Here is a 66,043-nt window from a genome sequence, read left to right on the forward strand (position 1 = left end):
CATGATAACCCTTTCATTCCCAGAATCATCCTCGTCAACTTCCTCTGAACCCTCATCATCGTCAGCACATTCTTCCTGAAACGAGGAGCCCAAAACTGCTCACAATACTGCGAGAGGTCTCACCAGTGTCTTATAAAGCCTCAATATCACATCCCTACTCTTACATTCTATTCCTCTTGAAATGAACGCCAGCATTGCATTTTCCTCCTTCACCACTGACTCAATCTGCAAGTTTATCTTCACGCTATCCTGCACAAGGACTCCCAGGTCCCTTTGTATCTGGGTATTTTCAATTTTCTTCCCATTTAGAAAATATTCTACCTATTTATTTTTTCTACCCAAGTGCATGACCGTACACTGTCTGACATCGCATTTCAGTTGCCACTTCTCTGTCCATTTTCCTAATCTGTCTAACTCATTGACTGTTCACCAAGTCGTTTACAAGCAAATTCAATTTCAGTTTAAAAATCTATTAGTACAACATGGCCGGTACTCCACCTTGACTGTTCGAGGATTTCTGACCTCTTTCTTGTCTCATCCCATGACTTCTAAAACCCACCAGTCCCAGACAACCCCATTTTGCAGCAAGATTATGCAAACCAAACAAGTTACATCTTGGATTAGTGCAATGAACTAAAGTAAATGCATGTCTGTTTTTTAGTCTGTTCTCCGAGCAAATCAATATGGAGCACGCCAGAAATGTTCAAGGAGGTTCAATAGAGGTAACATTTAATGCTGAATATCATGACCATATTGAAGTCATATGAAGTTCAAAAGTATTTTTTTGAGCAGTTTGCACTGACTTGCAATACTGTTGACTATAATTCTGATAACATTTGATGCTGAATATCATGACTTTTAACCTTTAAGGTCATATGAAGTTTAAAAAGACATTGAACTTGCACCAAGGACACCTCAATTAGTTCCAGTGTTGCACATCAATGTACATTCAGAATAAAACCAAGTGGCCAAACCCAGTTCAATATGGGCCCAATACAGCAAAGCAACATTGGCAGAAGCTCTTCACAAGCCTGTAGAATTAGACAAAGGAGAAAGCGAGAGACAGCAGAGGAACACCAGTCTCGTCCCTCAATGTTGATGCTTCCAGACAGGCAAGGAGCAGGCAGCAGGAACGATACACCCATCTCATTGTTCAGGCCTCCAGACAGGCAAGGAGCAGGCAGCAGGAAGCAGAACAGTAACACCACTGTTTTATTTGCTGGGAAACGTTGGGTATCCTACTAGTTATGGAATAAATCCACAGCTACTACATATTCCATGTGTGATTTAAAGGCACCATTTAAAGCATTAAAAACAAGCTTTTTTCTCCCCAGAAATTAAATTATTTTTTGCAAATTAAAGCAAGTAAATACTACTTGTCTGCAATTTTTTCTTGCAACTCAGGTGCAATTCTAATAAGTTTATCTATAAAAGAGTTTATCTATAAAAGAGAAATCAAGAGATAAATATAAGAAATAGGAGCAGGAGTCGGCAATCCAGCCCATCGACCCTGCTCTGCCATTTAATGAGATCATGGCTGATCTGATGATTGGCTCATCTCCCCCTACCTGCCTTTTCCCCGTATCCCTTAATTCCCCTACTATATAAAAATCTATCCTACCTTGTCTTAAATATACTTACTGAGATCACCTCCACTGCTTCAATGGTCAGTGATTCTATAGATTCACCACCCTCTGGAAAAAGTAGTTCCTCCTCAGCTCTGTCCTAAACCTACTACCCTGAATCTTGAGGCTTTATTCCCTGGTTCTAGTTTCCCCCACCAATGAGAACAACTTGACTATCTCCATGTTATCTATGCCTTTCATATGTTTGTATAAGATCCCTCTCATTCTTTGAAGTTCCAATGAATACAGTCCCAGACAACTCAATCTCTCTCTCAAGGGCTAACCCCTCATCCCTGGAATCAATCTGGTGATCTCCCCTGGTCCTCCTCCAAAGCCTGTACATCCTTCCTCAAGTAAGGAGAGCAGAACTGCATGCAGTACTCCAGATGCACCCTCACCAGGACCTTGAACAGTGGCAGCATAACCTCCTTGCTCCTAAATTCCATCCCTCTAGCAATGAAGGCCAACATTCCATTTGCCTTCGTGATAGCCTGCTGCACCTGCAAACCAACCTTTTGTGATTCATGCATAAGTGTTCCCAAGTCCTCTGAAAAGCAGTGTGCTGCAATCACTTGTCATTGAAATAATAATTTGATTTTTCAGTTTTCTTTCCAAAGAAGATAGCCTCACATTTACCAGCATTGTACTCTGCAAGCAGTTAATTGCTGTTGTACATTTTAGAACAGCAAAGTTGAAGCTACACCCCTTCTGACACTCTTTTCTCCAGCTTGCAAAAGGAAATTCCCAAAGAAAGATTACTGACAAGTTGCATCAAAGCCTGGCTGGCACACTTGAATGCCCAGGAATGCAGAAGGTTGCAGAAAGCGGCAGATTCCGCCAAATCCAACATGGACACTGACCTTCCAACCATTGTAGACATTGATGCGAGATGCTGTCTCAAGATGGCACCCAGCATCATAAAACAAACCCCTCTGCCTGACTACCTTCTCAGTGCGACCTTCAGGCAGAAATCTCCTGAAATCTGGCAGCTTTAAGCTCAAAGATGATTGCTCTCCAGGCCCCCATATTACTTTCACTGTAACATGATGGCTAGACCACCAAAGATTTCTCTACTCTACTCACTCAGCCTATTTCATTTGTATTATGACCTACTGTGTATCATTATTCTTTTTTTTCCCTCTTCCTTTATGTTGTTTATTTCTCTCTTTATACAAATGGTTGTGTTTTTAGGCCTCTAGTAAGCTGCAGCAAGTAAGACCTTCATTACATCTGCACATTGTACTCACGTAAATGGCAATAAACTCCATTCAATCACTCTTAATTACATTTCAAAAAAGATCAATTTCCGCTCATATTTCAAAGTTCAAATATCAAACTCCAAACTTCAGATTTATTGTCAGAGTACATACATGGCAACCCTGCGATTCTTTTTCCTGCGGACCAGGCAGAATTTCTACATATCGGTAGCGCAAAAAACTGTACTCAAAATACATATATAAGAAAATAATGTAAACAAAGAAAGAAGCTCAGACAAATTGTTTGTGCAAATATTTAAAAAAAAGCATTCAGTAATAAATAATGAGTAATAAATGAGTTCCTGATTGAGTTTGTCATTGAGGAGTCGATTAGTGGAGGGATAGCAGCTGTTCCTGAACCTGGTGGTGTGAGCTTTGTGGCACCTAGACCTCTTTTCTGATGGCAGCAGTGAGAACAGAGCATCCTGGGTAATGTGGATGCTTAATGATGGCTACTGCCCTCTGACGGCCGTGTTCCGGGTACATTTTCTCGATTGTGGGGAGAGTTTTAATTGTGTTTTACTGGACTGTGTCCACTATATTTTGCAGGGCTTGAAACTCAGAGGCATTGATGCCCCCAATGCTGAGTGACTAAGAATGAACTTGAATCCTCCCAGACTGTATTATTTATCTAACAATGTGGTAAACCACTCTTATGCCATGGTTGGCTGCTGCCGGCTGGACACACCGATCCTACCCATAGCCCCTTGCATGTTCCCCCTTTCACCTTGCTTCAATCAGACAATAAAGTTGATGGTTGTTTCAGTCTTTAGTCAATAAAAGCCTGATAGTTTTACAACTTCAGCCTTTTGTGATTATTGATCAAACCATATTATTTATTTCTTTGTGTGTGTGTGTGTGTGTGTGTGTGTGTGTGTGTGTGTACGTACTGTGCAGTTGTATCGTTTGCATGTGCATTATGTTCACAGAGTTTTGTACTGAGGATGAGAGAATACTGTTTCATCAGGTTGTACTTGTACAAACTGATGGTAAACGAACTTGATATGCATGTGCAATGAGTGGAAATGTGAATTTATCTCTCTAGCTAGGAGGGTGGGGGGAATGGGGTGAAAGGCAAAGTTCCAGGGACTGAGCATTATAGGATGATCCTTGATCTTCCTTTCTTTTTCTTTTCCAAATAGGCCCCAGAGCAATAATGACTGCGTTAGACTCTGAATGGCGCATGAAAGACTTACACTGTAAATGAGCACGTGACCATAATATCAAATCTGTATTTAAACCTGCCTCAGTAAGCAGAAGCACAGTGCAAACTTTCTGCAGGGGGGCCTTGTTGTGAGTGAGGAAACAGGTTTGGTAAGTCTCAAAGGTAAGGGCTCTGGACACACAGTTTTGATAGAGAAGGATTTTATTTACAGAAGGCAAGTGTGGGAAATGGTAACAGATGCTGCGTGCTTGCGCGCACACACAGAGTTTACGGCATCTGTGGGAAAGTAATAGCAGACATTAATAACAAACCTGGGGAAAATAACATGGGAACAAAACATACACACACAAAATGATCAAGGAAAAATCACTACAATACCCCATCACTCGGTGCTACAAGGGACACTCATTAAACAGTCCCAATCCTTTTAACTGTGCGCATCTTACCAACAGTTTCTCCAGCACCCTTCCTTATTTCTAGGCCTGGAGTGAAGCAGGGTGGTCCCAAGCTGGCAAAAAGATAGAACAAAGAACACATGGCACCTTTATATTGCTGGAGGGTCCAGCTGAGGGGTTAGCAGGGTGATGGCTCAGTGCCAGGAGGGTTAATCCAATAACAGCACCCAATAGCCCAAGGCCAAGTACAGGCAGGCTGGAGAGTCCAGGTAATTTACATGGGGCAATGGCAAGGTGTTCACTATGGGTGGGGCAGAACCAAACCTTGATTGGTAGCTGCTGTGTCCTCTGACTAGGTAGGGAGCAATGCTGTCACAACCCTTCCCAATACAGGCCTTCAATGGTCTGTCTCCCTAGACACCAATGATTCTGGGGCAACGAGAACCACATCCATACAAAGAAATAACTGGCTTTCCTTTTCGAGGAGATGCTCACAGAAAGGCATAATTGGCATGATTTAGCGTAGCTCATAGAGCAACAGGGTTAACATAGTGGTTAGTGTAACACTGTTACAGCACCAGTGACCTGTGTTCAAATCCGGTGTTGTCTGAAAGGAGTTTGTGCGTTCTCCCTGTGTCTGCATGGGTCTCCTCCGGGTTCTCTGGTTTCATCCTACCCTTTTAAACGTGTACTGGGTGAATTTGGGCGGCATGGGCTCATGCGCCTGCATGCTGTAAGTCTAAATTTAATTAAATTAGAAATTGCTTCCAGAGATGCCTTGCCAGTCCCTTCATACACCAAGCCACACACGTTTTTCTTTTGCTTTGGGATAGACTGATCTGCAAACTGAAACCTTGAGAGCATGCCCCCAAGCATTGTTTCTGTCCAGGTTAGTATTCATTGGTGCACACCAAGAAGCCCAGGGTCCATTCCTTCATTTGTGCCCAGCTGAGAGGGCAGATAAGGCTTTGCTTGAAAGAGGTCACTGCACAGTTAAAGGATCAGTGAATTATGTGTTTGTTGCGTCTTAATTGCTGGAACAACAGGGATGCCTTACATGGGCAATAACAGCCATTCTCAACAGGGGCACAATGCCCCACAACACCACCACCCCCCTCCCGCCCTACTCTGAAGAGGTCACAGCACATTTAAGTAAGAGCCTTGTTTTCTTTTCCACTCACATAACATAAACATTTTTTCATGTTAAGCGAAGGGAGGAAAGTTTAGGGGGGACACCAGGGGTAAGGTTTTTTTTATATACAGAGTTGTGGGTGTCTGGAATATCTTGGTGATAGCTGAAACATTCAGGGCATTTAAGAGGCTCTTAGACAGGTGCAGGAATGGAAGAAAAATTGAGGGTTATGGGGTAGGAAGGGTTTAGAATATTTTTTGGTAGCAATTTATAGGTTGGCAGAACATTGAGGGCCAAAGGGCCTGTACCGTGCTGTAATGTTCCATGTTCTATGTAGTAGATTGGAGGGAAGTACAGAGAAAACAACTGAGTGACTGCTTCACAGGGAAGGGGAGCACATAAACTTTGAGCAGAGTCCTAACGGGATCATAGCCATAAAAAGGACAAGAATGGCTGGGCTATAGCATCAGTAGGAAATGTGTATAGGGATATCAATTGAAAGCTGAGATCAGGAGTACCAATCATCGAAAGGAGAAGATGTAGCAAATTCATGGGGTTTAAGGAGGAATGTGTGAAATATAAAAGATGAAAGTATTGCTGCAGGTCTCAGTTGAAGAGTTTGAAGTTGTGCAGAGAAGCAAGAAGCCAACAGAAATGGGCATTAACAAGTTTTCAACATAGCAAGGAGAGTGTAGAGGGCACAAGGAAAGAACCCGGCACAGTTGGCGTAGGGTGCATAGCACAACGCCATTACAGTGCCAGCAATTGAGACTGGGGTTCAAATCCAGTGCTGTCTGTAAGGAGTTTGTACGTTCTCCCTACCTCTGTGTGGGCTTTCCTCGGGGGCTTTGGTTTCCTCCCACCGCTTGAAACGTACCGGGGGTGTAGATTAATGGGATGTAAATTTGGCAGCGTGGACTCAAGGTCCGAAATGGCCTTTTACCGTGCCGTATGTATGTCTAAACCCATTTCTGTTGGTTGCGGGATCTAGGATCAGGGATTGTAGCATCTTGTAACAGTCTTCACTTTGAAAGAATGTAAGTAAAAACACAAAGTTGAGGAAAGTCAGCAGGTCAAACAGTGTGCTTTATATAGCAAGGATCAAGATACATATGAGCAAAATGTAGACAGGTGCCCCAACATTTTCAGGCACCTCCTCATTCCTTGATGAGGGGCTCAAGCCCAAAACGTTCATGGTGCATCTTTGCCCTTGTTATTTCAAGTATACTAAGTTTCCGCAGCATTGTGTTTTCACTTCAATCATGGTGTCTGCAGACTTTCGTGTTTTATTCTTACAATGGAGGTGTTGGGGAAGGCAGACGCCAGCAAAATTTTATAAGACAAAATGTTCCTGAACATGTCTGCCATGGCAATGGCTATTCGGATCCTTGAGAAAATAGATTTCAATTTAAAATGAGAAAGTAAACACCATAATCAAAATCTTGGCACACGGAGTGTTTCTTTCGAACTCCTTTGTTTGGGTGGTATCTGTAGAAATTACTGGAATTTTTTTTTGTTTGCGGGGCTACAGTAAAAGATGGGCCAAACTGTACCAGCTCTCTTGCTCACACTGAAATATCAAGTGACGCAGTACTGCTGACTGGATCACACATAGAATGGAATAAATGCAGCTGTTCATCACTGCACGCCACAGCTACTCATCTGGAATAAATTTCTGGAATTTGCATCTCAAAATAGAGGCACCAGGAAAAGACTCCCTTAACCATTTAGAACCCAAGCCACCTTCCACCCTCTTGCTCGAAAGACCAAATCACCACGGATGCATACAATGCACAGAACCAACCCTCATCACAAACTGTACGTGCCGTTTTCTCAGTCATGTGGCTCCAGGGAGGGTTAACTTCACTTTAGTGCTATGTACAGCCCATGCAAGCCCTTCCCAACAATTTTAAATCATCCTGCTTTATCCCCAAGTCATCAGCAGATCCTCAAGATTCCAACCGAAAGACACAAACACTGCCAATGGTCCGCCTACAAGCTTTGCGGTTTCTGAATGATGTAATGTGGCTGAATGAGAAATGTAAACATTGACCGCTATCACCTTTATGGATTTATTTACAAGGAAAGGGCTGTGTGCGCCCAATGATCTGTGGATTTGTTCAATCAGTTGAACCACACAGCCAGCAAGGGTTAGTACTTACATAGAAATGACATGATTAGTCAGGGATTAATGAAGGTGGGATGTGAGTGGGAAAAAATGGTTGAGAACCACTGCTCGAGACTCAATTGTTACTGAAATATTTTGCTTGAGAAAAATTGTCATTGGCCCATTTCCTTTGGAGTTCTGAAACCGTGCACATAACGAGTCCATGAGGTACAGTTAAAACAGTGGTTTTCAAACCTTTTTCTTTCCACCCACATCCCACCTTAAGCAATCCCTTACTAATCACAGAGTACCTATGGCATAGGGATTATTTAAGGTGGAATGCAAGTTCGGGGAGCAGTTTGAAAACCACTGATCTAGAGGGAGATGATGAGAATTTGCAGAAAAAAAGTGGATGGGTGAAAACGTTTGCTCAAGGTCTCACATGGAATCAGAGAGAAATGAGTTGAAGGGTCTGCTTCCACGCTACACTTAATGATTAAAATGTTGGAAACACCCACTTCATCTCTGGAAATGAAAACAGAGTGTTTCACAGATGGTGGTGCAGTTAGAAACAAGGGCCTCCACATGACCCTACCTCCAATGTTATTGAAAGTGATCTGCTCCCTAGAGATTAGTTGCTGGGTAATCTCTTCTGGTTGCCACAAGATTAATCAGGTTTTTGGTACAACTTTTCCCACATTTTTTTTCTGCAGCTTCAAGGTGAGAAACGAAGGAATTCATGCTGATTTCAACATTTCTCCACAGCCATATAATCCATCTGCAGAATTCTGACAGGCATAGTTGAAAGATTGGAGAGGGAATGTCCTTGGCAGGGGTGTAGACTCTTGAGTCGTTGATGAGTTGAGCAAAGGAGAATTTCTTCCTGAGAGCACAACCTTAAAGCAAAATGGTTGCATGCCTGAATCATTGAAAACTTCCCGATGAAAGGCTGATTGTGTGATCAAGGAATTCCACACTGTGCATACAATCTGCAGGAAACTCACAAGGTATCAATTCTCATGTTAACTATTTGAAAGACTGAAAGCGGCTATGAGCCAACGAACATCACAGGTGTGCTGATGGCAAAAAGAATCTCTCAATACTGTGATGCACACCCAATAAAGCACAAAAGGTGCTTTCACTGAGGGAGATGAAAGTGTGAATGCAGAGCAAGGAGTGAAAGCTAGAATAGGTTGTAGCTGGGGAGTCCAGCAAAGTTACAAATGCTTCAATAATTTCCTGGCGAATAGTTTTGTGAAGAAAGCGCATCAGTGCTTCTACTTCCTCAGGAGTTAGCAAAAGTTTGGTATATCATAAAGCTTGGCAAACTTCTACAGATGTGTAATGCTGACCAGTGCATCGCGGCCTGGTACGGAGACACCAGTACGTCTGAGTGGAAAAGCCCTGCAAAAGGTAGTGCACGCAGCCTAGTACATTACAGGCAAACCCCCCCACTATCGAAAAGATGTATGTGGAATGCTGTTGTTGGAGAGCAGCAGCAATCATCAATCACCAAGGACATGCTGTGTTCTCACTACTGCCATCAGGAAAGAGGTATAGGAGCCACAAGACTCGCACCACCAGGTTCAGGAACTGCTGCTCCCCCTCCACCATCAGACTCAACAACAAACTCAATCAGAGACTTATTTAAGAACTCATACTTTGCACATTATTTATTATTGATTATTTATTTTCTGTATTACAGTTTCTTTGCATTTTTCTTTGCTTACATTTCATTCTTTTGTTGAGTACAGTTTTTTTTGCACTACCCGACAAGTTGAAATTCTGCCTGGCCCGCAGGGAAAAAAGAGAATCTCAGGGTTGTACGTGATGTCACATATGTACTCTGACAATAAACCTGAACTTTGAACTTTGGTGCCTTTATTTTTAGAAGCAATTTTGAAATATGGATGCAGTTAAAGCAAAAATGTTTGGCTTCAGAATCAATTTCACATATGTACTCAATTGTGTTGGGCATGCAAAGAACATGAAAAGACCAGCCTCACTCTCTTTAGACCTCAGGACACAGGAGCAGAATTAGGCCACTCGGCCCATTGAGTCTGCCCCACTATTTCATCACGGCTGCTTCTCTAACCTTTTCTCCTGCCTTCTCCTTGTAACCCTCGATTTCCTTCCTAATCTTTATCTCTGCTTTAAATATACCAAAGTACTTGGCCTCCACAGCTGTCCATGGCAACAAATTCACCAGCCATTTCATTGTAGTGCCTCCACATTAGTTGGATGGTGGTGTGATCGAGATCATGTGGTTGCAGTAGTAGTAACCAGGAGCATAGCCAGGTTCTAAAGTTAGGGGGAGTGAGCACATAAAAAAGGTGCCAAGATGCATACCAGATGGTGAGTCAATGGTTGAATGGTGGTCCACACTGACCCGGTGAGGGGTGGGGGGGAGGAGGTGGCAGCAGCGGCGGACCAGGGAGAGGGGTGGTGTTGGCTTCAGACCGGGGTGAGGGGTGGTTGGAGCAGCGTTGGATGGGGGGAGGTGGAGTTGGAATGGGGGAAAGGCACCACTTGGTCGCTCCCCTTGCGCCCCCTCCAGCTGCAAGTCCATCATTGTCCAATGTCAATTCAGTACATCTACTGCCATCACTAATAGCATAGGATACAGGCTGTCCAATGCTAAACAAAGAACAATGCGGACCCATGTGTTAAACCTGACCACTCCAATGTTGTTTAATAATGCAATCGGGACCTAGCAATGTCTACATGGGATTTTGTGAAGAAGGAAACTCTGCAACCTTCAATTAAAATAAACCCAGTTAAACATACCTCACCATCTGCTCATTTTAATAGGCAATATTCAAACAGAAATGTCAATCTATTCCTTTCCTTTTTGTGTGAAGCTGAATTTTTTTTATCTCAAATTTCCCCCCCAAAAATATTACTTTCCAATGGTTCTTCCAAAGTTCAAATTTATTGTCAGATCCTTTTTCACGAGGACCGTAAAATCTCTACTTATTTGTAGTGCAAACTGTCCATAAGGAAAAAGATACATATACAAAAGAGAACTGTGAACAAACTGACTGTGCAAAGCAGAAAAAAATTCAGTAATAGATAATGTGCAAAGTACAAGTCCTTAAATGAGTCTAGGGGTGTTTTTAAGGAGGGTCTCCACTTCAAGGCTGATCCATCAGTGGAGAAAAACCTGCACTTACCTTTTTATAGAGCAGCCCTAAAAGACTGCTCCAGCATCACTTTTATGCAGAGCGGCGCCTCTGTGAGTCCTCTGGAGCCGATGTAGGAGAGGTGACTGTTGCTGTGGTACCGCCCGTCACCATGACGGCATAAATACATGGCGAGCAATGGCCGTCTTCATTACCCATAATCCCCAATGCAACTGTGTGGGGGATTGTGAGTAATGAAGATGGCCATTCTTCTGCCTGGCCTTCCAACTTGGCATTGGAAGCGGAGACGTAGCTGTTTCAATCCCATGCAACATCCAGGTAAATTCTATGGGACTCTTTCACCATGCCCCCTCCTGAAATATTAACCATTTATGTACATAACAGAAAGTAAACATTGTGTGTTTCTTCAGTGCCCACCTCACTGACAAAAGGCAAAGGAGGAAAAACCCAACACCCAACCCCAACCAACCAATTTTCCCCTGCAACCGCTGCAATCGTGTCTGCCTGTCCCGCATCGGACTTGTCAGCCACAAACGAGCCTGCAGCTGACGTGGACTTTTTACCCCCTCCATAAATCTTCGTCCGCGAAGCCAAGCCAAAGAAGAAAGAAGAAGGCACCAAACTTGACTTGACTAGGTCCTGTGTCGCAGGCTGTCGACGTCATCACAAATGTCATCAGCCATGTACTGCTTGCAGCGGCAGTACATCTATGAAGCATTCTGCTCCATCGGTGGGACTACCCCCTGGAAAGATCAGTGTCGGCGTCTTGGAGCCGCTCACTGAGCATTTATGAAGATAGGGCCAATCGCATTGTTTTACTCTGTAAACAGGCCCTCTGATTGAGTTGTTTAGGAATCCGATGGTCGAGGGGTAGCAACTTTGTGGTACATATCTTGTGGCATCTATACCTCTTACCCGATGGCAGCATTGAGAACAGCGCATGTCATGGGTGGTGTGGATCCTTGATCTCTGACAGCAGTGCTCCATGTATATTTTATCGATGGTGGGGAGAGATTGGCCAGTGATGTGCTGGGCTGAGTACATTTGCAGGGCTTGTCGCTCAGAGGTATTGATGCCCCACATACCAGGCACTGATGCAGCTAATCAGCACACACCGGTAGAAATTTGCCAAGGTTTCTGATGTTGTGCTGAATCTCCGCAAACTCTAGAGGCAACAGACGCGCTGACGAGCTTTCTTCACGATGATATTAGTGTGGTCGGTCCAGGAAAGATCCTCTGAGCTAATGACTCCTAGGAATTTAAATTTGGTCACCCTCTCCACCTCTGATTCCCCCAATGACCACAGGATCGTCCACCTCTGGTTTTTCCTTCCTGAAGTCAACAATCAGCGCTTTGGTTTTGGTGACATTGAGTGTGAGGTTGTTGTTGGTGCATCATTCAGCCAAGTTTTCAATCTCCCTCCTGTATGCCGACTCATTACCCCTTTTTATACAGCCCACTACCGTGGTATCGTCAGCAATTTCATAGAAGGTGTTATTGTCGTACTGAGCCATGGACTCATAAGTTTTAAAGTGCGTAGAGCAAGGAGTTAGTAAGCAGCCCTGTGGAGCTCTGTTGAAGATGAAGATTATGGAGGAGATGTTCTTGCTAATCCATACTGCTTTAAGTCTAGAGGTTAGGAAATCAAGGATCCAATTACACAGTGGGGTATTGAGGCCCAGATCTTGGAGTTTGCTAATCAGTTTTGAGGGGTTGATGGTGTTAAATGCAGAACTGTAATCAATAAAGAGCAACCTGGTGTACTGTATGTGTCTCTGCTGTTCAGGTATCTCAGGGCTTTGTGTGGAGCCAGCGAGATGGAATCTGCTGTAGACCTATTGTTGTGGAGGAATAATTGGAATGGATTCACTTGCTCTCAGCACTTAACCAATCCTGTTTCTTGTGGCGTTATTTTAAATCGCCAAATTTCTTCTCTACCATCTTACTGTTCTCTAGTGAATTGAAGCAGATTGAGGTGATATTTTACAGACATGTCTAGAAATTCTATTTTATTGTGGCACTGTTATGCATTTCCAAATATGTCACAATTTATTTTAAGATATGGACATCCCAGGTGAGGATAGAATTCAGTAACCATTCATGAACAGTCCAACAGTCTAATAATTACAAATTTGTTTACATCAAACTGAATTACTCATGTGAGGTGTCTGAGACACTGTGAGTGTAGTGAAAACTCAGGAATGTGCTAAGATTTGTAATGCATTTATTGGATCAATAGTCCAGACCCCTGGGTTGTTGATGCAGTAAAATAGCCATGATGGCTTGGTTGATGTTATAAGCAAACAAAGGTAAGAAACTCTGCTCTTAACAAGGGCTGTCAGTTTTTGTTTTGACGTTTGCTGTCCTGAAATTCCCAACTCTTGCAGGGTCACAGAAATGCAGACGATTTGCTGCCGTTGTTCCATTACCCAACTGGTCTCTCTCTACAACACTGCCCTGTATCTTACTCACACCAAGTACAGGACATCGACTGGGCTGCTCAATCACCACATTTCTGTCGCCCCCTGGTCCAGTCCCTCCCTACTTACTTCAAGGGCACTTCACATGCCCTCCATCACTTCAATAACTTCCAGTTCCCTGAACTCGATCACCCCATCTGTACCATGGATATCCAGTCCCTATACACCTCCATTCTCCATACTGAAGGCCTCAAATCCTTCAATAGAACCAATCAGTCCCCCTCCACCACCACCCTCCTCCATCTGGCAGAACTTGCCCTCAATCATTTCCCCTTTGACTCTTCACACTTTCTCCAGGTTAAAGGGGTAGACATGGGTCCCCATATGGGCCCCAGCTATGCTTTCCTTTTTCTTGGCTAGGTGGAGCAATCCATGCTGCAAGTCTAGACAGGCAAGGCCCCTCAACTCTTCCTCCACTACATCAATGACTACTTTGGATGCTGCCTCATGTACCCATGATGAGCTTGTGGACTTCATCCACTTTGCTGCCAACTTCCACCCCGACCTCAAATTCACTTGGTTTATTTCTAGCAACACTCTCTCTTTCCTCGATCTCTCTGTCTCTATCTCAGGAGACAAACTCTTGACAGACAATGTCTACACCCACAACTCCACAGCTACCTCGACTACACCTCTTCCCATCCTGTCCCCTGTAAGGATTCCATTCCATTCTCTCAATTCCTCTGACTCCATTGAATCTGTACCCACGATGAGGACTTCAATGCCAGATCATCAGTGATGTCCGCATTCAAGCAACGTGGCTTTCCCTCTACCACCATCAACTTAGCACTCACCCGCATAATCCTCCTTTAATCTGCCCTGGCCTCCTCCACCCCATACATACCAAGGACAGGATTCCTCTTGTCCTCACCTACCACCCCACCAGCCTCCACATCCAACAAATCCTCCTTCGCCATTTCTGCCACCTACTATATGAACCCATCACTAGACACATATTCCCCTCTCCTCTTCCACAGGGACCACCCCCTCTGTGACTCCCTTGTTCAGTCCTCTCTCCCCACCAATCATCCCCTTGGGACCCACCCCAGTGACCACAGGAGATGCTCCACTTGTGCCCACATCATTTCCATATCACCATTCAGGGCCCCAAATATTCATTCCAAGTGAACAAACATTTCACCTGTGAATCTGCAGGGGTCATCTACTGCATCCAGTGCCCCCATTGTGGTCTCCTCTACATTGGAGAAACTGGACACAGACTGGGAGATCACTTTGTTGAGTACCTTGGCTCTGTCTGCCACAATAGTGTGGATCTCCCAGTGGCCACCCATATCAATTTCCCATCCCATTCCCTTGTTGACATGTCTGTCCATGGTCTCAAGCATTGCCAGTCTGAGACCACCCACAAATTGGAGGCACAACCCCTCACCTTCCAAACGGGAACCCTCCAACTGGATGGCATTGATATCGACTCCTCTGACTTTTGTTAAGCCCCTCCCCCACTTCACTTCTTTCCCCAGCACTGTCTCTCTCCCTTTTCCCTGTCTCCACTTACTCATACGTGATAAACTCTGACCTCACCCCTTAACAGACCACCTTTTATAGGTCTGGATTCCCTCCCACCCAGCCGCCGCTGTCTGAATTCAGAGACTTTCTGAGATTTCCTGCTTCTGGCTCATTCTGCTCATTCTTTGAAGAAGGGCTCAGGTCCAAAATGTTGGCAATATATCTTTGCTTTTTATGGATGCTGAAAAGACCGGCTGAGATCCCCTGGCATTTCAGTGTGTTTTTACTACATTTTTGCTGCATGTGACAACAAATTGGAACTTGAAACTCTGACACTATCCCTGCACCATGGCCAAGACTATTCCACCATAAAAGGACACCAAAGCTGAAGCCAATTCCATCGCAGCCCAACATCCCCAGACAGATCATCCAGTGCAACATCTGTCTCCGACAATCAGAAGGAGTAAGCATGATACTATTTCTCTTTCACCCAATGAAATAACAGAGTTCACCAGCCAATAAGATAAATGACCAGAGAGAGAGGATGGAATCAGCATGGCACACGATATTGTGCCATATTTCCAAATAAATGTCTTTGTGCTTGAATTCCTTAATGGGGGTGGCTTCGTTTTATTTTGGTAGCCTCTCACAGCCATGTGGGCCTTTGGATATTCACAATCCACAAGCTCAAACATCCCATGTATCCCAAACTCTAATTGTTCTATGAGAAACCTTCAGTCGACTTACCCTTAAACATGTAAATTCTTAAATTTCTCCACCTTTCGACATTTCTCAAGAACCTAAATTTACTTTTTATCTGCGCACCTTTGGGCCCCTACCTTAATATCTGTGCATCAGTGTTAAATTTCATTTAAAGAACCTAAAAATCGACAACTAATTTAAAGCCGGCATATAAATATACTAATTGCAGACTTAAGGAAGGGAAAGCCAGAGGTGTATGATCCAGTGATCACTGGGGGAACCGGGAGGTGGAGATGGTGAGCAAATTTAAGTTCTTGGGAGGCACTATCTCAGAGGATCTTTCCTGGAGCCAACACACCAATGGCATTGTGAAGACAGCATGTCAGCGCCTCTACTTTCTCAGGGGTTTGCGGAGGTTTGATATGACATCGGAAACCCTGGCATATTTCTACAGATGTGTGGTGGAAAGTGTGCTGACCGACTGCATCATGGTCTGGTATAGGGACACCAATGCCCCTGAGCATAAAGCTCTGCAAAAGGTAGTGGACACAGACAGCCCAGGACATCACAGGCAAAACCCTCCCCACTATCGAGAACATCTACAGGGGACGCTGCCATCAGAGAGCAGCAGCAATCATCAAGGATCCTCACCACCCTGTTCTCGCTGCTGCCAGCAGGAAAGAGGTGTAGGTGCCACAAGACTCGCACCCACCAGGTTCAGGAACAGCTGCTCCTCCTCCACCATCAAACTCCTCAACAACAAACTCAATCAGGGACTCATTTAAGGACTCTTACTTTTGCACTTCATTGATTGTTTCCCCCTTTCTGTATTGTACAGTCAAGTGTTCACATTTCTTTATTTGTTTACATATGCAAATTGAGTAGTTTTTTTGCACTTCCAATAAATGGTAATTTTACCTGGAAAAAGGAATCACAGGGTTGTATGTGATGTCAGGTATGTACTCTGACAATAAATCTGAAATCTGAGATGCCAGTTGAGGTTGTGTTTCCTGATTAAATAACATGGGAGATAAACAAAGGTGATTAAACAAAAGGTTAAAAATCTATTTATGATTAGTTGTTGCCAGGTAAATATTCCAGCCACTGCCTTGTGTACAAACTGCTCAGATTTTATAAGCATCTTGCAGTCATGGTCTTTCATGGAAGCCTGGCAGTTTCAGTATTCAGTATTCAAGCATACCAAAACACCATGGTCAGCATTGTGTCTCCACCAAAAAGAAATCAGAATCGGGTTTGCTGTCATGTTTCATGTAGCATAAAATCCATTGTTTTGGTACAGAACTAGGCGCAAAATTACTATAAATTACAGTTTCGTAAATTCAAGGTTCATAAATAATTAGTGAAAAAAAGAGAAAAATTGAGGTGGTTCATTGTCCATTCAGAAATCTGAAGGCAGAGGGGAGGAAGCTGTTTTTGTACTATTGAGTGAAACACAAAAGTCTGCAGGCACTGTGATTATACAAAAAACACAACGAAATGCTGGAGGGACTCAGACAGTCTTTTCAACGCCCATCAAAAATAGAGATATATTGCCGACATTTGAGCCCAGCCAGCATTGTCTGAACTCTGAGATTTCCTGCTTCTGGCTCATTCCATTTATCCCTCGAAGAAGGGCTCAGGCCCGAAACATCGGTCATATACCTTTGCTTTTTATGGACGTTGAACAGACCAGCTGAGTTCCTCCAGCATTTCGGTGTGTTTTTGTACTGTTGAATGTGCACCTTCAAGTTCCTGACCTGGACAGGAAGGCGCCCCGATTGTGTACACCGCGCCCTGCCCCCTACCCTGAGATTTTCAAAGGTGAAAACTGAAGTGCATTCTGCCCTGAGGGTCATGAAGAATCCTGGCAGCCTCACAGTTTATAGAAGTGCACATCCAAAGAGCTGGGAAAGTGTTGGCGTAGTAACTATTTTTTTAAAACCAAACTGTTCACACAGTAGATAAACAAGAGTTAGTTTATTTGAAGGATGACACTTTGTAATGGACACAAGATAAGAGGTTGAAACTCGGCAGCTGGGAAGTGCAAACAAGTTCAATGGTCTGACTGAAACCACTTCTCACAGCTCCACAATAATGTCACCAGCTCAAGTTAAAGTAAACTATGAAACGTTGCACAGTGTTCAATTGACTCTTTGGCCTTGTTTCTCTGCATCCAACACTGTAATATCCTCTCGCTCTATTAACTTCCGAAAATTGTCTTCTCTTCCCATTCCAACTACTTGAGTGGGACCTCTTTTTTAAAACTTTTTTTTAACCCAATCCCTTGTGCTTTGCTTCGCTGAGATGCTCCAGGCCAATTTCTTTGATCACTTGCAGAAGTGTTCCTCTCGAGTTTACAGATTAGAAAAGGAATATGTAAAGGGAACAAAGTTCTTACAAGGATGATACAAGAAATGTCTTGAGAAAAATATAGCCAATTAAATACTTTTAAAAAACTTGGTAAAATTAGAGCTGGGAGATCCGAACGAACTCCTGGGCTCGGAAGCACAAGATGTGTAAGATCTTGTGATCATTGAGAGATCAGAGGACAAGTGGGTGAGCAAATTTAAATTCCTAGGAGTCAATATCTTGGAAGACTTATCCTGGACCTATCATTCTAATGCCGTCATGAAGAAAGCACATCAACACCTCTACTTCCTTCAGAGTTTGCAGAGGTTTGGTATGACATTAAAATCCTTGGCAAGTTTCCACAGATGTGCAGTGAAAGGTGCACTGACCTGCTGGATCATGTTCTAGTATGGGGATAAAAGTGGGTCCATGAAATATAAAACACTGCCAATACCAAAGAACTGAAATAAAATACTCAGCAGGTTGGGTGGTAGAAGTGGAAATAGTTAAACACAGTCAAGGTTACAGGCTGAAAAATTTCAACAGAATTTGCCTATTCACACACAAAGTGAACAAGTTGGTTAGCTAAGGTTATTGCTCCCGAGGGCTACAACAAAAAGGCCTGGTCTGAAACAACCCTCAGCTTACCTGGTGCTCCCTTGAAACAATCCAACTGGCAAAAATACTAAGGAAAAAATGAAAATAATATTGAAATGGAAATTATAAATGATACATTTGCTCTATGACTCACTGGTTCATTCTTCCATCCCTCATTACATTTCCTCCTTTGTGCCATTAAGGGTTCATACATCCCTTTCAGGAGAAACCCAGTTTGTGTGCTGCACTCCACACCCTCAATGTGGTTCCTGCAGTGGGTGGAACTGCTATGCAGAGCACGTGTGTTTGGACTACAAAGGTAACTCTATGCTTCAGCTCCCTCTCCCTCTAATTCTCCATCCCATTCCCACTCTGACCTTTGGCTTTTTGCAAGCTTCCATCAAAACCCAACACAAGTTCAAAGGCCTTAGAAATTTACAGGCCTCAGGACTCGGCCTTCAATTCAACAATTAATCATTAACAAGCTTTCCCAGTCTGTGTGAGAACTAGGCAGTGCTGATAAAGCACAACGCTGAAGAAACTCAGCAGGTCAAACTGCATATTTTATGTAACAAAGATAAAGATACATAACTGTTGTTTCATGCTTGAACCTTCATCAAGATACAAGCTATCAAGTTATGTGGTATTTTCGTCATACTTTAATGAAGGGTTCAAGCCCAAAGCATTGGTTATGTATCTTTATCTTTGCTATATAAAGTACACTGACCTGCTGAATTTCTCGAGCATTGTGTTTTAATTCAATTCCGTTGCCGGCAAACTTTCATGTTTTACTCTAGGCCGTTCTGATAAAAGGTCTTCTCCATTCCCACAGATGTTGACTGGCCTGCAGAGTATTTCCACTTTCTTTCTTTCACTTCAACTGCAGTGTTATGCATTGCAGAAATCCATAATTGTTTGTCTTTCTACTCATTTATTGTCTTCTACTTACACCTCCTACAGACAGATCAGCTGTGATTAATATACCTGCACCATTTCTCGCGACCAACAACAGTTTGTGCCATTAGGTCTCTACACATTAACTAGTTTCCTTTTCATTCTCTGATTCTTCCTACTTGGAAGATGACCGATTTCTACAGTTTCCCAGTTCTTGGATGCTACCTGACCTGTTGAGTATTACCCACAATTTTGATTTACACAAGATGGGTCCAACAACATTGCTCCAAAATTCAATTCCAGCAAACTATCCATGCTCCAGTGTGTCATGCCAATGAGGTGTGTGTTCCAGTGCATCATTCCAATGTAAGGAATTACGTTATTCCATCAGAAGATGCCCCAATATTCCAATGTGACATATTGTACTCCAATGCATTATTTTGATGCAAAATGTTGCAATGCTGCAAGTTATTCCAATAGGAGGCAACCTAAAACATTATTCCAACACAAGATTCTGTATTCCAGTAAGGTATTTTAATCGTATGCATGATTCCAAAAGATGGTGTTATAAGGCATTGCACCAAAAGAAGGGCATTGTATTCCATTGCAGTATTCCATAGCTAGGTGTTATATTCCAGTATGTTAATCCAGTAGGAGCTGTACCAGTTATTTCCACAGAAAAGCGCATCGTCATATACACTATTCCAATACTCGACTATACTCCAATGCTGCTCTTTAATTTGCGGTCTTTTATTCCAGATGTAATTTTGATGCTTGGTGTAAGGTTCCAGTATGATATTTCAATACAAAATGCTGTCTTCCAGCTCATTATCCCAGATGCCTTATTTCCATGCATCTCCAATCTAAAATATGATATTCTGTTTCAGAACCCCAAAACTCAGCATGCTGCAGCACGCTATTCCAACATGTGATGTGTGACATTAATCCAATGCTTTGCTCTGTTCTTTCAACCATTGTAACATCCTCCAGCATATAAATCCAATTTGAGATGCTGTGTGATAGTGCATTGCCCCATTGATCCAACATGTTCTTTCAACACCGGTCAGGTTTCATGTATTTCCAAGAAGGGATGTTCCAGAAAATTTCTCCAACACAAGCTTTTTGTACTCCAGAGTTTCAGTCAAAGATGGGCATTATTGTCTCGGAGGCAGGCATCTAGTTTTTAGTGCGGATGTCGCAAGGTAGCAATCTGCATCAACAAGCATTCAAGGGCATACAACTAAATGGGATGTGCAAAATAATACCCAGATATAGAGTTTTCTTGATATGTTATTCAGCATTTACTTGGTATATTGTATAACTAGCTCTGGGTAATGTACCACAGTTGAATCATCCTCAGCCATTCTGTCGTACGTTTGTGAATGGAGACACAGGAGACATCAGATGTTGGAATCTGCAACACAATCAGAATTAAAATCAGAATTTATAGTCATGAGCATGTCATGGAATTCATTGCTTTGCGGCAGCGTCACTGTGCAAACATTCATATTATAACCGCCTTACAACAATAAATCAAAATAGAGAACTGACTGCTGGAGGAACTCAGCGGCCAGGTAAAAAGCTTGAGTAATTCTGACCCAAAGTGTTGACTACTTTCCTCTGTGCATGATACCTTACTTACTAAACCCAGCAGTCTGGGTTTTTTTTTTGTGTACATGTTAAGGAATACTCAGTTTGGGATATTTTGCTAAGTATCACAGCACTGGCACTGGCCAAGAAGGGAATGAAAGGATTTTCCTCATAACACCATCCAAAAATATTGATGAAGAATAGGATGCCAGGCGTGTGTAAAAGAAGAATAAATTGCAAAGAATTTGATTTTATAAAATCACATGCTAGAGCAGAAGCACATTAGATGCGTGAGCACAAGATCTAAATGTTTTTTAATTTCATTTTTAACTTCAGATATCCAGCATGGTAACAAGCTTTTCTGGCCCACAAGGCCATGCTGCACAAATTCCCCACAGAACCTACAACCCCTGAATGGTTTTGAAGGCTGGGAGGAAACCGGAGCACCCGGAGGAAACTCACGCAGACACGGGAAGAACATGGAAACTCCTTGCACTGATTAATGAATCCACTTGCACTGTAATGGTGTTGCACTAACTGCTCCACTGACCATGCCACCTTTTCCTGTAATACACAGGTAGCATTTCCTGTTATAAAAGCTGCAGTCATCTAAAAATTATGCCAATGGCATCAACCATTGTGTGATAGTGCATTGCCCCATTGATCCAACATGTTCTTTCAACACCGGTCAGGTTTCATGTATTTCCAAGAAGGGATGTTCCAGAAAATTTCTCCATCACAAGCTTTTTGTACTCCCTTCAGGGAGGGGAAAAAAAATCTCCGTTTAATTTTCCTTCAAGCTTTCAGGGAGGGGAAAAAAAAATCTCCGTTTAATTTTCCTTCAAGCTTTCCCTTAAAAGAAAATTGTTCCATTACATTCTAAATTGGACTCTTGTGGTATTGGATATGCACTGGTAGTGAGGATCAAGTCTAACAATGCTGTATTCGAATATCTCCCAGTGAAGCAATTAACATTTCTAGTTTACAAACTGTCAACAGGTTCAATAACATTGAGGAAATATAAGAAAATGTGTTGTTGCCAGTGTTCTGCAAATCTTGTGATCATTGAACAGAGTATAAATTTCTATGGATTTATTTTTTTCTTTGCATCCAAGCTTAGACTACGATCGAGAAGAATGTTTGCAACAATTCAATTCTCACGTTATAATTTGCCTGATATTTTACACCAACTTTGTTTTCATTTAGAATATTTCATTTTATGGCTTAAACTTTTCCACAGCAGGTCCAGCTTTAATTCAATGAGTATTCATTAATTCAGCAAGTCAACTTGTGTTCCAATGGCTAGATTTTGAGAAATTCAGTCTGTGCCTATTGATTATGGAGGAATTTTCTTGGTGCCTGTGCTTTTTAAAATCGAAAGTTTCCATTGAATTGTAATATGTTGGCTGCTTTACTTAACTCCCTGTGCCAATACCGTTGAAAGGTCATCGATCCAATGAACAGTTTCAGACTCCGCAAATGCTGCTTCACCTGCTGGATGCTTCCAGCATCTCCTGCTTTACTTCTGAGTTCCAATACCCACAGTTTTTGGCTTACTGGATCAATTATCTTTTGTTTAATTCATAAACATAGATGACCTGCAACATTCATATGCCTCAGTATCTGGCAGGCTGAACAATGACCTCCATCTCCTTTTCCAAATTCTCCTTCTCAGCAGAAAATCAAAGTTATTAGATTAGCATAATCTGGTCTAAATACAGTCATTCACTTTTTCTACTATTACACACTTACATTGACAATTTTTCAAATATATTTCAAGTTACTATTATTGTTGATTCTAAAATATAAATTATGACATAAGAATGCAGATGTGTTTTAAGAGAGAATATGTTATTATTGTCGTATTTCTTTTAATGCAAATTTAATAAATGACTTCATCACAATGGAAGATCCAATCCATCACTGTAAATCGAGTATCAGAACAATGCACCAATCAGGGTACACTGCTTGAATCTCCCACTGGAAATACTTAGCTGGGTCAGGAAGCTTCTATGCAGAGAGAAGCCAAGTTAAATTTAAATTTAAATGTACGGCACAGTAACAGGCTATTTCGGCCCATGAGCCCGTGGCGCTCAATCACACCCAATTACAAGATTTTGAAAGATGGGAGGAAACCCTCAGAGAAAACCCACGCAGACACAGGGAGAAGGTACACATTCCATGCAGATAGTATGGGATTCGAACCCAAGTCCTGATTGCTGGCTCTGTAACGGCATTGCGCTAACCACTACACCAGCCGGGCTGCCCTTTAAGTCACTGGATAAATCAAGTTAAAACTTCCAGAATTTCTCATCATTGACTTATCTATCATCTAAATTGTGCAAGTTCCTGACTGATTAAAATATGTTTAAAATAACTTTGCAGCATTTTGTTAATCTGCTGCAGTTTTCGTCTTGGACAGCACATTAATTTCAGAGAGCTGCCACTTTACTGCTCAAAATCTTATTTGATGAAAAGAGAGGGGGTTTCACACAGGTATGCAGATATTTACATTTGTTGGAAAGCACAAAAGTCTGCAGAGGTAGTAATTGAAGTAAAGACACAATGCTGGAGAAACTCTTTGGCCTGCTGAATTTCTCCAGCATTGTGTTTTTACTATAGTAAAACCCTTGGATTCTGTGACATATAGAAATTGGTAGATGGCAGCTAAGTGAATTTTCCGGCTGCTTGAGATTGTGTGCTGTGTGAATTGGCGAACTAGTGGCGAAGCGCGCCGATTTTAAACTTCCATATTTTTTACCTATTTATTTTCCTCTATTTTGTTTTGCTGGTTGCTTGAGGCTGCCAGTTGCTTGCATTCCGGATAATGGGAATTTTACTGGATTTATATTCACTACCCAACAGAAAGACATTTCCTCAAAGTGAAGGACAAAACTACAAATATGGCCCAAAACCTCGCAACATTCATTTTTCTTTGCAATTACTGAGGCAGTAGGAGCTCATCTACACACATCCCACTTCCAGCCCATCCCCAACTACTCACTTTGCTTTGCACAGCATGCACGTTAAAACACCTCCGAAATTTTAAATTTCAAAACTACGCGAAGATTCCAGGGCACAAGATCCAAATTAACTCTGAAATGAAATGGGAATGAGTAACTCACTCCTGATTCTGTCTGCACTTACACTTGAAATGCTGCCTTGAGTTCAAGCCAAAAGGATTCTGTAAGGAAGCAGCATCCATAACTCCCAATTGGAAAAAGAGTGCTGACCGGGTCAAAAAAATGAAAACTTATCATGGCTGTTTAGCGGGCCGAGAGGGCGCACAGCGCAGTATCATGAACCATCGCTGGACCGCTATGCACTCACCTGGTTAATGGGCCGCATCCACGTGGTACTGCATGCTGAGTAACGTCACGCTGGATTATATGACTCCTTCAAGAGGGCGCGGGGCCCCCACTGTGTTTAATTTAAACCCGCCAGCCCTGTGGATTGGTGGCAAACACATAATGATGTCACCACCCCATCCCGTGCAGCCTGGGACGGGAGGGATATAAAAGAAGCATGGCAAACTCAAGTAAACTGTCTTTGGCTGAGTAACCTTGTGTATGTGTGTTGATTTTGTAGCTTTACCGGAGTAGTCGCTGCAAACTCTTGCATTTTGGGTGAATGTAAAAATTGTAGTGTGGTTTAAAGTAGCTCCTCTATACCAGGATTAGCAGTCATTATAAATTAAAAGTGATGCTTGGGTAATAACAGCATCTTATCCCTTTCACAATGCATTACGTTTGAGTAACACACCAAAAATGTGGCAGGCTTTAAGATATTTACAGACAAAATAACTCTGAAGCTTAGCTGAAATGTTACACTAAAGAGTGGCAGGCATAAAACTGCATGATTACATCATAATTTAAACTGCACTAAACATGTTTCTTTGGCTTGGCTTCGCGGACGAAGATTTATGGAGGGGGTAAAAGTCCACGTCAGCTGCAGGCTCGTTTGTGGCTGACAAGTCCGATGCGGGACAGGCAGACACGGTTGCAGCGGCTGCAGGGGAAAATTGGTTGGTTGGGGTTGGGTGTTGGGTTTTTCCTCCTTTGCCTTTTGTCAGTGAGGTGGGCTCTGCGGTCTTCTTCAAAGGTGGTTGCTGCCCGCTGAACTGTGAGGCGCCAAGATGCACGGTTTGAGGCGAGATCAGCCCACTGGCGGGGGTCAATGTGGCAGGCACCAAGAGATTTCTTTAGGCAGTCCTTGTACCTTTTCTTTGGTGCACCTCTGTCACGGTGGCCAGTGGAGAGCTCGCCATATAACACGATCTTGGGAAGGCGATCGTTGGAGCATTCCACACGCAATAAATAATGAGTACTTTTCATGACAGAATTTCTCAAAGCTATTTTTTTTTCTTTTTCAGTGTTTTTTTTTAATCATTTCATCCAAGATACTCCACATTTTAATCAAACAGATTATATTCTATTTATGATCTTTTATTATTTTACTATATAAATAAAAGGAAAATCTGAACCAACTACCAAAAAAGAGGTTTGGCCAAAAAAAGGGCAAAATTCTCATCAGGGCGATAAATTACCTCATTAGTCAACAGTGCATGACAAATCAAAGATTATGAAAGTAATTCAAAAAGGGTTTGAAAATTTACACTCAAATTTGAAATTGAGCATCTAATCTTCTCCAAGTTTAAACATGGCGTGATGTCACTAACCATTGAGTGTGATTAGATGTGGGTAACGTCCCTTGATCTGAGCAACACCGCTTGCTGAAACTGCTTAGCATAAGATGCAACTTTTCTATATTCAATTTCTGTTTATACCCATGCAGAATAGTACAGCATCTGCATGCAGGAAAGCAAAGATCTTTTGCATTGAACACATACATTAACACACATTTTAACCACGCGTTTACTCATTAACACCATTGTTAACCTTGCCACTGAAACACTGCAAAATACCAGAAATATTCTCATGGAGTCTAAAGATTCCACTCTGTTTCTGAATTCGAGAAAAGCACTGCCGTTTTGGCTGAATCTCTTTGTTTGCTGTCAACTCAAACCATGATCCAAAATAGTAATCAAATTGCCTTCCGCTTCATTTTTGTTAAATTTTAAGTTTTTAGATTTTAGATATACAGGCCCTTTCAGCCCACGAGCCCGTGTCAGCCAATTATACCCTATTGACCCCGGTATGTTTTTGAATGGTGGGAGGAAACCAGAGCCCCCGGGGAAAACCTACACAGACAGAGGGAGAACGTGCAAGATCCTTACAGTTTGGTCCCGATCGTTGGCACTGTAACAGTGTTGCATTAACCACTACACCAATGGTGCTGCCCTGTGGAAAGGTGGCCAAAGTGCTTGAGGAAGTTTATTTCTGCATGTCTACAATAACATCAACTTCCTTTAATATGGGAAAATGTACAAAAGCATTATCAAACAACAAATAAGGAATTATTAAGGCCAACAACAAAAAATACTTGGTCGAAGATGAAGGTTTTGGTGTGTCATGTGGAAAGAGAGGAGAGAGGCTCATTTGTTAGGATCACTAGATGACAACTAACCTGGTGGAGATGGGATGTGATCTGAAGTATTGGGAGCAGTTTTGGGCTCCTCATTTTAGAATGGATGTGCTGATGTTGGAGCGAGTTCAGAGGTGGTTTACAAGGATGATCCCAGGAATTAAGGATTACCAAAGGGCTAAGGGTTAAAGGCATCATGGTTGGCGTGGCATTTTCCAACACTGTTACAGCACCAGCGATCGGGACCAGGGTTCGAGTCCCACGCCTTCTGTAAAGAATTTGTATCTTCTCCCCATGTCTGCATGGGTTTTCGCTGTGGGCTCCATTTTCCTCCCACTGTTCAAGACGTACCGGTGGTATAGGCCAATCGGGTGTAAATAGGCAACATGGACTTGTGGACTGAAAGGCCTGCTACCATGCTGTATGTATGTTTCGATTAAATTAAAATATGAGGAGCATTAGAAAGTTCTTGGCCCATACTCATTGGAATTTAGGAGAATGAAGGGGAATCTCACTGAAACATTTCAAATATTGAAAGGCATGGACAGAGCAGCTGTAGAAAAGTTGTTTCCCATGGTGGGAGAATATAGGGTAAGGGGGAACAACTTCAGGATTGAAGGTCACCCACTTAGAACAGAGATGCGGATGAATTTCTTCAGCCACAGGGTGATAAATCTGTGGGGTTTGTTAGCACAGGCAATTGTAGAGGACAAGTCATTGGGTGTATTTAAGGCAGAAATTGACAGGTTCTTGATTGACCAGGGCATCAAAGGTTATGGGGAGAAGGCCAGACAGTGGGGCTGAGCGAGTAAATGGATCAGCTCATGATTAAATGCCAGGACAGACTTGATGGGCTGAATAGCCTACTTCTGCTCTTATGTCTTACGAACTTGTAGGTAACTGGAACGAGTGAAATTCAAAATGCCAGCAGCTTCGGTCACTGTATAGGCAGTGGAACAGGCAGGTGATCCATGAATCCAAATCCAAAGATAGCAAGGTCAAGATGAGAACGGGTTAGAATCAGGCAGGGGAAAGGCAGAACAAATGATGGCTCACCTGTGCTGTTTAAATCTCTTCGTTGGGTCGAATATGATACCAATGTTGGATTCTGGTTCAATTTCAGACAGTTATTAAGTCAAGTCAAATTTATTGTCATTTAATTGCACAAGCATATCCCAACAAAACAACGATCTTCAGTCCTCGGTGCAAAATATGCAGAACCACAAATAGACCCTAGAGTGTGTGCTCGTAAACTGATGGCATTCTGGCTTGAGAAAGGATATCGATATTGGAGATCTCATCTCGCCAGGTGATCTTCATCAGAGAATGTAGGTAATGCTGCCCCAGTTTGTCAAGATGACGTAAGTTACTCTGATATGGGCTCACATCCATTTAGCAAGGCTGATACGACAAGGGCCCTGTACGCCTTGCACTTGGAGGCCAACCCTGATGTTCTGTGACCAAACCCGATTTTTTAGCTGACCAAAGCCAAAGCAGACCTTTCTGGTTCTTGACTCAATCTCTATGTCTAGAGAAGCTGAGGATGTTATTATGCTGCCCAGGTGGGAAAACTTGTTAGCAGCATCGAGACGAGTGTCATCAATGAGGACAGTTGGTTCTTCGTAGCTTGAGCTAGGAGCCGGCTGGTACAAAACTTCCATCTTTTTCAGGCTGATTTTGGGATATTCCTCTTAGAAACACTGGCAAAAAGACTGGTGATCTCCTATAAGTCTTTGAGAGAGAGGGTAATCAGTGCAAAGTCATCAACAAACTGTAGCTCATGTGCCTCAATGTCCTTAACTTTTGTTTTTGCTATCATTCTTACAAGCTTGAAGAGCCAGCCATCAGCCCTCATTTGTAGGAAGACCCCTAACTTCAGGTCCAATGAGGCATCCTGAAGAACAGTAGTGAAGAATTGTCCAAACAGAGTAGGAGCCAAAACACAATCCTATTTTACACTGTTGCTAATGGGAAATGGTTCTGACAACTCACCACACATATTGATGCAGCCTTCCATACCTTCGTGGAACTGATGAAATGATGCTGGCGGCAACCAAATTTTTTTGGTTAAATCAACAAATGTGTCCTAGAGATTTCTCTGCTGCTCAACATATTTCTCCTGGAGCTGCTTCAGTGAGAAGATCATATCCACTGTTCAAAAACCACACTGGCTTTCTGGAAGGATGTTGTCATTGATGTTGAACACCAAACATCGAAGGATGATCTTCGCGAAGCATTTTCCAACAACTGTCAGAAGAGAGATGCCACGATAATTGTTGCAATCTCTCTTATCTCTCTTATTCTTGTAGATGGTCATGACTGATACATCTTTTAAGTCTTGTGGTAGTTCTGCAGTTCCCCACAACTTTGTGAACAGCTAACGCAGGCACGATGTCAGTGTATTACCACCATACTAGTAGATCTTGGCTGCAATACCATAAGGCCCTGGTGCTTGGTTGGGTTTTAGTGAGGCTTTGATGACCTCATGAAGAGTAGGGGGAGCATCTAGCTCGAACAATATGGGTCAAGGGTGAACTCTACCCTATGCTTCATCAGTGATGGTTGCTGGACTATTCAACAGCTCATAGAAGTTTTCTGCCATCTTTTCATGTGCTCTGACTTCTCAGTGAAGATGGATGTACTGACCTTGCACAGGAGTTGTGAAGTACCTTCCTTTGATGGACCATACACAACTTTGATTGCTTCATAGAAACTTCTTGAATCATTACAGTCAGCGAAGACTTGTAACCCCTCATCTTTCATAGCTCTAAGCTGACTCTGAAAAGTTGATTTTGCACTCAAAAAGGCACAGTTTTTTTGGAATTTAAATTTGGTGTGTAACTGCTTTGGCTCTTAGAAGGTTTTGCACAGACGAACGTTCGCCATTAGCTTTAGCTTTACCTGGTGCCCCTTACATGCCGAGAAAGAGAAGCAAAAGGGAGTCTCCCCAGAGACACTGAGTGTCCATGGATATTTGCCTGCAGCTCTCCTGCAGCCCCATGTGACTCCAGTTCACTTCAAACTGGAGCCCAGATCCAAATCTCCTTCAGCACCCAGGGCCCTTCGGGAGCCCTGTTTTCCCTCAGCGCCCTCTCAAATCTCAGTTCTGATACTTGGTTCTCATGAGCGAGTCTCCAGCAGTCCGCAGCATAGTGTGAGTACTGTAACCTCAAGTAGCCAGCAGCCCGCAACATGCGTGTTTTCCTTGCCTGCATGTCACCTGTGTGCTCTTCAGCAGTGCAGCTGTTCGCTGGTCCACCGCTGTTGCCATCGTTCTGAGTTGTCTCCTTTGCTTTTGCTTCCCCTTCTTGAGGGGATGGTGGGGGAAATGTTGGTGGCAGAGGTATTCGCCTTGTCGCTGGTGTCCTGCACTGGTCCACTCCTCCCCTAAAGTCTGCAACCCCTTGAGGCCACTTCCGAACAGGTGCCGCCATCTTGGGCACAGACTCTGCCGTTGCAGGATTTTAAATAAAAACACCATCATCAAATTGTGGACAATCTTAAAAAAGAAAGGTATTCTGCAAAGTCAAGCTTTGTCTCACCAGGTCATTTTCTCTCTTCATGCCATTAACCGTAGAAGCAGACTAATCTCCATGAAACCAAGTAAATGTCAAAACAACCTTTTGTGATATCATTCTGCATTGATTCGGCAAATTAACCCGCGCTAATCTTTTACAACCAATGGAGGATGACATATTTTATAAACTTCATCACAACATAGGCAGCACTTGCATTGACTGATCTGCGAAGTTCCTTGTGTTTTGAGCAATGGTGATAGCTTCAACACATGCTTCGAGTTCAACTGAGTTAACTGGCCGAAGCAAATAAGCAGCGTCAATGAGCCAAATTCAAAGGCCTGCCATGTGTTGACCTAATGAAAAGGCAATGGCTTTGAAATTAATACTGCACACACATTTTCAAATGCATCAGACCTAAAAACCTGGCAAACTAAATCAGTTTGGATAACTGTTTAATACAGTGGTTTCAAACTTTTTCTTTCCACTCACCTACCACCTTAAGTAATCCCTATGCCATAGGTGCTCTGTGATTAGCAAGGGGTGGCTTAAGGTTGAGAATCACTGCTCTAGACCCCATTGTTACTGAAATATTTTGCTTGAGAAAAGTTGTCATTGGCCCATTTCCTTTGGAGTTCTGAAACCATGCACATAACGAGTCAATGAGGGACGATGAAAACAGAGGTTTTCAAACCTTTTCTTTCCACCCACATCCCACCTTAAGCCATCTCTTACTAATCACAGAGCACCAATGGCATAGGGATTACTTAAGGTGGTAGGTGAGTGGAAAGAAAAAGTTTGAAAGCCACTGGTTAAATATCTGATGAAGAAAACTGAGGTCCTCCATCAGCCAGCTCCCCACCATGACTACCAGCCCCCCCACATCTCCATCGGGCACACAAAACTCAAAACGGTCAACCAGTTTACCTATCTCGGCTGCACCATTTCATCAGATGCAAGGATCGACAATGAGATAGACAACAGACTCGCCAAGGCAAATAGCGCCTTTGGAAGACTACACAAAAGAGTCTGGAAAAACAACCAACTGAAAAACCTCACAAAGATAAGCGTATACAGAGCCGTTGTCATACCCACACTCCTGTTCGGCTCCGAATCATGGGTCCTCTACCGGCACCACCTACGGCTCCTAGAACGCTTCCACCAGCGTTGTCTCCGCTCCATCCTCAACATCCATTGGAGCGCTCACACCCCTAACGTCGAGGTACTCGAGATGGCAGAGGTCGACAGCATCGAGTCCACGCTGCTGAAGATCCAGCTGCGCTGGATGGGTCACGTCTCCAGAATGGAGGACCATCGCCTTCCCAAGATCGTATTATATGGCGAGCTCTCCACTGGCCACCGTGACAGAGGTGCACCAAAGAAAAGGTACAAGGACTGCCTAAAGAAATCTCTTGGTGCCTGCCACATTGACCACCGCCAGTGGGCTGATAACGCCTCAAACCGTGCATCTTGGCGCCTCACAGTTTGGCGGGCAGCAGCCTCCTTTGAAGAAGACCGCAGAGCCCACCTCACTGACAAAAGGCAAAGGAGGAAAAACCCAACACCCAACCCCAACCAACCAATTTTCCCTTGCAACCGCTGCAATCGTGTCTGCCTGTCCCGCATCGGACTGGTCAGCCACAAACGAGCCTGCAGCTGACGTGGACTTTTTTACCCCCTCCATAAATCTTCGTCCGCGAAGCCAAGCCAAAGAAAAGAAGAAGAAATATCTGATGACTACCAGTTCAATTTTCATTCAAACGATCCGACACAATTTACCCAAGCCACTGTTAACCTATATTTGATTCTGATTCATTCTACTCAGCCCTTTTAACTGCTGTATTTGGAAATAATATCCCTATGGGTGTTATGTATCATGACACAGAAATGCTGGAGGGACTCAGCAGATCACGCAGTATCCATTGGAAGATATATAATTAACATTTCGGGCCAATCACAGCATCTGCACATGTTCGCTCCTTTATGTATCATTTAAATAGTCACATTTCTTAATGATAGAATAAGTCATCGTTCAATTGCTGCCTCATCTTTGCCTGCAATCTTAGAGAATTTAATGTGGAGTTTCTTTCAGCAAATATCCAAACATTGAATCATTTTTAACACTTTACAAAATATTTCACGAAAGAAAAAAAGTTGGCACCAGATAATTGCACTGAGATTTTTCAGCTGTTGTGAAGCAGGGAACACTCCACATATGATATTTGGGCTGGGGGTAAATTGAGTTCAAGACTCTTGTGGTCATGAGAGAAACACTGGCCAGGGTTCAAGTTCTGATGACTGTCTGGAAATCCCTGTGGTATGTGTGTGCATGCTCGTGGATGTGAAGCTGAGGAAGAGTTCAGGCATCGACTCTTCCGTGAAATAGGCTCTTAAATCATCAACACATAATTAAACACTAATTAAGCAAAGTACCAGGACAATAAAACATTACAGCACAGAAACAGGCCACCTCGGCCCCTCTCGTCTGTGCCAAACCATTTTTTTTCCTAGTCCCACTGACCTGCACTCTGCCCATAGCCCTCCATACCTCTCCCATCCATGTACCTGTCCAAATTCTTCTTAAATATTAAAATTGAGCCTGCATTCACCATTTCAGCTGGAAGCTCATTCCACACTCCCCATTCATTTCTGAGGAATGGAGTATTCTCACATCAAACCCCACAAACTGACTGAAATCATCCTATGTGATGGACACCAAGATATCAACAGAATTGCAACGTATCATAAAGGCCGCTAATGTGTTATCTTCAATGTTACATCAACAAACATTCCAGTGGTCCCATCTCATTTAGCTTCTTACCTCCCAGGGAGAAAAGCTCCAATCTATCCACCCTCTCCCCATATAATTCAACACCCTTCAGGACCCTACCATTCACTGTGCAAGCCTCACCCTGGTTTAACCACTGGACCACCATACCACCCATATTAACAACAGCAATCATACTGTCCAGATTAAAAATCTCAAACCAAACCATTCTGCCTTTCTCAAATAAAAAATATGGCAAAACAGATCAGTTATGGGAAAATATAATTTTTAAAAAACATGCTGGGAAATACCGTACACATTAGGTGTGTCAATGAGTTCTGAAAAAGGTTATGTGGCCATAGAGTGAATGGTTGAGAGAGAGTGAGACAGAGAAACAGATTGAGAAAGAGAGAGAGAAAGAGAGCCAGAGAGAGAGAGAGAGAGAGAGAGAGAGAGAAAGAGAGAGAGAAAGAGAGAGAGAGAGAGAGAGAGAGAAAGAGAGAGAGAGAGAGAGAGAGAGAGAGAGAACATCACAAAAAGGATGTGCAAGCTGTAAAATACAGGGCAGGTGGAAATGCAATCAAGTCAACGTTTCAGGTTGGAAACACTTGGACAGACTGAAAATTAAAGAAAGAAGATGTCAGGTGGAGGAAGGGAGAATGTCTCTGATAGAGTAAAACTAGGGTAACCACGGGCAGAAGCTGTGAACTAGGTTATCTCATGGCAGCAATTAGAGTGGAATACGCAAAACAATGTGGGAGTTACAAAACGCAGAGCAGGAGGACAAGACTAGTAGATCCCAGATAAAGAAGAAGAAACAAACCAAGGAAAAATTACAGATACAGGCAGAGAAATCAAGCTCCCAGAAATTGCACATTTCCATTGGTCCAGAAAGCTGCAACATGTCCTGATGAATTCTATAACTTCAGGGAACTGTTCTCAGCCCGTATCAGTCATCTGTCTTTCATTTGAGCTCAGCTTGGTTTTATTTCCTTTTTATTTCGTGAGGAGCAGAGAATAGTGACAAACAACCGTGCTTCAGTTCATCGATCATTTAAAGAAATTTATTCAGCAGGCTTGATTGACAATAGAATAAAATAATTGTGTCTGGGAATAACACTCACACAACTTACTTCTTTCTAGTCTTTCTATGGATAATTATGACTTTTGTTAATTAGGAATATGACACACATTTTAGTTCAATAGAATTGAAGCTTATCAGGAGGGATGTGCAGTTGGGGCTGATGTGCTATCTGCCATAGATCATCAACGGCCATTCAAATTTGAAGGCAGCATCCTTGCAGTTCATTCTGGAAGCAATGAATAATCGCAGAAATTTACAACTGATACACCATAAGAAAAATAAGTTCCTCTGTGTGAGATCTTGATTGAAGGACCATGACTACAGAAATCTCACATTACGCTGGAGTTACAATTTCTTCTTGCTGCAAGTTTCAGTATCAAAAACTGTTTTTATCCTATTAGATGCAAACTGTCTCAGGACCACCTAAAGATCTGTCCACGATGCTAAAACAATATTTTCATTTTGTTCTTGCACTAACTGCAAGTGTGAATACCTGTACATATTTATCTATCCTTTGACATTATCATCTCTTTTCCATTTGTGGTGCTTTTTTTTACAATTATAATTGGGGTGTACCAGTTTGGCTGCAGCAAGTGAGAATTTTGATGCCTCTGTACATTGTACTGAACAATAATGACAATATGGGAATAAACTCGCATAGAGCACATTGGACATAGAATCTTTATCAAGAAACACAATCATCTGCACATTAATTGCTCTGTCGCAGAGAGAGTAGAGAGCACCAAGTTCCTTGGAGTCCACTTTAGAAGTGACCTATGCTGGACACACAGCATCTCCTCACTTGCCAGGAAGGCGCAACAGTGACTGCACTTCCTGAGAAGACCAAGTCGGGCAAGGCTACCAGCCACCATCTGCCAACTTTCTACAGGAGCTCTATCGGGAATGTCCTGGTTGGCTGCATCACATTGCGGTACGGTTGTTGTTTTACAGTATCAGTAAGAGACCAATCCACCATTGGTGTGAGTTCCCAGGATCGTTGCCTAAAGAAGGTGTGCAAAAATCACTGAGGACCCCTTTCACCCAAACACAGCATCTTTCAGCTGCTCCCACTGAGAACGAGATGCAGGAATATCAGTGCTAGCACCACCAGGCTGAGGAACAGCCTCATCCCACGGGCAGTGAGAATGGTGAACACCAGAGGAACTGCTCACACTGACACTCGGTGTCAGCCTCTGACACTCCAGGGAATAAACTATTACCTTCTCCTTAATACTCCATTTCTACTGACGTAAATCTTTTTGCACCCTTTTCAATTTAATGGGCTCCTTCCTCAGTGACCAGAACTGCGCACAATATTCCAAATATGGAATTAACCACGTTTGTACAGCTGTAAATATGATGTCTGTCATCTACAATCAAGGCTCTGACTGACAGAGGCAAGTGCACTGAACTCCTTCTTCACTACAGGTACCTGTGTCGCTATTTCATGGAATGATGCACCTCTCCTCTATTCTACGACACTTCCCAAGACACTAATAAATACTTATTTATTTTAATATTTGTATATAAGCACTTTGCAAGTGTATCATTTATCTTCATGTCTGTCTGTGTTTTTGCAGTGTTTTGCACCGAAGACTAGAGAATGCTGTTTCGTTGGGTTGTACAGATGATAAATAAACTTGATCTATCCTGGAAACTTCCTAATGTTATTGCTCATCCTCCATTGATGCAAATCATATGGAAACATGTCACCATCCAAGTACTGGGCGATGTTATAAATCTTGCAAGTCTGCTGCCACCTCTTCCTTAAAAGCACATTCAAAAGACAGATTCTGCACTGACTATGCTTGTCGGCAAGTTAAATGATCCAGAGAAAAATAGCGGGAGAGTGATACTAGTTTTCAAAACTATAACATGCCTGCCAACCATATTACCAATGACTAGTTCAATATCGGAAGACCATGGTGAATACAGGTGGGAAACAATTGGTCTATATGAAAATAAATAAAGCTCAACATGTGACACTGGGGCAGCATTACTTTCAGATACCAAGGCCAGCATGCCTCTAATTTTGTTTAGACTTTCAGCGCAGTCTTTGCCAAATCACTCGAATTTGTGGAGGCAAACAAAAGGCTGGAGATGATGGAACGTGGAGCAACGAACCCCATCTGCTGAAAGAATTTAGCAGGTCATGCAACATCTGTGGCGTGGTGATGGGGTGGGGGGTGGGGGGGAGAAATGTCGACATTTCGGGCTGGTGTACCTTCATCAAGACTTGATGAAGGGCTCCATCCTGAAACGTCAGCAATTATTTTTCTCCCTTTGATGCAGCCTTTCCCGAAATGTTGAAAGTCTTTCCACTCAACCTCCCCCCCCCCCCACCCCCACCTCCACCCCACACTGATGGTTGCTCCAGCAGATGGTTTGCTGTTCAAGAAATTTATGGAACTGGCAGGTTGAGATGTGAAACCTCAGAAATTGCTGAATTGTTATATTTGGCTGCTAGAATTCACTCAAGGCAAGACTAGTCGAGGGGAATCCAACTTTTAGTAACAGTACAACCCTGCGAATTATTTATTATTGAACATATATTTTCTACATTGCACAGTTTATTTACATTTCTCTCTTTTGTGTATCTTGAGTACAGTTTTTTGCAAGATCGATAAGTAGAAATTCTGCATGGTATCCAAGAGAAAATCAAATATCTCTCTCTCTCTCTCTCTTTCTCTCTCTCTCTCTTTCTCTCTCTCTCTCTTTCTCTCTCTCTCTCTCTCTCTCTCTTTCTCTCTCTCTCTCTCTCTCTCTCTCTCTCTCTCTCTCTCTCTCTCTCTCTCTCCTCTCTTTCTCTCTTCTCTCTCTTTCTCTCTTTCTCTCTCTCTTTCTCTCTCTCTCTCTCTCTCTCTCTCTCTCTCTCTCTCTCTCTCTCTCTCTCTCTCTCTCTCTCTCTCTCTCTCTCTCTCTCTCTTTCTCTCTCTCTCTCTTTCTCTCTCTCTTTCTCTCTCTCTCTCTCTCTCTCTCTCTCTCTCTCTCTCTCTCTCTCTCTCTCTCTCTCTCTCTCTCTCTCTCTCTCTCTCTCTGCCCCACACCAATGTACCAGCACCAGGGCAACGGCCCTCTTCTCAGTTCCCCTGCGTTAGCGCTGGTATAGCAGTTTCAGCTACATGGGGGATTACGGATAGTGACAACTGCCATTGAGCTGCCACCGGTCCGACTGAAAGCACCATGACACTGGACGGGCATCAGTATATGGTGATTCAGAGGCGCTTATAAAGTAGCAGAATGAGATGCGAGTTGAGTGAGGGTCATGCTTGATGGGTAGGGTATTTATAATGTAATGATCCACTAATTAGCAAAGCAGATGCGACGGGATACATGGGAGTTGCGCGAGGGTCGTGTCGGATCAAGTTTGGCGCCAAAGTCCATCTTTGATGACCAGATGTCATCTATCAAAAAAAAGGGCTAGTTTTTGGAGATTGCCAGTTTTCAGAATCCTGGATAAAATATTAGGCACCTGTACTAGACAAAAATTTATCTGTCTTAAATACATTAAACAAGGCAATCTCTACGATTTCTTGGGCAGAGAATTCCACAGATTCACTCCTCTCTGAGAAAAGCAGTTCATCCCCATTTCTGTCTGAAATCTCTCCCCCCCCACTCCTGAAATTGAGTTCTAATCTCATTGGCCAGTGGAAACAACTTACCTAACTCTATCTTGTCAAGCCCTTTCATAATTTTATGTTTCTACAAGATCCCCTCTCATTCTTCTGAATTCCAGCAAAATAAAATCGCAGGTGACTCAACCTCTCTTTGCAAGTCAACCCCTTCATCTCCAGAATCAAACTGGTGAACCTTCTCCGTGCCACCTCCAACCCCAGAACATCCTGTCTCAAGTCAGAAGACCAGAGCTGCACATAGTGCTCCGGGTGCGGCCTCATCGGTTCCCTGTACAGTTGCAGCAGGACCTCCCTGCTCTTCAATTCAAACCCTCTAGTAATGGTCAGCATTCCTTTTGGCTTCTTAGTTACCCGTTGCACCTGCAAACCAACCTTTTACGATTCATGCACAAGCATTCCCAAGCCCCTCTGCACACAGCATCCTGCAATCTTTCACCATTTAAGTAATAACCTTACCTATTTTTACTTCCAAAGTAGATAACCCTGCATTTACCAACATGGTACTCCACCTGCCAGACACTTAACCACCCATGTAACTTATCCATATCTCTCTGCAGACTCTCCACATCCTCTGCATAATTTACTTTTCCACTCAATTTGGTGTCATCAGCAAACCTAGATGTGCTATACTGAGTCCTCTCTCTCAAATTGTTCATTTATATCATGAATGGTTGCAGGCCCAGCACCAACCCCTGCGGTACTCTGCTCACCACTGATTTCCAACCAGAGGAACGCCCATTCATTTCAACTCTCTATCTCCTATTGATCGACCAATCCTCTGTCCATGCAAATATATTACCGCCAACTCCAAGTATCTTCATCTTATGAATGTCTTTTATGTGGCAATTTATTGAAGGTCTAAATAGATAATATCCACTGTTTCCCTTTATCTACTGAGATTGCTTTCTCATCAAAGAATTCAAATAAATTTGTCAAATAAGACATGCCTTTCCCAAATCCATGCTGCATCTGCTACCTTGCTGTCTTCCAATCCACCAAGACCTGCCCTGAATCCAAAGAATTTTGGTAAATTACCACAAGCGCCTCCACTATAAGCTCCGTCATTCTTTTCAGATGCATTCCATCAAGACCAGAGGATTTATCCACCTTTAGACCCATGCAGGTGGCTCAGTACTTCCTCTTTAGTAATGGTGATTGTATCAACAGCCTCACTTCCCATTGCATACTTAACATCTCTCTTTGGCATGTTAAATGTTAAGCATCCCCTCCACCATGAAGACTGACACAAAATAGTTGTTCAAAATCTCAGCCATTTCTACATTACCTAATAATATTGCGCCCTTCTCATCTCCCAAGGGATCAACATTAACTTTCACAACCCTTGCCCACATCGTACAATTATAAAAACTTTTACCATGTGTTTTTATATTTCATGCTGGTTTTATTTTGTATTTATTTAGACATACAGCACAATAACAGGCCTTTTCGGCCTAAAGCCCATGCCGCCCAATTACACCAATTAACCTACAACCTCTGGTACATTATTTTGATGGTGGGAGGAAACCAGAGCACCCAGAGGAAACACAGGCAGACACCGAGAGAATGTGCAAACTCCCTACGAACCCAGACCTGATCCCTGTAACAGCATTGCGCTAACTCCTACACTAACTGTGCCTTGTTTATCTTCATAATCAATCTTTTCCTTCTTTATTGCTTGCTTAGAGGTTCTTTGATGTTTTTAAAGTTTTCCCAATCTTCCAGTTACCCACTATTCTTGGAAACTTTGTATACATGAGCATTTGATTTGACACCCTCTGTTCTTTCTTTCGTTAACCAATGCTGGCTCCCCCTACTCTAACCATCCTCGTTTTTATTTGGAATATATTTCTGTTGAGCACTCAAATAAAATCGCTTTGAAAGTCTTCCACTGGTCCTGTTGTCCCACCAAATAGCCTGTGTTCCCAGTCAATGCTAGCTAATTCCTCCCTCATCCCATTGCAGTCACCTTTATTTGAGCACCGTTTTTATTTCAGGATGGGATAAGATGAAAAAAAATCTGAGATAACCGAAGTATCTCCAATGTGATTCTGAAACTGTGGTTAAGCAGGTAGCAGAAGTCAATGTCAATATCCCCAATGAAGTTTAGGTATCTCGCAGATTGGTCATGAATGAGATTCAGGCCAGAATTGACGAGGTCAAAAGTAAATTGGCTAGCAGTGTGAGTAGCCTTCCCATCTGATATCTTCAGAGCTGTAGTCCCACCATAATCTTCCTGCTAGGTGACTAGAGCAGAGAAGAACATCATGAACCATTACCTCCTACACATTTGACAGCAGGATTTGGTCAAGCAAGAGGTTGCACCACACAGGTCTCTGCCCTTTGCGTGAACTAACTGAGACAAACATCAACTACAACTGAATGGCCGTTAACTAGGTCAAAGATGCACTTTCGCCTGCCTGAAACTTGTTAGTTTTCCAGGGTAAGGCGATGTCTGCAAATTAATGCAATCAACTGCCACACACCAGGGTGCAGAAATGCATGGCAACCAAGTATTGGAGCTGGGATTCAAGAGAGTGCTCAGGGCAAGAAGGTCTCCCGGAGAGCCTCAGGCATTGAAGGCTTCCTGATCGTGTTGGAGGTTTGGATCTGGAGCTCAGGTTGCCAGTGGATTGAACAGGAGTCTGTAGGGTTGCAGAGGCTACAGGAGTGCTGGAGGCAAATCCACAGACTTGCAGTGACTCTGAAGGGACTTTCTTCTGCTTCTCTATTTCTCGTACTCTAAGGGACGCCAGGCAACAGTAATAGTCTGTCTTACAGCAGGCAGAAGGTAATTTCATGTAATGATACATGTTCTGTACTATTACATGACAATAAAGAAATCTTGAATGCAGTGAAGTTTAGTGCAGCCAACACAAAGTCTGTTGTTCAGAGTTCAGAATTTTTGCCAGCAGAAATCAGAGGGTCAGCTGCAAGTAGTCAATGAACCCTTTACCATCCAAAACAGACTCCAAATGGAGGTCCATGAGCAAATTATAAACCCTGCACAAATTTTTAAACAGAGTATAACCAGCATTTACTGTGAATTTGTCATGCTTAAATGCACATAAATTTCAAATCACACATACTTTTAATGTAGGAATAAATCACAAATGTAACAATACCAATTTCCTACAATATTCCTAAGCAGGTCAAAGAATAATGTTTGAACCAATTGGCAGCAAACCATGGGAAAAGTTTGTTTTGTTGTCGTCGTCTTGTCTTTCCAAATATTCTGAATTAACTGCAATTAATAATGTTGGACTAGCTCTCCACCATTGTGGTGTCAATAGTTTGTGTGCTTTCCCATCACCCAGATATTATCAATCTGTATAGTGCACCAGTCCGTTAACTTCATCCCCGATCGTTCTATTCTCCATGTAATAGGTCAATAAAAGTTACTTCGCAGTTTACAGGTGATCAGATATTGGGGAAAATGAGCTGAACAACTTGCCAGAACTATTCAAATTGTAATGAGGCAGAACAGTCAAAAATGAAAAAGAAAGAAAATGCTAAAGCTATCAAGGATTTTCTGTGTGGAAAAACACAAATTCCTGAAGGCACGATGAGATTCCAGAAGCCAACTTGAATGCATTTCTAAAATTCTATGTTACACTTCCCCTCACCATCTGCTGCTTGGCATGTCCACATCGAAAATATATATAAATGAATTTCAGTGTGAGATATCATCAATCACTTAGCAAAAATAAAAGGCATACCTGATATTCATCCTCCATTCAACTCATTGACGTTGTCATCTTGACAAACAATAGTTCCTATTTCTTTCAAATTTGGAGATCCCAGATTCAATTTGCAATAAATAATTGGCAATGAAATCCAGTTGTATTCCAATTTTGGTCAGTTCATTTTATATTCATTAATTAATACTCAACTCTGAAAAATTAATTAAACCTAGCAATATGATTGGAAATTCCTTCATCTTGCGAGTATACAACAGTAAACCATTGTGTTTGGGCTCTGAGATCTGTACAGATCCACATTGGCTATTCATCCAGATTATGTTCAGGGGAATAGGCACAAAATATTCTGCCCTTTTTCCCTACAGAAGAAAAATATTTGTTAGCTTGTTAAAATACATTTGAGTTTTAAAAAATCCAAATGATTTAAAAGATAACATTTATTTTACTAACTCTTTCCATTTCTAATAAAAGATAATTTACTTGAAATGCAAACACAGCTGCTTTCTTTGAAGCTGGTGCCTGAACTGTTGACTATTTCTAACCTTTTCTCTTTTGATTCAGTTTTTCAGTATCTGCACTATTTTATTTTAAGTTATTTAACTTTAAGCCCATATGAAATAGGAGCAGAAATAGGCTATTCAGCTCATCGAGTCTGCACCGCCATTCAATCATGAGCTGATCCATTCTCCCACTCAGCCCCACTCCCTGGCTTTCTCACAATATGCTTTGATGCCTAAGACAATCAAGAACCTATCAATCTTATATGCCACTTAAGTTCAGCTTTCTCAATAATTTAAGAATTCCATGCATTCTGTGAAATTATAAATAAATAATCTTGTTGACAAAGGATCTCCTACATTATCATACCTAGTAAATCTGTGGAAGAAGTAAAATCTCACACAGGCATGAGAAGTTATTAGATTCTTTTTTTAAGGTGGATACTTTTAAAAGGACTCAAGTAGTTCTAAAATATAGAATTTTAGAAATGCATTCAAGTTGGCTTCTGGAATCTCATCGTGCCTTCAGGAATTTGTGTTTTTCCACACAGAAAATCCTTGAGGAAAGGAATTTGTTGCAATTAGTTATGGGAATTCAGGGTGAAATTTGGAAAGGATCAAGAAAGAGATTGACCTCATTATTAGTAGATGAAATAAGACAGATCAATATACTTTCCTTATGTGTACCTGTTGGGGTGGCATGGTTTTTTTTTATTTTTCACACTATAAACCATACTGACCAAAATACATACAGACATTTTTCTCTTGAATATATAGTGTCATTTTCTCCTCTTTTTTCCCCCTCCCCTTCCCTCCCTCCCTCTTCCCCCCCCCTTCCCATTTATTCAAAGTTCAATCTATAAGATACATTAAACCCATTAAACAATGTCGTCACTTAATAAAAATAAACAAGAATGGTTTGGCATGGTTAACGTGGTGGTTAGTGCAATGTTGTTACAGCGCCAGCAATAGGAACTGAGGTTCGAATCCCAGAGGTCATTTGGGTGTAATTGGACGGCATGGGCCTGTGGGCCAAAAGAGCCCGCTACTGTACTGTATCTATCATTTAAAATTTATAAATTCAACATTGCTTTGTTGGTTTGTAGCCTCTACTGATCTTAACACATGACTGATGAGTATCAATACAGAGTCTGGACCCAAAATCTGCCCGACGATTTCTATCCACAGATGCTAATTGACCCCTGCTGAAATTCATTGCTTGCTCATGATCCCAGCATCTGTAGTTTTTGTGCTTCTCTTCAACACATTTTACTAGGATGTTGCCCAGACTTCAGGGAAATGTTAAACACGTTAGGACTTTATTCTCTGGAGCATAGAAGAATGAGGGGAGATTTGATATGAGGAGGATAGACAGAGTCAATGTTGGTAAGCGTTTTCCACTGAGGGTAGGCGGAATACAAACCAGAGGACATGGGTTATGAGTGGAAGGGAAAAAGTTTAGGGTGAACATGAGGGGGAATTTTTTTCACACAGTGAGCAGTGGGAGTGTGGAACGAGCTGCCAGCTGAATGTTTCAAATATTTTTTTTTCAATGAGAAGCAACTTCATTAGATCACTTTTGATTTCAGTAATGCCTTCTACTTGGTCACGTTGATTGTTCCGTCCATAAATAGACCATCACTTTTAGTTCTGTAACTTATTAGAGTTGGTAAATAATTTAATTATTTTTAAAATAGTCATAAAAACTAGTACTAAATGTAATTATACTGCACTTCATTAAAATGGACAGAACTGCCCCAGCATCCAAAGAAACTTGGACTGTACTCTTTGGAGTTCAAAAGAATGAGAGGGAATCTCACAAAAGTATTTTGAATGCTGAAAGGCCAAGACAGAATAGATGTGGCAAAGTTCTTTCTCATGGTAGTGGAGTCAAGAACAAAAGGGCACAACTTCAGGATTGAAGGGCACCCACTTACAACAGAGATGTGGAGGAATTTCTTTAGCCAGAGAATGGCGAACCTCTGGAATTTACTCCGATGGGCAAATGTTGAGGCCAGGTCTTTGGTTATGTTTAAGGGGGAGATTGTTAGGTATCTGAATAGTCAGGGGAATCAAGCGTTATGGGAAGGGAGGGGAGTGGGGCTGAGTGGGAGAATGGATCAGCTCATGATGGAATGTTGAGCAGACTCAATGGGCTGACTGGCCTACTTCTGCTCCTATATCTTATGACCTTATGGAAACAATGAATAATCTAACCCTTATCAAATGAAAACATTTTTTTTAATGTTCTTTATAGCATGCATCTCAAACACCCTCTGACAACCAAGTCTAACTCCTGGCCTTCAAGTGTGGTATAGTTCTTATGCCCAGCGGAGCTGTTCTCACTGACAGGAGAAGGGGTAAAGGTGGGCCACAGGTGCCTTGAAACCAGTTTCTCTGGGCAGATGGGGCCCATTAACCACGGATGTTAACTCATCTAGGAGAAGGAAAACTCCGATTTCAAACCTCCACTGCCTTGTGGCTACACCTGCTCATGGGAAAGCTTTGGGAGAAAATCCGGAGTCAGAGTCCCAAAGGCAGCTACACCCAGCACCAGCTCATTATCTCCTGCGATGCTGAAAAATTAAACTGTATTGACTTTCGTCGTTCGTTTGGACTTGATATTAGCTTGAAGATAGGGTCCCAATGCGTGGGCAACAGACTCAATGGGCTCAATATCAACTCTGCCCTGGCTTTCACCCTGGAGAGACCGCTCCAGCTCACTACCAGAGGTACATTACCCATGGTTGACCATGACCGATGGAGGCCACAATTTGAATCAAATAAAAAGACATATCTACATGATGAATTCTCTGCAGCCTTAAGTCCTCCAGGGTAGACATGCTGACTTCTCCAAACATCATTATTATTAGCAATTTAAGATTCCAACAGCAGAGTGACAGATTTAATTATGTTGAAACACAAATAGAATTCAAGAGAAGGAAAAGAAGCACATAAACATGAAGAAATGAAAGAAAACTTTCACAATCTCAGATTTTCTGTTCTGAACTGGGTGAAGATGAATATAATGCAACTTTGTGACAATGAGCACTTGTGAACAGAGGATGTTGGTGGAACTGGAACTCACTTTACCTCACAGTTATCAAACCATTTACACCACCGCACCTCAGCAGGTGCAAGGTAGTCTCTGGTCATAAATGCATTGGGTGCCACTCATCTTAAAAAAAAAACTAAAGGGAAGTTCAAAAAGAAACTTCAAACCCAAAATGTTGTTTGCGCACCTGTCTACATTTTGATCACATCTTAATGAAGGGCTCAAGTCCAAAATGTTAGTTATGTATCTTTTATCTTTTCTGTACAAGGCACACTGAATGACACCGCCATTGTGTTTTTACTTAAAGGCACTAAAGTTGCATTGTTGTACATTCTGGTTGATTGTTTTACATATATTAATGAAGTGTCAAGCAGACTGTTTAAAATCCTACAAACTCAGCAATACAACAGCCTAATCCTTCACTTCAAAACAGATGCAGAAGATCATTTGCAGTCTGTTGAATGCGAGTTTGACAACATAATGGAAATCTATCCGATTCTCTATGTAAAACGTTCCTCCAAGTAAACCTCTCCAGCTTTACCTTTCTATACTCCAACTAACAGGCCCACTTCCAAAAGAAGTCGGTCATCTGCATATGTATTACTCTTTATGAATTTGTAACTATATATGGTACTTTATGAAGGAAATATCTTTTTTTGTTAAACTTTTGTGAAATTAGTTTGAAAAGATAGATTTCAAACACATCCTGGAGCCAAAGGTGCGACAGAACAAAGCTAGAATTTTTTTAAAAAGTCGATAAGCGTAGTCAAAGACACGGTACCACACAACAGTCCGTGATCACGAGGATTCCCTGGGTAACAAAAGAACAGGGAGTGGCTGAGCACACTGTTTAAAAACGACGAAAGTGAAAAAGCTCCTAATTTCAACCACAAGATTCATGTAATTGATTTATCCCATTTCCCACGAACTCACATTTATATCTGGTTAAATGGGCCATGTAAATTCTGGCCGCACAATAAATATTTCTGCTGTAAATAGTAGTGTCCTCGTCTATAATCTATTGTGTAACTCTGCCCGGTATTATAAACCGCGCCCAATGGATACATGTGTCATGTTCCATATAACCGGATAGGTTTTACAACGTTGCAAGAGATTAAACATCCCTGAGCGAGATTCTGCTGCTAAAAGTTGCGCCCAGACGGAGCACCAACTCTCACCCCACCTATTAAACAACATGGCAAAGCCACGCAAAGTATTTCTTTACACGATCATTACTGGTTAACGCGGTTCCACGCTTCTAGTTATGAAAGATGCGGCATTTGTTTGGAGAAGTGCAAACTTTAGTTTACAGTCCAGATGAAAAGCCAATTATTCTTCAAAGAAGAGACCCCAAACTATTCCGGTCGCTCTTGTTTGAGCACAAAGAACCACTCGGGGAGGGGAAGGGGCTAGAGGGGAGGGGTAGGGGTGGGTGGATAGAGGGTGAGGGGTGGACAAAGGCAATGAGGAAACGAGTATAGGACAAAGGCTGACAGTGAGAGGAGTTACAGTCAGACCCGACCTATAAGACTAAACAAAGAACCTGGATGTTTTGGATCGATGGAAGATGATTTCTCTTCTCAAATTGTTGCACGCTGTCCTCTAAACTCCGGGCCAACCAGATACTCGAGCTTTTTTTTCCCCCCTGTTGATAGTCTTACCTTCATTTCTGTTCCAAACTAAAATCGAATTATACTTGTATGCACCCCAAATATTGACCCAGTCTGTTACATCTCATTATTTTGGAACAGTGAAGCTCTATTTCGAAACTGGAATGTATTGACAATCTGGCACATGAACTAGCCCTCAAAGGAAGGCGACCCAACTTTTGTTTAACTCGGTGCTAACGCATTATCCCTTAAAAATAGAAACAAGAAAAAAAAATGTTCGTATTAATTGAGGAGAGGGCGAGAGCCCGAGATATGCATTTTCACTCCCTAATGAACAGCGGCTGCTGGACACTGCAAAACAGCCTAAAGGGGTCCCCCCAAAATGCTGGAAAGCAAATACATGTTTTCACAAGTTTGATCCAATGGTCAGTTTTGAATGTCCACGTTTGAAAATGCCCCGCTCGCCTTTGCCATAGGGTTCAATCTGAAACAGAAGCAAAACCTGTCACGAACTCCTCACCAAACAGGTCAGAGGGTTTTTTTTAAAAAGCCAGACCTGAGATTTCCGCCGATTTTCATCTTTTGTTTCCCAGCATCAGCTGCTGAAACATCAGGAGCTAATCACCTTGCAATTGGATTTAAGTGCAATTCGATGCCGTCTTCACTGAGGATATCGTGAGTGGTCGCCGAGGGCCGTGAGTCCCTCAGAAGACGAACTGAGGAGCTTGTGATTAATCCAAAGTGAGAACAAAGACTCTACTTCGGGCCTTTCGAGTACAGTACAAGATCAGAAGCTACAAAGGAGGTGGCAGCTCGCATTCACTTCCTACCTGTTGCACGCTCGCTGTGTATAATATGAAACAAAATGTCTCTGATTCCCTCTTTAATTTAGCCACGTCTGGCGCAGAACCAAAACGAAGCAAAATAAAACGAAAGTTTATCAGGGGCCCGCTTTACATCACCGCCCTGTAAATAGAAAGAGAGCCATTCCTTCAACTTTCGTTTAGTGCAGCGCGTTTTTTAAAATTTTCCATTTTATATCAAAAAAAATGTCACGATATTAGAAAGAAATCGCCTTTCAAATAAAACTCACCCCTGGGGCGCAGAAATGGTCATCACCTGCAGCCCAGATCGTAGCCCGTCCAGGAATGTGGGAAGTGGTTGATGAGGGTTAATTCTCTCCGATCTCTTTCAAGCCTCTGACTAGAACAAAGGAAACTCCTCTCGCCACTGCGTAAAAGGCTTTTGTATTTAACTTTGGTGCTGACGCGCTCACGCACTCTCTCCTCTCACAAGCGCTCACAACCCAACTTCTCGCCATCCTCTGGTGGTAACCTCGGGTCCCATTCAGCCCACCCCTCATATACACACAGACATACACACACACGGCAACAGGCATCGTGTTAGAGACTTTTGGTTTGGAGTTGCAGTTTGTTTTTAATGGAGCTTGGGTTATCTATTTTAAATAGAGTTTGGAATTCTTGACAACTGCTTTCCTTTGTGCACATTTCCGAAGGGATTCTGACCGCGCCCCTGTTGGCTCATCGTCGTCCCCCCACTCCCCTTGAACCCCGCCTTATCAGAGGGGGAGAGTACGGGAGATCACCCGGGGAACACGGGAGAAGTTGTTCCGATCGGAAACCTGTAGGTTGGGTGATTGCGGCCATCTGAAGAGCACAAAATCAGAGATCGATCGAAAGCAATACTATCCAGAGCGACAAATGAAGGCACCTCGGCATCACAATGACACAACGCGGGTCCCGGGTGAAATAACGCGCTCCAGCGGATCGAGGGTCGTACCAATGATACTCCAACGTATTGCCTAAAAATATCCCAGACTACTAACGTATATTCGTGGACTTTTCGTGGCAATACCGCATTCAAAATTTGTCCACAGGACCCCTGGAATGGAATAAAAGTCAGGGGGCTCCCCTGGAAGCAGAGGGTCATTTCACAACTGAAGACAATGCGGCAAAAACCGAGGGTTGTCTTTGTTTAATGTAATTGCAGTAAAAAGTAAGAACAATGACGTTGATTGATCCTGCGCCACTCACTCTGCTCTGCCTTCAGAGCCCGACACTTGTTAACACTGTTCCGCGCAGTGGGGAGAAGGAAACTTCATGTCAGCAAATACAAACTGGCAACTTGAACTTGAAAAGCTTCCTGTCTGTAGTTAAAAAGAAAACACCTCAAGCGAGCATCATCAAAAGCCGGTGAGGAGATTGTGAGGCAATGTTATTGTCCTATATAAGAGTACAGTGCACAGATGCACCGCAAGCCTTACGTGCCCGTTGGTGCATTTGACCAAAGGTTTGGTCACACAGGTTAAGACTGAACGACAGGCTCAAAAGGTGGGAAATGTGGTAGGAGGCAAGTCCAGAGTGGAGGTGCGGAAAGGGGAAAGTGGGGTTGCGTGGACGGCACAGAGAACGGAGGCAGGCGTAAAGGGATGGATACAAGAATGGTAACATCAAGGGATAACTGCAACAACGTCCAAAATGTTGGAGGAGTGGGCCAGACGGCATCCACGGAAAGCAACGTTTCGGGCCGAATACCCGAACACGGCGACTGCCGATCGGCATTAGGTGTTGCTCCAGTGTGAGCAGCGAGCTGTGGCGGGGTGGCGAGAGCCCTGTTGGATTAACAAGCGCACAAGGCTGGATGCCATGAATGAGGCGGTCACCTGGCTCTGGTCCGGACAGGTGAGTTCTGGGTGAACCCGGATGAATGGAGGCTGGGCAGACGAATGCTGGCGGGGTGGGGAAGGCGAGGAGGACACGGTCGAGGCTTCGGCAGCAGTTACTCTGGAGTCGGGGAAGGGATGGGCGTGAGGGAATTGCAAGCAGGCCATCCGCGGCTGGGAGGGGGCGGTCGTATCACATGCGGAGTCTGCCCAAGACGCAAGCCAGCAGAATGGATTCGAAGACGAAGGAATTAAACTTGTGTTCCCAACATTCATTAGGAATTGAATCAAATGGAAACTGGTCCAACGAGATACCTAAGTTATGTCATTACTAACACACTTAAACTTGCTGACATTGTGCATTCGATTCTCGGGAAGGTTCTGATCTCTGGGAGTGGAGACCCTCGCCCAACAGATTGGTGATGGGCTGGAACTCCGTTTCATACAATTGTCAAGGGCCAACCATCTTTCAGACTAACTGTTGTCAAGAAAGCGGACTTCACCAACAGCCAGCGACGCACTGTACTTTGCAGATGTCACCCACGAGCCGCGATTGATTAAAACATTTTTTTTAAACTATTTTCCAAATGAGGACACATGGACCTCGGGTCTCCCGCCGACCTGGCTCATTGGGACTCCGAATGATACCCAGAGCGCACTCCTCGAAAGCATCCTTGACGACACAACAGGGGCACCAAGACCGAGGGTAAATGGCAGCCGAAACACGCGTATAATTCAGGTGAAGAGCGGAATAAATAATTCTTTCCAAAGGAGTATGGAGGGCACACACACCAAACCAAAAGTAATCAGCAGAACCCCAGCATTAATAAAGAGGATAATAGTCATGTACAGTATAAACACAGTGCAGTGCAACATAGGTAAACCAAGTATAGATAAATATAAGCAGTTAAATAAATATGTATTTACCCTGGCATTTCGTCTTGGTATCCATACAGGCATTTGGAACCTGAACCTCCACAAGTGAGTCAATTGGCAGTAGTTTTTTAAGATATCAAATCAAAGTTATTGCCAGAGCACATGCATGACATACAACCCTGAGATTCTTTTTTCCTGAGGGTCAGGCAGAATTTCTATTTGTCAGTAGTGCAAAAAAACTGTATTCAAGAAAAGATACAAAAGCGAGAAATGCAAAGAAAGAAAGAATGTGGACAGGACAGAAAACGATCAATGATAAATAACGTGCAAAATAAGATTTTTTTAAAGAGCCTCTGAATTGCTATAATGATAAAGCAAGATTTTTTTTTCTAAGCCTGCATTTGAATTTAGGTTTACATTAAGAGGCTGGATGCACTCAATGAGTCAGGCAGCATCATGGGTGGAAAGGATCAATCAACGTTTCAGCTTGGTGACCTTTTTCCTCTGCTAACCTTTATCATTTTTTAAAAATATATATTTTATTTTAATTTTGTGGTCCAACAATGATCAAGAATTAACCATCACAAATACATAAAACAAATGAAAAGGAATCATTGATATAGGCGGTCCACATTTCAAAACAACCTCATCCCTCCTTCCCACCCAAACCAAAACCCCTGGATAAGAAAAAGAAGATAGAAATTCGAAAGGAAAAGGTAGAAAGAGAAAGTGAATAAAGAAGAATGGAGAAGAAAAAGGAAGGAAGAAAGAGGAACTGGAATCCAACTCAGAGAATGCAACTCTTTTTCTTACCTGGATCTCAAATATGGGAGGAAAGAAACAAAGGGATAGAAAATTCAAAAATAGAATAAGTATTAAAAGTAGACAAAAACCATCTGGAATAATTGACAAGATAAATACCAATACATCCTTTATTTTTAGAGTCACAAAAAAATTGTATAGTCCCTAATCTATCAATGCCTGAAAGCAAAATCTACCATATCTGCAGGATTTTACTTTAAGTATGGTTAACCTCTTGAATTTTAGTCAGTAGAACTGTGCATCAAAATTAAAAGATTTGGTGTTTCAGTCTTTTTTCCATAGAAATGAGCAAAACAATAATGTGAACACTTCACTGTGGGACTGAAGGAGTGCGCTAATGTAAGGTGCCATCCTTACAATGAAAAGCTAAACCAAACAATGTTATGTTCTTTCAAGTGGGCATACATTATCCCAGAGCAGCCATTCTCAACGGAGGCCACAGCACATTTAAGGGGGAGGGGTGAGGGGGGTGAACCATAGACTGAAATCATAAAAATTTTTCCTGTTGTTTTTATGTGGGAGAGAAGTACAGGAGAAACCAATTAAATTTGATGACTTAATAGGGAAGGGGGCCCATAAACTTTGAGCACAGTCCTAAGGGGGTCATAGCCAAAAAAAGGTTGAGAATGGCTATCCTTGAGTATTATTTTGAAGATTAGCAGAGAGGATTATTGTTTGGTTCCAACCAACATTTATCATTCAATCAACAATCTAAAGAAATGATCGGATCATCGTGAGATCACCTTCGAGAGTGTTTCCTCTATGTTTCAATGGTAAAGGAACTTCAACAGTACATTATCCTCTGTAAAGTTCCACCAGCTTTTGAAAATGGAAATGAAATATGTTCTATAAATTGTTTTAGAAGTTTTTCATTTCAGCTGAACAGTTCAAATTGTGATTGAGATGTATTTTTAGGATCATAAGGGAACATGAGTGAGCGAGTGCTTGTAAAAGGGGTGGGGTGTGAAGGAGGATGCAATGCTGCATGTGCTATTCAAGTGAGGCAATTGTGTCCTGAATGGATCTGGTATTGCTACAGGCAGGAAATTTGGTGAACAACTAGTGTGGGTCTATAAATGCATAAAGTATCAAAGCTCAAAGATCAGCTTTTTTATCCGAGTGCATACATGGCATCATATAAACACTAAGATCCTTTGTCCAGCAGGCCAGGCAGAATTACCACTTATCCATAGTGCAAAAAAAAACTCTACTCAAGAAAACAAAAGATAGAAATGTAAACAAGAAGGAAGTGCAAACAAACTGCAATACAGAAAATAAATATTCAATAATAAATAATGTGCAGAGTACGAGCCCTTAAATGAGTCTCTGAGTTTGTGGTTGAGGAGTCTGATGGTGGAGGGGGAGCAGCTGTTCCTCAACCTAGTGGCATGAGTCTTTTGGCACCTATACCTCTTTCCTGGTGGCAGCAGCCAGGGGATTTCCAGGATTTCCCATTGTCAAAAAGAACCTGGACAAACTCTTGAAGAAGTAGCACTGATGTATTGGATCCAGCATCCAGGAAAGATCCTTTGAAATAGTGACTCCCTGTAATTTAAATTTGCTCACATCTGATTCCCCCGCCAATGATCATTGGATCTTACACCTCTGGTTTTCCCTTCCTAAAGTTCACAAACTTGAGTGAAAGGTCATTGTTAGTATATCATTCAGCCAAGATTTTCAGTCTCCCTCCTGTACAGATTCATCACCCCACTTTTATACAGCTCTGAGATTCTTTTATGCCTCATCTGCATTTAAGATCATGGTTCATGCAAAGATCACATTCAAGTCACAAAGAAATGAATGCAAAATCCAAGTGGAAATGAAATGGCCTGAGAGAATTATAAAACGAAGCAAAGTGATAGCAAAAGATATACATGAAAACTAATGAAGGATATGAAAACTAACCATGCATGTTATTTTTAAAAAATTTAAATAGATTATAAAGAGTAATATGTGAGTTTATGCGGTTCAATATGACATCAAAAACCTTGAAAAACCTCCACAGATGCATAATGGAAAGTGTGCTGAACGACTGCATCACAACCTGGTATGGGGGCACCAATACCTCTGAGCAGAAAGCCCTGCTCAGAAGGTAGTGGACACAGCCCAGTACATCACAGGCTAATCTCTCCCACCATCGAGAACATCTACAAGGAACACTACCATTGGAGAGCAGCAATCATCAAGGATCCATACCACGCAGGACACGCTCTGTTCTCACTGCTGCCATCAAGAAAGAGGTGTAGGTGCCACAAGACTCGCGCCATCAGATTCTGGAGCAGTTGCTCCCCCTCCACCATCAGACTCCTCAATAACAAACTCAGAGACTCAGTGAAGGATTCTTACCTTGCACATTATTTATTTTTTTCTGCATTGTACAGTTTGTTCACATTTCTCTTTCCTATGTGTATCTTTTTTGGAGTATAGTTTTTTTGCACTGTTGATAAGTAGAAATTCTGTCTGGCCTGCAAGAAAAAAGAATCCCAGGTGTGTGGTGTCATGTATGTACTCTAGCAACAAATCTGAACTTGAACTTTATTATGGACAGCATTGCCATCACATGCAGAGAAACTGGGGAGTCTTGAATCTGGATTTGGTCACCACAGTTTTATTCATTTTCCATCAGTTCCAAAGATTAGTTCCACTCCCCTGTGAACTTTGCTGGAGGTAAAGCAAGCATTGCAGGATGAAAGATGGAACAAGATTTGGGGCAATGATGCAGCTTTGCTTGATGCCATTCTTCACTGAGATAGGCTCTATGGAGATCCACTGTTTAAGATCACGGGGTGCACGTTATCGTGAAGCATCGATAAGATGGGGGCGACTTTCTATGGGCAGCCAAATTTGAGGCAGCTCAAAACATTGAAAATAAACAACAAATGCATTCTCCAAAATACTCTTCAAATTCATTTGAAGGAAAAGTCTACGTCCTTACCCAACTGGTGGCCCCAACTGCACTCTATTGTGTAGGTTACATAATTGAGACAGAGGGTCTATAGATGCTGGAACAAAAAAAAAACAATCTTCTGGAGCAGAATCAGTGGAGGCAAATAATCGTCAACATTTCAGGTCAGCAATGGTCATGATGAAGGGCCCCAACCAGAAATGTTCACAATTCATTTTCTCCCATGGTTTCTGCTCGACCTGCTGAGTACCTCCATCACATTTCCTTGGCTGGCTTCAAAATTCCAAAACAGAAACTCTACTCCAATCTCTGTGGCTGGTAAAGGATGACCCAAGTCAACAGAGAAAAACACTGTAAAATTCTCTAAAACTATGAAATGTCCCCACCTCCTCCTGGGAATTGCTAACACCTGATCATTCACAGTGAAGGAGCAGCTCTCAGGTCAACATTAAAAATGCAATTTCCTGCGTCAGGAGCAAAGAGAAACCCTGCCTAAACAGCAGGAGCAGTGCATGACCTCAAACACTTCCCCAAAAGGCTGCCCCGTCAGGTAACTCCTGTCCTATCTATGGAAGAGTTTGCATTTCTCGTGTTGACAGCTCAGAAGACACCAAACCCAAAAAGAAACAAATAATCCTTGATCCCATCGGACGGCCTATGGCTACACGAACAGTGGAAGGGGAGGAACTTTGAGAAAAGCTCTCTCCATTTGAAAAGCTAAAAATAAAAATAGAAAACAAGTCAAAAGGAGAATTTTACTAGAATTGATACAATTAAAATGTGTTGGAGAAAGCAATGAGTTCTAACACAAAAAGCTCGATTATTATTCTTGGGTAATGCCTTCAAATTCCAGTCTCCCCAACTTGCAGAGAGAATACCATCTACAGGGGCAACTCAACAAGTCAAGCAGCATCAAAGGGAGAAAAAGAATGGTAAATGTTTTGGATTGGGTGAAGGGTTCAGCTCCAAAATTTTGGCTGTTCTTTTTCTGCCATTGATGCTGTTCAACCTTCTTGGTTCCTCCAGCAGACTGATTTTTGCCATAGTCTCCTGTGTCTTCAACAGATCTTTGTATCTACCCAAACTGTGCCCCTTCAAATCCTGAAATATATTCTAGATCAGTGGTTCACAACCTTTTTCTTTCCACTCACATACCACTTTAAGTATTCCCTATGCCATTGGTGCTTTGTAAAGGATTGCTTAAGGTGGGGTGTGGGTGGAAAGAAAATGTTTGAAAACCACTGCTTTAATTCTACCTCATTGACTCGTTATGAACACTGTTTCAGAACTCCAAAGGAAATGGGCCAATGACAATATTTCAGTAACAATTGGGTCTAGAGCAGTGATTCTCAACCTTCCCTTCCCACTCACACACCACCTAAAGCAATCCCTTGCTAATCACAGAGCATTGATGGCCTAGGGATTACTTAAAGTGGTATGTGAGTGGAAGGAAAAAGGTTGAGAACCACTCTTCTATATAATCTCGTGACAAATCTTTTTTTTATTTGGATCCAATCATCATTGTGTTGCTTAATTGCCCAAATTATGCATTTAGCACTCAAAGCATTTAATTGTCATTTCTTTGCCAGGCCCAGGCACACGGTTCAGAGCACATTTCATTTGATTTATGAGAAATACAGAGCACAATAAATAGGGTCATTCAATGCTATTGCATGTTAGTCTCATCTGTTTCTATAACCTTGTGCTGCCAATACTTCTCACCCGAATCTAGCCTGAACCTCACCTTATGTCCAGCAATGCGATAAAGGGTACTGGTCAAACTTCTAACATTTTTCAGGTGAAAGAATGCTAAATCTACATGCAGGGAAAAGACTGCAAGCTATTATTAGCCGTGAAATTAATTCCAGTACTTTTCTTGTCCTTTGCTTGTTTTATCCATGGAAATGGATGGCAACTAGTAGTCTGCAGCAGATGCCCTCTCACTGACGGAGTACAAAACCCTGGAACACCTGGACAGCAAAGATGTATACATCAGGATGCTCCTTATTGACTACAGTTCAGCATTCAACACCAACATCTCCTCAAAACTGATCAGCAAACTCCAAGACTTGGACCTCAAGACCCAACTGTGTAATTGGATCCTGGATTTCCTCACCTCCAGATCTCAATCAGTGAGGATTGGTAAGAACATCTCCTCCACCATCTCCAAGGGTACCAGAGCACCATAGAGCTGTGTTCTTAGCCCCTGCTCTACTTGCTTTACACCTGTGGCTGCTTGGCTCAGTACAACAACACCATTTACAAATTTTCTGGTGATATTATTACAGCAATGGGCTGAATTTAAAAGTGATGAGTCAGAATGCAGGAGGAAGATTAAAAACTTGGCTGAATAGTGTACTAACAACAACCTTGCACTCAATGTCACCAAAACCAAGGAGCTGATTGTCGACTTTAGGAAGGAAAAACCAGGTGATCATTGGGGGACCAGAGGTGGAGAGGGTGAGCAAATTTAAATTCCTGGGAGTGCCTCAGGAGTTTGTGGAGGTTTGGTATGACATCGAAAACCTTGGCAAGCTTCTACAGATGTGTAGTGGAGAGTGTGGAGACCAGCTGCATCGCAGCCTGGTATGGGGACACCAAGACCTCTGAGTAGAAAGTCCTGCAAAAGGTAGTGGACACAGCCCAGGACATGACAGGCAAAACTCTCCCTACAAACAGGACTATCTCCATGGACTGCATCAGAGAGCAGTAGCAATCATCAAGGATCCGCATTACCCAGCACATACTCTGTTTGGAATGACGTCTAGGTGCTACAAGACTCGCACCACCAGGTTCAGGAACAGATGTTGCCCCTCCACCATCAGACTCCTCAACAACAGGCTCAACTCATTTAAGGTTTCTAAATTTGCACATTATTCATGACTGAATATTTATTTTAATGTACTGCAATGTTTGTTTACATTTTTTTTCTTTGTTTATATTTCCTTCTTTAAAATACACATCTTTTTCTTGAGTATTGTTTACAATTACCGATAAGTAGAAATTCTGCCTGGCCCATGGAAAAAAAGGTTGTATGTGATGACATGCATCTGACAATACAATTGAACTATTCCTCACCAACCAGGTTCATTCCTGACCTCTGATGCTGTCTGTCTGAAGCTTGCATGCTCTTCCTGTGACCACATTGGCTTCCTCTGGGTTCTCTGGTTTTCACATGCATCCCAAAGAATTGCTGGTTATTGGAGCAATTTCCAGTAGTCAATTAACCTAAATGTGCCTGGTGCAGTTGTAGGTAGTGCTGGGAATGTGGAGAAGGTAAAATAGATTAGTGAAGGATTAGGGCAAATGGATGCAAAATGATTGGTGCTGACTCAGCACGCCAACAGGCTGGTGTCTGTGCTTTTACACCACAACAGCACCGTTACAATCTCTTTCTCAGGCAGAGGTGTGAACCGCAGGCTTCAGTCAATTCATAAGGCTGCCATATCCAATGTAGTACAGAGCTTCTCCAGTATTGTTGCTGCTGTACTACTCATTAAGGAATGCAACAAGTACACCACAATTTTCATTTAGAGATACAGCATGGTAACAGGACCTTCTGGCCCACCCCACCCAATTAAACCTGTATGTCTGTGGAACATGGAGGAAACTGCAGCACCCAGAGGAACCCCACACAAGCACGGGGTGCACATTGGAGACAACGGCAGATTCAAGCTCCGAATGCTGGCCCTGTGATAAGATTGCGATTATTACTGTGCTAACAGTGCTACCCTCTATGTTATCTCCCTGATTTATGATTCTTCAGTGATGGAAAGACTTTGGATATCAGGAGGAAACCACTTGCCAGAATCTACCCACCCTCTGACCTGTTCTCATGGTGAGACATGTTCATTCACATGGTGAGACTAGTTCAGTTTCTTGTCATCATTTGTGACACCCAGGATTCAGCGATGGAGAATTTGGCGAGGACATTGACATTCAATGTACAGAATGTGTTTAGATAATCTTGATAATTGCCTGACATTTTTGTGACTTACCCAAATTGTGACATCTTGCTACATTTTGGCATAGACTAGTTCCTTTCTGAGGAATTCTGAAAGGAAATGGAATTGACCATTGTGGAATCATCAGTTAAGATTCACATCACCAGGTGAATGCCAGTATTTATCTGCACAGCAACATGCAGGTCTTGAAGCTTTGTAGTGATTTTACAAATATGAAAAGGAAATCAGTATTTTTGCACAATTGTAGATAGAATGTGAAATTAAACGTGTTTTCCATTTGCATTATCTCATTCTTTGTCCTTGGTGTTCTTGCCAGAGCTTCAATTTACAATTATTTTTTTTAATCATCCAGGCTGAGTCAGCATTTAATTGCCCATCCAAATTGTCTTTGAGAAGGTAGTGGTAAGATGCCTTCTTGGACTGCCGAATTAACTGATGTATGGAGAAACCCACCATGTAAAATACGAAAGTCTGCAGACACCATGGTTGAAGTAAAAATACAATGATGGAGAAACTCAGCAGGTGAAAGCTAAGTGTATTTTATATTAGCAAAGGTAAAGATACATAACCAAAGTTTTGGTCTTGAGCCTTTTATCAAGGAATGATAAAATGTTGGCAGGCGCCTGAACAAAATAGTTGGGGGGGGGTGCAGGGGAGGAACACAGTCCCAAAGTCAGGAGGTGAAAGGAGGATAAGGGTGGGAGGTCACCCCAACAAGCAGAGTGAGGAGGGATGGCTCTGTGAATAGAGAGGGAAGGGGATGGAGAGCTGGAGGAAAGAAGACAAAGGGAAGGGAGGGAGAATGGAGAGTAGGGAAGCAGAAATCAGAGACGTCAATGCTAATCCCATCCAGTTAGAGAGTGCCCAGATGGAAAATCAAATGTTGTTACTCCTATTTATGCATGGTCTTGGTGGGATAGAACATTAGGCAGTGGACAGATATGTCAGCATGGGAGTGGGGTGCAAAATTGAAGTTGTTGGCCACTGGGAGATCCCTGCCACTACTGCAGACAGAGCAAAGGAGCTGAGGCAAGTGATCTTTCAGTCTGCACCCAGCTTCTCCGATGTAGAGAAGGCCACAATGGGAGCACCAAATGCAGTAGGTAACACCTGCAAATACACAAGTGATGTGTTGCTTCGCTTGAAAGGACTGTTTGGGGCCCTGAATGGTGATGAGGGAGGTGTGGATGCAAGTGTGGCTCTTCCTGTGGTTGCAGGGGAAGGTGCCAAGAGGGCAATTGGTGGGGAGGGATAAGTGGATGAGGGAGACACAGAGGGAGCAAACCTTGCTGAAGGTAGAGATGGAAGGAGAGAGGAAGATGTATCTAGTAGTGGCACCAAGTTGTAGGTGGCGGAAATTACAGAGGATAATGAATTGCATGTGGAGACTGGTAGGACAATAGGTGAAGATGAGGGGAATTCTGTGCCCCCATTTGGGGGCAGAGGGGGCCAGGACAGATGAGCGGGAACTAGAGGAGATGCAAGTAGGGCCTGACTTGATGGTGGTGGATGGGAAGCCACATTTGTGGAAGAAGGCAGACATTGCAGATGATCTGGATTGGAAGACCTCATCTTGGGAACAAATGTGGCAGAGATGGAAAAATTGCAAGAAAGGAATAGATCCTTGCAGGATGAGGAAGTGTAGTCAAGGTAATTGTGGGAGTTAGTGGGTTTGTAAAATATTTTGGTTGTAAGTTTGTCTCCCGAGATATCGACAGAGAGATCAAAGGAGAGTGATGAACCAGGTAAATTTGAACATCAGGATGGAAGTTGGCAGCATAATGAATGAAATTGTGGAGCTCATCACTGGTGCATGAGGCAGGCCAGATACAGTTGTCAATATAGTGGAGGAAGAGTTGAAGACCTTGCCTGTGTTGGCTTGTAGCATAGATTGATCTATGAATCCTACAAACAGGCAGACATAGCTGGGACACATGCAGGTACCCATGGCTACTATTTTGATTTGCTCACACCTGGAAAATGAGTCAATTGGATGGACAGTGATTTGAGGTGGCCAAGAATGCAAATACAATTTTAATTTCTAGAATTCAAAACCAATTCTACAATCTCCATTCCACCACCATGAGTTATTTCCTCTAATCCCACCCATTTTTGCAGTAAAGAAAAAAATGTTTTGCGTAAAAAGGTAACGATATACTTTAGGGGATGCCCTCTCGACAATTATCCAGCTTCAATGATCATCATTAGGAGTGAATTGAGAGATGGAAAGAGTACAAACTCACTGGACAGTGCCCATGTAAGAAATCCAAGTCTTTTGAAACTGCCACCTGGAGTTTTGTATGTTTGGCTGGAATGATCATTCACATCCCTTGCACACGTACAACGAGAAGGAGGATGAGTTGATTGTCATACACATTATTCAATTTATATAGGTGTCAAAATTCATACTTGCTTTAGCTGAACTGGTACTTAGAAAGATAAACTATAATAGTAAACTAATTTAATGAAATGAACTAAATTGAAAGAGATAATAAATATAGAATATAGATGTCAATATTCACAGTAAGCCTAGTGCAAAAAAATCATTGACTTGTGGACAGTCCATGATTCGTGTGCCACTGGCCAGGAGGTTCAAGAGTCTTACAGCTGTAGGAAAGGAACTGTTCTTGAATCTACAATGTTGGTTTTCACGCATCTATTTTCTGCCTGAAGGTGGCAGTGAAAAGAGGATGTGAACTATGGTTATGATTCTGATGGCCTTCTTGATGCAGCATCTCACATCGGACTCTGCAATGGATATGGCTCTGTTTGCTACCTTCTGTAGCTTTTTGTGTGCCTGGCCATTCACATTCCCAAAACAGACAGTGATACAAACAACCAGTCTACTTTCCACCCTTCCCCTGTAAAAGCATAATAGAGTATCTGATGACATGCCAAATCTCTTCAGGAAGTAGAGCCTTCCTCCCAGTTGCCTCAATATGCTGGCTCCAGGAGAAAGCTTCTGAAATAAGAACTCCTAGGAACTCTAAGGTTCTCTCCACCTCCATCTCATCAGTCCCTCAGACTCTCCTTCCTAAAATCAACAATAAGCTCCTTGACCTTGGTGATATTGAGAGTGAGATTGTTGTTCAGGCACCACCCAACCAGGGTTCTGTCTCCATCTTCTATTCTGACTCATCATTCCCAGTTATTTGGCCTACAACAGAATAGTTGTAGGCCCAGCTCTGACCCCTGAAGCACTCCACTCACCACTGGTTTCCAACCAGAGCAACACCCATTTATTCTATTGGTTAACCAATCCCCTATCCAAGCCAACACATTAAATGCAACTCCATTCAATTTATGGATAATTATTTTATGTGGCATCTTAGCATCTCATCAAATGCATTCAATTTCTGGAAATTTATGTATACAACATCCTCCAGATCCCCTCTATCTACTCTGCTTGTTATTTCCTTAATGGACTCCAGTGAATTTGTCTAACATGAACTACCCATCCATCCTGAATCCATCCCGTGTCTACCTGATGAAAGAATTTCTATTAAGATGTCTTGCTATTTCTTCCTTCATAACATATACATCAACATTGATGAAGTGTTTTGAAAGATTGGTGATGAAGCAGATCAGCTCCTGTCTGAGCGGTGACATGGATCTGTTCCAGTTCGCCTATCATAGGAACAGATGTACAGCAGATGCCATCTCACAGGCTCTACACAAAGCCCTGGAACACCTGGATGGTAAAAAAAATGCATATATCAGGATGCTCTTTATCTACTATAGCATTTCCTTGACTACAGATGTCTCACAAACTGGCTTTGCCTGCATCTATTTTTAACCAATGACGTAACATTTACTGTCTTTTGATCTGCCATGACCTACCCAGAGTTCAGAAAATTTTGCTAAGTGATCACAAATGCCTCTGTTCTGACTTCAACCATTTCTTTCAGTACCCTGGAATGCATTCCATCAGGACCAGGGGATTTGTCTAACTTCAGACCCACTAGTTTGCTCACCCATCAGTGACAGTGATTGTATCAAAGTCCAGACCTCCCATCTCACCCTTAATATTTCTCTTCGGGATGTTAGACAAGTCTTCCTCCATGAAAACTATGAAGTTTTTCAAGGCTTTGACCATTTTGGCATTACCCAATATTAATTCCACCCTTTCCCATTTTATATAATTAAAGAAATATTACTATGTTTTTATATCTGTTTGCTTTCAATCTATAGGCTCTTTCAGAAGTCCGGAATACCCCAATGTAAATCCACATATTCTACCCCTATGTGGCTCTCAGGGTGCCCACCTGAAAGAGCAGGAGGCGCCTCCGAGGCGCACTTTCTAACCCTCCTCCGGGAGGGATAATCGCTGGAGCACTGAAGTCCCCCAGGCACCTGAATGCAACTGCCTGAAAGCAGCTGCTAAGGGGTGGGCTGATGATGTCATCAGCCCAAGACGCTTAGCGTGAATTTGGAAACACAGTGTGCAGGTAGGGTATTGCCAAGGATTTTACGTATCTCGTTCTGAACACTGAGAAAGGCTGAAACCATCATCACTATTTCTCTTGCCTGCTCCAGGTCTGCCATAAACCTGTGTTCCTTCTGCTTCCCCTTCGTCATGCTTCAAATTATGTCAGTGGGTGGGAGTGGACAGGAGCCGGAGTGTGCTCTTAGGCACATCCCGTGAAGCTGTCCCTTTCAGGTGGACAGCGCTGTGCTTTCAGGGCTGTCACCTGAACGATGATTCCAAAGCTTTGCGTCCGCTTCTGCAGGTGCATTCTTGGTGGAGAAATGCACTTGAAAGTGGCTTATCTTACCTTTCTTGATTGCTTGCTCAGTGATTCTTGGTTGCTTTTTAAAGTTTTTCTAATTTGATTTCCTACTTGGTAACTTTGTTTACACGAACTTTTAATTTGATGCCTTCCTTTATTTCCTTTGCTATCCAAGCCTGCTTCTCCCCATTTATTCCTATCCTTGTTTGTAACTGCCATATATTTTTGTTGAGAAGCATGAAAAATCTCTTTGAAAGTCTTCCATCGTTCAACTGTCTTACCATATAGTTTGTGTTCCCAGTCTATGATAGCTAACTCTTCCCTCATCCATTGTAGTCTCCCAAGGGATTACATTTCAGATTTATAGTCATAGTACATACATGGCATCACATACAACGCTGAGATTCCTTTTCCTGTGGGCATGGCAGAATTACCACTAATTGGTATTTCTACCTCTTTGCCAGAATTTCTGATATCATACCAAACCTCCGCAAACTCCTGAGGAAGTAGAGGCGCTGACATGCATTCTTCATGATATCATTGGTGTGTTGGGTCCACAAAAGATCTTCTGAGATAGTGACTCGCAAGAATTTAAATTTGTTCACCCTCTCCACCTCTGATCCAATTACATAGTGGGGTATTGAGGCCCAGGTCTTAGAGTTGGCTGATCAGTTTTGAGGGGACAATGGTGCTAAATGCCAAACTATAGTAGATAAAGAGCATCCTGATATATGCATTTTTTTACTGTCCAGGTGTTCCAGGGCTTTGTGTAGAGCCTGTGAGATGGCATCTGCCATAGACCTGTTCCTATGATAGGCGAACTGGAACGAATCCATGTCACCGCTCAGACAGGAGCTGATCTGCTTCATCAACAACCTTTCAAAACACTTCATCAATGTTGATGTATATGTTATTGCTCAGTGTTCATTAAGCCAGGTTACTACACTCTTCTTGGGCACCGGTATGATTGATGCCTGTTTAAAAATTTAGGTAGAATGCACTTGTTTTCGATCAAACTATTGCACCCTCTATATTTTTGAGAAAGACAATCATACTGTGATCACTTTTTCTGAGAGTATCCTCAACTACAAGGTAATTAATTTTACTTACCTCATTGCTCATGACCAAGTCTACATGTTCCCTGTACTTTCAATAATGAGCTGTTCAAAAGTGCCTCTATCAACTGGATTTTACCATTCTGTGCAAGTTGAAGTGCCCCATGACAACTACCACTCCATTCTCTTTTTTTAATATTTTATTTATGGTTTTCCAGTATTGAACTCAAACAGTTATCAACATTATCACCATCAACTTTAAGATGATCAGCAATGACAGGTGTCACCCTTCCCTCACAGCTCCACGTGTGTCCCTCCCGAACCTCAGTGCTCGGTCGCAGAGGATGGCCACTTAGAAGAGGACCGCTCTAGTCTAGGGTATATCACTTAGCTACTCCCTTGCTAGTCTAAACCTCGAAGACTTCCATTCCATTCTTACATGCATTGGATATTTCTTGGTTTATTGCCTGTGCCTCTATAATATTATTATTTGGTAGATAGGCCACTTCCATCAGTGATATTTTTCTCCTCACTATTCCTAACCTCTGCCCAAATGGATTCAACATTCTACTCCTTAGATCTAATATCATCTCTCGCTATCATCCTGATCTCATCCTTAATTGACACTGCTACCCTGCTTCCCTTACCTTCCTTCCTATCCTTCCGAATTACTTGATATCCTCGGATATTTAATTTCTAATCCTTGCCACCCTGCAATCATGTTTCTGTAATGGCACTGTCATTCCCCACTGATTTGTGCCACAAGTTCATTGACCTTGTTTCAAATACTACGGGCATTCACAGAAAGTCCCCTGACACTTATTGCCCTTTTAGAATTTAGTAATGCTCATGTTTTTTTTTGCATTTGACTTTTCAGTACTCCACCATTTCTTTTCTAAGTTTTGCTTTGGTCTCTGCATTGCTCCCATCTGCCTTTCTGCATGGATTCCCACCTCTTTGCCATGTTAATTTAAACCATCCCCAACAGCATTAGCAAACAATCACCCCAGGACATTAATCATGGTCTTACCAGTGTACACCATTTAGTTGGTACTGGTCCCACCTCCACAGAACCAGTTCCAATGTCCCAGGAAAATGAAATCTCTCCCCCACCACCCCCCGGCCCCCCCCCCCTCCACCACTCAAGCCATGTATCCATCCCAACTATTCTGCTATTGCTAGATCGTACTGCCTTTGAGGTCAGATATTTTAATTTATCCCCAAACCCATTAAATTCAGCTTGTCGGTCCTTATACTACTTTCCCTTACATCATTGGCACTTACAATACACCATGACAGCTAGCTGTTCATGCTCCCTTTTTAGAATGCCCTGCAACTACTCTGCACCTGGGAAGCCACACATCATACAGGAATCTTATTTGTGGCCACAGTAGCTCCTATGTATTCCCATTACCAAGGAATCCAGACACTTAGCTCCACCACTCTTTTTCCTACCTTCCTGTGCCATCTCCTCCAACAGCATCCAAAGCTGTTGGAGGGAGGTGAGTCCAGGGGACTCCTGCACAACCTATCTGCTCCTGCTCTGCCTATTGGTCTACCTTTCCCTATCGTTCTGGAGTCTCTTGCACAACACTGTGACCTACTCACTAAACATGCTATCCACAACATTCTCAGCCTCGTGGTGTGTGTATCTTACCTAAAGCTATAACTGTGTAATGAAAAGGCATAAACGTGTCATTAGAATGTGATGTCACTTTGTCACATTCACCCTCAGACCCTCTTTCTTTCTTACTGTAAGAGACACCGGGCAATACTAATGGCGACTCTTTACCTTATGGCAGGCAGAAGGACATTTCATGTAATGTTATATTTTCTGTATTATTACATGACAATAAAATAATCTTGAATCTTATAATTCAGTTGAAAATCATTACGACAGATGCCAGCTTTTCAAAAAGAGCTATGTGATTAGACCCACTATGGACATCTTCAGAGCCTTGAAAATGTTTCACTTTCAGGCATAACATCAAATATATAACGTTCATAAATAACATTCTCATCTATGTCCACCACCATTTTCAGTGGTGTGTGCCGTATTACAAAACAATCATCTGCAATGGGAAAAAGTCCCAGAAAGTATAATTCACTCTTATTTGATGCCCCGAAGGAGTGCCATGTTCAGGCTTGTGACCAATCAATGCTTCTTGAAAATACCTAAATTGGGGAAAATTTTATTTTGCTTTGTACTTCGACAGCTGTGCTAAAACTATGCTATCTGCAGAGTAGCCCATGACAATTGGTTGCGGAGATCACAGTGGCTGCATTTTTATCGCTTACAGCCAGGGATTGTAGAGAGGCACCCATGATGGTGATGAGAGATAACACTGGGAAAAGTTCAAATTTATTGTCAGAATGTAACCCTGCAACCCTGAGATTCTTGTCCCTGCGGCCAGGCAGAATTTCTACTTATAGGTAGCGCAAAAAACTATACTCAACATTCATATACAAAAGAAAGAAATGTAAACAACAAGGAAGTGCAAACAATCTCACAGCAATACATAAAATAAATATTCAATAATAAATAATGTGCAAAGATTCCTTAAATGAGTCTCTGGTTGAGTTTATTGTTTGAGATTCCATTGGTGGATGGGGTAGCAACTATTCCTGAACCTGGTGGTCTGAGTCCTGTGGCCCAGTATCTCCAATGTAGAGACTGGGCGCAGTCCGGAAGATCGCTTTGCTGAGCACCTCAGCTCTGTCTGCCGCAATAGCATGAATCTCCCAGTGATCACCCATTTC

At 42.5% G+C, this 66,043-nt stretch overlaps 1 long non-coding RNA gene across 2 annotated transcripts; it reads right to left on the reverse strand.

The window, feature by feature from the left end:
• Positions 1-16,516: 16,516 nt before the first annotated feature.
• LOC138748103 (uncharacterized) lies at positions 16,517-48,572 on the reverse strand. 2 transcript variants are annotated; one of them, XR_011347782.1, is made up of 3 exons: positions 48,302-48,572; positions 47,341-47,450; positions 16,517-20,726 (listed from the first exon to the last, which is right to left on the reverse strand). It is a non-coding gene; the product is annotated as an uncharacterized lncRNA (long non-coding RNA). The 2 variants fall into 2 exon arrangements; XR_011347781.1 differs by having other exon boundaries at positions 48,094-48,572.
• Positions 48,573-66,043: the final 17,471 nt, after the last annotated feature.

Source organism: Narcine bancroftii, chromosome 1, assembly GCF_036971445.1.
Source record: "Narcine bancroftii isolate sNarBan1 chromosome 1, sNarBan1.hap1, whole genome shotgun sequence".
Lineage (NCBI taxonomy): Eukaryota > Metazoa > Chordata > Chondrichthyes > Torpediniformes > Narcinidae > Narcine > Narcine bancroftii.